General features: G+C 36.6%; 2 protein-coding genes across 2 annotated transcripts; one reads left to right on the top strand and one right to left on the bottom strand.

Annotated features, from left to right (window-relative positions):
• The first annotated feature begins 8,036 nt into the window (after positions 1-8,036).
• LOC115985351 lies at positions 8,037-52,541 on the top strand. The gene is made up of 9 exons (XM_031108298.1): positions 8,037-8,394; positions 8,507-8,571; positions 17,587-18,090; positions 18,197-18,346; positions 21,313-21,417; positions 30,576-30,623; positions 48,787-49,217; positions 52,155-52,301; positions 52,459-52,541. The coding sequence occupies exons 1-9, from the start codon at positions 8,072-8,074 to the stop codon at positions 52,462-52,464; spliced, it is 1,779 nt and encodes a 592-aa protein (XP_030964158.1). The 5' UTR covers positions 8,037-8,071; the 3' UTR covers positions 52,465-52,541.
• Positions 52,542-64,955: 12,414 nt separating this feature from the next.
• Positions 64,956-66,600, bottom strand: LOC115985350 (exocyst complex component EXO70A1-like). The gene is made up of 4 exons (XM_031108297.1): positions 66,595-66,600; positions 66,003-66,112; positions 65,775-65,921; positions 64,956-65,384 (listed from the first exon to the last, which is right to left on the bottom strand). The coding sequence occupies exons 1-4, from the start codon at positions 66,598-66,600 to the stop codon at positions 65,300-65,302; spliced, it is 348 nt and encodes a 115-aa protein (XP_030964157.1). The 3' UTR covers positions 64,956-65,299.
• Between the last annotated feature and the right edge of the window lie 1,733 nt (positions 66,601-68,333).

Genomic DNA, 68,333 nt, shown 5'->3' with positions numbered 1-68,333 from the left:
AGTAAAGCACTCAATGCTATTTTCTGTGGTGTGTCTCCAGATGAATTTCACAGGATTTCTCACATCACCGTTGCCAAAGAAGCATGGGAGATATTGGAAACCACCTATGAAGGCACGAAGAAAGTGAAAGACACCAAGTTGCAAATGCTAACCACTCGGTTTGAGGAGCTTAAAATGAGTGAGGATGAGTCTTTTGACTCTTTCTATGGGAAGCTAAATGAGGTGGTTGTCAGCAAGTTCAACTTGGGGGAGAAAACGGAGGATTCTAAAATTGTAAGGAAGATCCTTCGATCTTTGCCGGAAAGTTTTCGTGCTAAAGTGACAGCGATTGAAGAGAGCAAGGACCTTGATGATATCAAAGTCCAGGAGCTGGTTAGTTCTCTGCAGACTTATGAGATGTCACTGCCAAATCAACGGAAGAGTAAATCTCTTGCCCTTAAGACCATTAATGAGAAGGTGGAAGATCAAGACTCATCGGGTGAAGATGTGGTTGACAAAGATGTTGCATACCTTGTCAAAAATTTCAGAAAGTTCTTGAAATTCAAAAATAATGGCAAATTTGATGACAAAAGAAAATTCCAAAGTTCTAGAAGGGAGAAAAGGGAATTCAAAAAGAAAGATGGAAAAGAATCCCAACCTACACAAGGTGTCAATTGTTTCGAATGTAACGGGTATGGACACTTTAAGAAAGAATGTCCGAATTATTTGAAATCGAAAGGGAAAGTGTATGCCACGACATTGAGTGACTCGGATTCATCTGACTCAGAATCTGAAGAAAGCTGTGATGGAGAGGGGAACTATTCAGCTTTTATGACTATTGCTCATGTTGAGTCTTCAGATGAGTTGAATTTGCTTGTACGAGACCTTGGAGAACATAGTGATGATGAATCACTGGGAATTGTTGAAGAATCAGATGCTGAAGAAGATGAAAGCACAGCCAATCTTCAAGAGAATTATACCTCACTCCTGGAGAAGTCGGGTGAGTACACAAGGGTGGCTAAGGCTGCTGTGAGAAAAATGAAGAAGGCAGAGGAGGACTACAAAAGTCTCCTAATCCGATATAGGGAGGCCAAATGTGAGATAGAAACACTGAATGGTGAGCTGTCCGAAACTTACACAAAAGTGAGATTTCTTGAGCAAGAGGTTGTGCAAGCAAATGCTAAAATAGAGAGGGTCACCACCAAGAAGTTAGATGATGTTATTTCATCTCAAAAGAGTTTTTCAGACAAATCCGAATTGGGATATACCGGAGGAAGTAGCTCATCTGGAAATGTCACTAAAGAAGTGAAGTTTGTAAAGGCCAAAGATCCAGTTGTAGTTGACCTTACTGATGAGAAACTCAAGATGGAGGAGAAGAAGAATGTGGTGAACCAACGGTTGTTGAATCCCCGTAATCAATCTGTGGGCAGGTCTGAATCTCGTGCCAAGTCACGTCCACGACCACAAAGAGGTCCTAGAGCAACTTATGTGTGTCATTATTGCGGACTTCAAGGGCATACTCGATCAAATTGTCAAAAGCTGAGAGCAAAGAATAGTGCAACTCCTCAAAGGTCAGGAGGACCTAGAAATGATAGAAGAAATTGGGCAGGTGAACAATCTAGAGGTCAGAATGGTGATCCCGGAATGATGAACGTGATGAAGATGATTGGTGCATTCACCAACTGCTTGGAAAGCTTCTTACGAAGGTTTGAAAGCCCTAACTCCCGTACCCAATCTTATAAGGAAATCACCCCAAACGCAAGTGACGTGTGAGTGAAAAAGGGTACTCATGCATAAGCATTACAACATGTCCATGTATTAATACTTCCTATGCTTTGCGACGATGTTTGTTTGTTTGGTTGCTGTTTTTGCTGTTGGTTGTCTGCTTGTCTACTTGTGCATTTTTTTAATTTTGTTTTATCAATCTTTTTGCTTCTAGTGTCAAAAATCCAAAAATCACATAAAAATTAGAAAATCAAAAAGCTTGATTGACTTTGTTGAGCTTTTGTCTCAAAACTTGTTTTGCCTTGTACCTTTGTGCTAATGGCTTTGTGCATTTTCGAGTATTGCTTGTTTTTCTTGCACTCATATCACTGTGAGAAAAATCTTGAAATCTATGTGACTGTTGTAAATAGATCTTCAAACTTGTCATGAATGATTAGTGAATGGTTATGTTGATCTTGAGACATGCATAGACTTGTGTCTATACATCTTCCCACTATTTATTTTTGTTTTTGCTAAAAAGAGCTCACCAAATGTAAATCTCCAAATGAAAAGAGATATTGAGCTGCAAAAACCTGTCGCACATTCTAGTATTCGACTAGGAAAAAGGGTAAGCGACCTTATATTAAAGAAAATGTTTATTCAAAAAGCCAAAGGCTTGTTCATTAAAGTGAAATATCAAATATCACTCTCACAATGAGAGGTGATTGCCTCAAAAGATCAAATGTTATGATTAAAAGTGGAGTCAAATGTAAAGCTCCAAGTTATGTTATCAAGTTTTGTGGGAGGTCATATATACATATTTCTATAATTGAGATGGGTCACATGATCTAGTGCTAATTGTGTATGTCTTGGTTGAATTGATCATTGAAGCTTCACATTAGACTAAGGACTATCTCATTGTTGATATCCACACACAACACACAAGTTTATGTTCAATAAATGCCATATTCATTTGTGTGATTGTACTTGATGAAATGTGTTTTCACATGCTCAATCTTTGTTAATTCAAGCACAAAAAGATTTTTGAGTGTTTTAGGTGTTTTTGGAAAGTATTTTGTTTGAAAAATCTGAAAATTTCAAAAATCCAGTTTTGCCCTGTTTTGGTAGCTCAGTCGCGGGTATGTCAAGTCGCGAGCCTCAGTCGCGTCTTCGCGGGTCATTTTTGGCGACTTGTTCGTGAGTGGAAGGTCCAGTCACGAGGGTTACTCAGAGATTTTCGCGGCTCAGCTCGCGACTCACTCGCGGGTAGACCTTCCAGTCGCGAAAAACACTTAGAAAATTTTTTCAAATTTTTGTCCTCGAGTATTTTGGCGGCTTGAACTGGCGACTTTGTGGCGACTCTCTTAAGTCGCGAAAAACGCGTGTTTGGCAAAAATAGGGGCAGTTTTTATATCTTTTTCAGTTTTCCCTCGAACATTTGTGACTGTTCATCTTTTCTCTAAACTATCTCCTTCCCAAACACTCCATGCTCCCATTTCCAAACTCCATTGTTGCTCTTTTTCAGCTCAAAATCAACAAGTAACAGGTATGGGTTTTCATTCTTGAACTCCTTTCTACTTGATTTTGTGTTTTTCCCCCTTGATTTTTCGCATTTGTTTATGTTTTTGAAATGGATTTATGTTTCGGCTATAGCTCTTTGTTCATGCTTAGCTTGTGGTTGTTGCTGCTTGAGTTTGGAATTTTTTTGTTTAGTCTTCATCATGTGCTTAGCTGGATTTTTTTTGTTACTCATTTGGTTTAAACTTGTGCTGTTGAGTTGTTTCAAAATGCTCCAGTGTGGTTGTGTTGGTTAATGTGCATGTTCTATTGTGTGAATTCATTGGGAGCATCTGTTAGTTTCACAATGCTGATTTTGAGTCATATCATTCTCTTTCCATTGTATGTCTCATTGACATATATCTGCCTTTAGGATAGTTTCTATATCTGCTGATTTAATTCTCCCCTGCATTCTCCCTGTTGTTCTTGTGTGTCCTATTTTAGGCTTGTTTATCCATGTGGTTGATCTAAGTAGCTTATTGTTTAAGTGTTCTAGTTCATCTGTGTGGCTGCAATTTCTTTGTTAATTACATGGTACTGACTAGTTCTACACATATATTGTTCTATGCTGTTGTGGCCTCTTCTGATTGTTCACAGATGGCTCCCTCACCTCCAAAGAAGAAAACTCCTGCAAAGAAGGCTGACAAAAGATTGAAAATGGATTCTAAACTGTTTAGGTCAGTTCAACACTTTGAGAGATACAAGGATATCTTCTTGAAAGCAGGAATTATTCAAGAAAGATTTGTAGATTTGGAGGATTTAAGAAAATCCTTTATCCCCAGTTGTTTTGAAGGGAGAGGATGGGAAAAGCTTCTGAGTGATCTCCCTGTAGTGTGTGAACCCCTGATTAGGGAGTTTTACTCAAATGCTGTGATAAGGGAGAATGAGTTAAGTTGCTGGGTTAGAGGTAAAGAATTCATTTTGGATGCACATGTCATTGATGATGTGCTAGGGCTTGAAGGATTAGAAGATCAGGAATTTATCAATTACAAGGATAGGAGTGTTTCTATTGAAACAGTTCAACAAAGGATAGGTGGGCAGAGAGAAGGGAAATGTTTGAATACCATAGCCTTTCTAGTGGACATGAGGTGTCTAACAATAATCATGATGTTTAACCTCTATCCCATAAAGAAGTTGACTACAATCAACTGTGCAAGAGCAATTTTTCTGATGGATCTCAAAGAAAAGAATTCCATTGACATAATTTCCCACATATATGACACCATTGTGGATGAAACAAGAACAAACTCTAAGCCAAAATTGATCTTTCCTAGTTTGCTAATGAGGATCTTTAGAAAGAAGGGTGTTCCAATCCCTCAAGACACCAGTCCCATGTCCACACCCTCTGCAATTAACAAGCTTACCTGCAAAAGGATAAGTGTTAGGCTTCCAGGAGAAGAAGATGAAGGTGATGAAGGAGAGGGTGTCCCAATAGAGACTGAGGCAGAGGCAGTAGGGCATGCATCAACCTCAACACCCAGGAGGAGTGGCAAAAGGACTAGAACATCAACTTCTTCAGATACACCTCCAGATGCTTTCCAAATCATTCTGGAACGACTTGATGGGATCAGAGGAGTCCAGACTGAGCACTCTGAGAGGATGAGAGCCATGCAGGACCAAATTGATGTTTTGACTGCAAAACTTGACAGCTTCACCACCTAGCATGGACAGTGACCCTTTGGCCATTCCGGTCAAAAAGGGGGAGATGTTTCTTTCTGTTGTTGATGACATTGTTGATGAGAAGCAGAAAAGCAGCTCTTAAGGGGGAGTAATGTGTTGAGGGGGAGTTGTCAAAATTAGAGACTTTGTTTATATATGCTTGTGTTTTAGTGTTTATTTGGGTTTGATACACTGTGGTTTTGGTGTATAGTTGTTTCTAACTCATAACTTATACTCTTGGTTTAATCTTTTATATATTTTGATGATGTTATTCAGGATTTTTTGTGTTTTGTACCCATGTGCTTTTGTAAGCTTTTAGGGTTAATGTTTTATGCTTGTTATGTAGGCTTTATGGTTTGTACCTTGCTTAATGCAACCTTTTATGCTTTGTTGAAATCAGTACTTATTTCTAAATGTCTTGCATTTTGATTTATGTACTGTCACTCTTGTGCCCTTGTAGGATTGTTCCTAGATGCATATACCTTGTGTATTATGCATTGGTTGAGTGTTGTGCATTCAAGTATCTTGCCTTGTGCTTGTTAACTTGTATGTCCTTGTGTTCATTCCAAGTGTGAATGAGCACTGTGATCACTACCTTGTGGTGTTCACTTGGTTGATCAAGCCATGGTTTGTTTCTTAACTCCATCTCTGCTTGATCACCTTTAGCTTGCTTCATATGCATTTCATGTTTTTCTGCATACAATGATCATGTGTATTGTTGTGTTTCAGGAGTTTCATGTTCTTATAACTCAAGTGCTTCACAGCTTCTAGAGTTAGGTGTGAGTGAGTTTTGTTCAACTGTTCCCAACTCACATGTTAAGTCTAGAGTCTGTTTTAGGGTTTTGTCACGGAATAGCCAAAGGGGGAGATTGTAAGGTTGAATTTATTCAACCATTTAATTGGCTTTATTCCGTGCCAAATTTGCTTGTATTTCAGCATTTAGTAACCCTGTATTTAGATGGGATTGATGTAAGGGTAGTGAGTGAGATAGAGTGAAGTTTTGCTCAAGAGTGTGCAAGAAAACAGAGACTCGCGGCTTGGTCTCTCGGGTGACTCGCGGCTGCAAGCCGCTAGACGCAGCACACGTGCCAAGCATGCTGGAAGGTGAACAGTCATGCAAGCTGGAGCACTACAGGACAAAACAGGATAACTGGCCATACAGTTATCTCGCGATTGGATCTCGCGACTTAGTCAAGCCGCGAGGTCAAGTCGCGAGCCACCCCTGTTTTTGTAAAACCTGACGTTTCACATTCCTCTCCCACTCCAGTATAAATACCCCTTTTACCCACGATTGTAAGAGAGCTTCCAGAGAGAATTTTGAGAGAGAAACCCTAAAGAAAAACAAGATTGATTCACCCACAATCTATACATTAGAGTCTCTTCAAATTCCTCAATTCTCTTCCTCTCCATTGTCAAATCCTTGAGAGGCATTCTACCAAACCTTGTTCTCACCATAATCATCACTGTGAGAGAGCTGTTTGGATTTCTGGGAAGCAGTTAGGAATGAACCAATCTTCATTGGTTGATGCTACGGTCTAGTAGCGGAATCCGGGAAGCTAGAAAAGAAAAAGGTTCGGCGCAACCTCGTTGGAGCAAGAAGCTTGGAGGGCTTAGGTGCACTGGGTAGATTAGGCTTGGAGGGTCTATTGCTGTCCATGTATCCCAACTATATTTTCTAGTGAATTGTTCACCGCTTGGAGGGCGGCGGAGAGGTTTTACGCCGAGGGCTTCGGTTTCCTCTTCGATAACACATCGCGTGTTGTCTTTGTGTTTGCATCTTCCTTCCTCTCTATCTTTGCCTTTTTATTATCTGCTGTGGATTGTGATTTTAATTTGGCTTAGATAGTTTTACCACTTCCATATTATAGCTTATGTTAAGTTTCCGCACACTTGTTGTTTGACATAATACTTAAATTGGTTAAGTTGTAATTTGGGGGTCTAAACGTTCAAGGGTGTTTATACACATATTTGAACTTTCATAGAGGAAAAATTCGAATTACTTTGAACTTTTTTTTTTTTTTTTTTTGAGTTACTTTGAACTTGAGGGTATGATTTAGAATTTAATCTAATGCTAAATTGAAACACCAAGAGGTTTGTTTGAGAACAACCAAAATTCAAGGGTCATTTCGCATTTTTACCAAAATATGAAATATTTACTAGTACGATATTGGCAACGCTGGATTACTAAAGTTTAAAGTTTTGAATCTCATTTTTTTTATTAATAAAAATAATTTATTTTCACTGACATTATGCAAATCTCTAATCAAACTACAATAGTGGTCAGATTCTTTGGGAATGGATATTGCACATGTAGTTTCTTTGTAAGGCATTCAGCCAAAAAAAAAGTCTCTTTGTCAGGTTGTTTCATTCTTTAACAGAGTATAAAGAAAAGAATTGAAAGGGGACAGCTAAAGCTAATAATTCCTACTTCCTTAAAGTGAGGAAAAGTTTAGAACAGTATGTGCTTTCAAATGGGTACGACGGTCTTTACCAGTTGCTAGTTTCTTAACTTTAACTGAGTACGAAGAAAAGAATTGAAAGGGTACATCTAATAGTTCCTCAGTCATTAATTAAATAGAAAAATTCAAAACTATTTGAATTACTTCATTGTCGGTGATCAGTAGCATATATATGAGATGACCAAATCTTCATTTTTATTTTCTTTCTGACGCAATTTGGTTATATTGACAGATCAAACATGGAAACAGCAACTGTTCTTCAAGTTCTTAATTAACCAAGACAAATATTTTGATTGGAGCGTTTCTTTCATTGTTATTATGAAAAGTCGCAAATCAAACTACAGTAGTGGTCCCGTAGTTTCTTTGTTAGGTTCTTAAATTCTTTAACAGAGTAACAAGAAAAGAATTGGAAGGGTACAGCTAAGCTAATAGTTCCTTCTCCCTTAAAGTAAAAATAAAAAAATAAAAAAAGGTTTAGAATATGACACACCATTGTCTTTGTTGCTATGTTATATTCTTTAACCGAGTATGAAGAAAAGAATTGAAAGGGTACTTCTAACTTTAAAAAAGTTTAGATCTATTTCAATCAGTTAATAATCAGTGGTAAGTAGCATATTTAAGAAAACCCATCAAGGAATTCGTAGCATATTGATATAACCAAATCATCATTTTATTGTCTTTCGGACACAATTTGAATATTTGAAAGATCAAACATGGAAACAAAGCCTGCCTTCAGTGCAGCTGTTCTTGAAGTTCTTAAGCAAGACAACTACTTGGATTGGAGTGTTCGAGTGAAGACATATTTGATGGCTCAAGATCTTTGGGACGTTGTCGAATCAAGGAGCGAACCTCCTGCACAAGAAAATGCAACTGCTTTTAAGGCCTGGAGCAAGACGAATGCCATGGCATTACATGTGATCCAGATGTTATGCGGGCCAGACACATTTTCTGATATTAGGGAAATCAGCTCGGCCAGAATTGCTTGGGATACCTTGGCAGAGAAGTACAAAACTAAACGTCCTGACCCAAGTAGCAGGTAATTTAGATCATTCAAATATTCAATACCCTTAAAAGTCAAGTATCTCTCTCTCTCTCTCTCTCTCTCTCTCTCTCTCTCTCGTGACTTTAAAAACCGGTTTTCTCTTTAGTTTGGACAGTATTGCTCCAGTTCCTCCGAGAAAAGACGAGCTTCCTGAATCAAGTACTAAGTCAGGTACCTCTCCCTATCTTTCTTTTTCTGTGCGTATATGTTTGTGTGTGTAAAGTAGGCCGAAATACTAACAAGTTGACAACAAACTTGCAAAAAAATAAAAATTAAAAAATCAGCTTGAAAGCATTTGTAATAACTAAAATGTAGGCCCCTAGAGTGGGAAAAAGACTGTCGTCACCTTAAAAATGATCTTATGATCCAGTGTTATATACCGTATATGGATTTAACATATTGTGAGAAAGAAGTCTTATAGGATACATTTTCGTTATTGCGTTAAGTGTTGAGGTCACGTTTTAGGAGGACAATCTCCCTCCCAAAGAATTGGAAGAAGATGGTGATGCGCCACAACGGAATTAAGCTCCAATTGTTTCCACCGCCACCATTCTTCATTTGTTTTGTTCATTTGTTCGTTCTGTTTAGAATAAATCTTACAAATTACACTTTGCAATTAATGTTGAAACTTAGTAAATAGAGAGAGTCTCATATTTATGGGTAAAATTTTATTTTTTAAAAAATATATTAGTTTATGAATTATCATGTCATTTAAAATTTTAAATAACTAGCCATTAGATATATTCTAAAATTTGTAATATTTAATGTATGAACCATGAAATTAATCCATTTTAAATGATGAAATTATATCATTTACATAAGTTAAATTTATTGACGTAAAAATTCTAACTAATTGAAAGATTAAAATAACCTTGTTCATTTTTCATATATACTAAAATAACCTTATTTGTTTTTCAAGTTTAAGTTATTGAGGGCTGTAAAGTGGATGAGCTTGGAGAACATTATTGCTAATCATGGAACATTTGGAAGACAAAATAGTCGAGTGAGCTCATGCAGTTTTAGGAGGTGTAGCTTCAGTGATCTAGGTATAGAGGCAAAAAATGTATCACATTGTCTAGCTAGACAGGATGCATTGAATAGAAAACCAGTGGACCGGCTAAGTTTAACAGCAAACCTATAGTCCTTTACTCGTAACTCAATTGCAGGATAATTTAATAAACACGAGATTATCTTGAATGAATGAAAGCATTTTCCTTATTAATTAATTAATTTTTTAAAAGAAAGTACTGGGGCATTTTTCTCCACAAAGATTTGTTAAAATTTCAAGTAAGTGTATTAAATATTGGGAGATTTAATAATCAGTATTATAGTGAAAGTAGTATCACTCGTTTAAAAGACAAACCCGATATTACTCTTTCTATCATCCATATCTTTAGCCCACTCATTGTCGTTAAATCCCAAAAGTTTAAATTCTTTGGAAAATGAATAAGGCAATCTAACTAAGTTCAAGTGGGCCTTGCACATAGCGATAATTCTATTAGCAATCTCCTAATAAATACTTTCATGTCGGATAATTCTATTAGCAATCTTCAATGAGTCCTAATAAATACTTTCATAGTTTCATGTCGCGACTATCGAGACCACCAAAGAGAAGTGAAAGCTCGGATTTATGCAAAAACACAAAAATTTGTTTAGACTCCCAAATAAAAATTAGGGTTAGGTAGCTTTTACTCTAACTTATACTAAGTGCGGAACAAGAGTAAATAAGCGCAAATAACCATTATCACTACCCTAAGCCATATTCATCGATTATCAACAATAAAAGGAAAGTTTAAGAGTACACGAATAACAAAAGATCCTGCAAGCCAAGTCTACCCCATGTACTTGAGCCCTCCAAGCTCCTGCTACCAACTAACTTCACAGAGCCTTGTCTTCTTTAGCTTTTCGGATCCTGCAATTCAGCTTGATTGCATCTGCCAATGAATGGCTCCTTCCAATACTTCCCAATAGCACCAAAATCTCACTTTACACTCAGAATAAGTGTGGTAAGTGTTTGGGCTAGTAACCTCTCAAGGATGTAGAGATGGAGAGGTAGGAGTTGAGGAAAACCACAAGGAAATGTGTAGATGATTGTGGGTACAACAATCTTTAACTCTCAAGTGTATTTTCTAGGGTTTTCTCTCTGAAAAGCACTCATTTCAATTTATGAATAATGATGATATATATAGTGTGGGTAAAGACATGGTAAAGCAAAACATAACTTTTTGCCAAACAGAGAGTTTCGTGAGTCCTTTGCAGGTTGACCTTACCCGTGAGACACTCGTGAAATCATACATCCTGACACGGCTCTTCACTTCCAGTCATGTACTCTACACGTGGCTCTTTTCGCGGGTAAGCTTCTCGCAAGACAGTCGTGAAATCCACTCGTTCATCCTTTGAAGCTTGAGTCTTCACAATCTCTCACACTCATCCCTTACAATTAAAACCGACATACATACAGGGAAAAATGATTGAAGAAACAATCAAATTTAGCAAGAAATTGAAGACAACACAACATAGTTGAAAATTACAACTTTACAGTCTCCCCCTTTGGCTATTCCGTGACAAAACCCCTAAACAGACTCTAGACTTAAATGTGAGTTTGTGAACATAGGCAAAACTCACTCACACCTAATTCTAGAAGCTGTGAAACACTTGCACCGTATACACCTGTTTCCTGAAACACTTGCATATACAACAAACTTTCATTAAACTCACAACAAGTAGAACACAAGGTACGTATAAGGAACAAGTAAAATGCATTCAAGATACCAAATGAAATGTAAGCTATGTAGCATAACTTAATCAAACATGAACAGTCATTAAGAAATGACTACAATGAACATTTATCAAGTAAATGATCATCCGGACACGCAATGCAATTAAGAGCAATGCTAAAATCAATTGCATGTCCAACAAACACATGATGCACTAAGGAAACTAAAGCTAAGAGCATTAGAAAGCAATAAGCATCAAAATGGCTATAAAAACCAAGATACAAAACAATACTAAAGAAAACCAAGTTTTAACTAAAGTACTTGAAAGCTTTAAATGAAAGCATTGTAAAATCCAAAAGCTATAAAAACTTAAAGTAAATTAGAAACCACCAAAATAAACCAATGTATGCTAAAATATGCTCCCCATCAAGCTGTACTCCCCCTCAAACTACTCCCCATTTTTGACTGGAATGGCCAAAGAGACTAGAATGCCTCAGACTCCAACATTGAGTTCTGCTCCTACGTCCTTATCATGTCATCAATCAGAGACAAGAAGGCAATAATCTGGCCTTCAAGGTAGGTGAATTGAGATGTGGAATGGTTGATGTGGGAAGCTAGCATGACATGCAACTCTTCAACCCTTCCGATTAGATGATCAAGACGATTGGGTGCTCTTGCACGCACTTGGGAAGAGGGTTGTGCAGTGTCCTCCAGAACTGAAGTGAAATGCTCAATTTCTTCTTTAGCGTCTCCTCCTTCTTCATCTCTTGGAATTTGAGAGACACCAACAGATGGTCTGAGGATATGAGCTTTGCTTTGGATCATGGTTTGCGCACTTGTTGGATCTTCTCTTTGCATCATTTAAAGTCCATTTGGAATCTCCACCCTTGCCCTTAAGATAAGAGACATGACAAGGCTTGGGAATGGTAGAGTTAGCCTTGAATTTCTTTTTGTGATGCTTTTGGTGAAAAGGTGGTAGATGTGACTGTAGATGTCGATCTCCTTGTGGGTGAAGAGATCAAATAGGAATATGGACCTTGGTGCTGACAAGTTCATCAAGTTCCTCACCGGGTAGAGGTTGAAGATCATGATATAGGCCAAAGTTCACATCTCCAGAGTGAATGTAATGGTGTGCAAGGCCTTCTTGTTGATTCGTCCACCAAGGATTTCCACAAGGGGTTTTAGTTTCTCCCTTCTCTCATCATATTGTAGAGATGTGTGTGGAGTCGTTAGATGAACCTCCAAGATTTCTTGAATCAAATCCCTTGAGATTAAGAACTCTCTCCCTTTTAGCCAACAGTTGATGTGATCTCCTTCCACAATGGCATTGTCATAAAATTCCCGAATGACATCTTCATACACATTGCCCATCGGATTCAATAACTTCGTCCACGTCCTTTCTTTGAACACTTCCGGAATGAAAGTGCCCTCTAAGGACTCTAAGTCCACAGTCCTTTCGTAGTGATCATTAAAGGCCATATCAACATCATCGTTTCGGAATGAATCCAAGGAGGTGCGGGGATGCTTTGAAGCCTTCTTTGTGGCCGATTGCTTGATAGGAGACATCTACAAAATAAACATCAACACAAACAAACAACAACAAATACAAACAAGGAACCAAACAACAACAAATACAAACAAGGAAACAAACTTGATTAGATACAAGTTAGTCCATAAAAACGAACAAAAGTCCTAGAAAGAACATAAAAAACAAACAAACAAAGTCACAATATCATGTTTTAAATTCTAAACATGTAACAAGACTTATCTAGCATGAATGAAATGCAAAACATGTCGAGTGATCAAGTGTGTGCATCAAGTGTGCATATGGTGTGCATGTGAGATGCATGAGCAATACATAACAAAGCACCCATGGGGCAAAGTGTGTGAAACATACAACCAATGTTTAAAACATGTTAAGAATGTAAAAACATAGTAATCCCTAAAATTTGGTACTCATCAGAGTCCAAAACAACGAGAAAATTCCATTTTGGCATTTCATCAAACACTTAGAGTGCATGCCAACCACTAACATGTAAAACAATGCGTAAACATGTTGAAATCTTGCCTAAATACATGTTAAAATTCCACTTAGGGCCAACACAAATAGTAGAACTTACCCTACAAGTACAAAGAATCTTACCCTACAACTTAGGGCCAATATAAGTACAAAGAATCTTACCCTACAGGTCTATTCCGAAGTACCTACCTACAGTAGAACTTACTGAGTTATATCAGTCTCAACTTCAATCCCTAATTGGACTTGATCTTGTTGAAGACTTTTCCTTTTCATAAATCTCCCTCTCTATGACTGACTCTACAACCCTAGGCACACAAAAGCAACTCCTATTATGTGTGTTTCTTTGTCTACTTGATGACGACTAAAATATTTCTTGGCGAAAAACACATTTTGGTCCCTACATTTTCAGCCGATTTCTGTTTTAGTCCCTAAGTTTTTTTTTTACCGCTTTTAGTCCCTCTCCTGAAAAACGCTTCCATTTTAGTCCCTGCCGTTACCTCAGAAACGAATATTGCAGACGTGGCAAACAGCAAAGTTAAATAATAATAAACTAATGTCCACGTGACCTAAATTAATAATAAAAAATATTTTTTAATGCCACATCAGCATCTAAATTAAAAAAATTAATTTATTAATTTTAACTAAATAAAAAAAATTAAAAACAGAATTAAAAACTAAAAATCTTATGAATTGAGATCTAAGTGTGCCTTGAATAAGAACAACAAGAATACAAACCCAGATCCAAGAACACAAACCCAGAAATTATTTAAAAAAAAAAAAAAAAAAAAAAAAAAAACTAACCAAAGCCAGAAATTCCGATCTCAAAGCCAACCTACAACAGCCCAGGCCAAGAAAATCAACCCACAGCCACAAACCCACTAATCACTATTTGGCTTGATTTATCAAAACTAAGCATTAAACTCAATCGAACATCATACGACTTGTTTCGAACTAAAATTTAATTTAACTAATCAAATTGAACACTACAAAAAAAAAAAAAAAAAATCAATTCGAAGCAATCACAAAGAGCTACATAAAACGAACGATCCGATAATCGAATTATCTAAATTTCATTATACCAACAAAAAAAAAAATTCAATAAATATATGATTCGATCTAAATGAAGAAATGGTAAAAGTTAGTTAGGTTTAAAGAGAAAATTTACAAGAGAAAACGAGTGCTGCGGCTGCGCCGAGGAAGCCGAAGAACGGTGCCGTTTCATCGCCGCTGAATGATGAACCCAAAGACATTGTTTTTTGGTTCTTGATCGGTGGTGGATCTGCAACGACGTCGTTCAGATCTCAGAGTTTCGGATCTCTCTCTCTCTCTCTTTGTTTTGATTCCGTACAGAAAAAAAAGGTGTGGACGAGTTTGCTTCAACTACTTTAATAAGCTGTTTTGTATTTAGTGGGTTTGTGGCTGTGGGTTGGTTTTCTTGGCCTGGGTTGTTGTGGGTTTTATTTTGGTGGTTGTGGGTTGGCTTTGAGATTGGAATTTCTGGCTTTGGTTAGTTTTTTTTTTTTTTTTTAATAATTTATGGGTTTGTGTTTTTGGATTTGGGTTTGTGTTCTTGTTGTTCTTGTTCAAGGCACACTTAGATCTCAATTCATAAGATTTTTAGTTTTTAATTTTTTTTATTTAGTTAAAATTAATAAATTATTATTTTTAATTTAGATGCTGATGTGGCATTAAAAAATATTTTTTATTATTAATTTAGGCCGCGTGGACATTAGTTTATTATTATTTAACTTTGTCGTTTGCCACGTCTGCAATATCCGTTTCTGATGTAACGGTAGGGACTAAAATGGAAGCGTTTTTCAGGAGAGGGACTAAAAGCGGTAAAAAAAAAAACTTAGGGACTAAAACGGAAATCGGTTGAAAATGTAGGGACCAAAATGTGTTTTTCGCCATATTTCTTTTATATGTTTTGGAACCCTATTACACGAATCTCTAGAAATCCAAGTCATCATGGGCTGAAAACTGAATTTTAAATTCAATTTGCCTGAAGCTCAATAGATCGAGGTTCATTAACTCTCGATAGAGCAACAAGTATTGAGTAGGTATTAGGATCTACATTTTTAGCTTTTCTTGAGCAGTCAATCTTATATCTTCAATAATACCACTTGTTATCAAATTCAAGGACTTTTTGAACACACTAGAAACTAACCCTCAATTACATATAAAGTGTGTGTTTGTCTATAAGATATTCTAATCACATAAGATATAACCCTTACGCTTAGACTTGAAATACATATATATTTTGGAATGCATTTCCAACGCATACAAATTATGACCCTAACACCATGTACTTATGCCATTGAATTTAACATCTTTTTTTATTATAGCTTTTTCAATGCTTGGATTGTAGACCTTATAGCCTTTAATTATTGGATCATAACTAAACGGCACATGCCTCTCACTCTTATCATCTAGCGTAGATTGCTTTTGACATGGTACAGTTACATATGTTATGCCCCTAAATAGACGTAACTGTATCTTTTGTCTGCTCTAATCTTGGATCATAGTTCTCGATATCATGTTAAGAATTTATCAGATCATTCTTTCAGCTATGCCATTTTGATTTGGTGATCTAAGGACTCTTAAAGATGACCAATACTATTTGTTTCATAAAATTCTTTAAATTCATTTGATCTGAATTTGCCCTTCTATTGAATCACAAGGTCTTAATTTCATAACTACTATACCTATCTACAACAGTTTAAACTTTCTAAATAATTTTAAAATCCTCATAATTCTATTTTAGAAAAAAAAAAAAAATAATCTTTTGACTAAAATCATCAATGAAGAGAAGAAAATAGTTATTTGTACAAAGCAATGATGGTTTCAGTCCACACATTCACATTGCTACGAATAAGCTACAGTGGCTTAGTTTCTCCTAAAAGCTATTTCTTGATTGCTTAACAATGATACATCTTCATAAATATGGTCAGATTTTCAATGGAAGACAATTCTCTCATCATCTTATTTTGTTCACCATAAATTGTTTGTCCTGCAAAATTTAAATGTCATCGGCACCTTGATTATCACATTTTTTCCGTAGTCCCTAACCAACTACAATCCCTCAAGAGAATATCAGTCTTTTTTTAAAAGTTGGCTGTTAAGACGTTCCTTAATAAGGTCTTGCTGGTTTGTTGTTTAATTAGGTAATGGAAACTGTAGTGGTTCTTTGTAGGGAAACCGAGCCCCCAGAGATTAAGAGGGAGAATGAGAGAATTTAGAGACTTGGAAGGGAATTCACTTAGTTCTTTATTGCTTTAACTTCCGTGATTAAAAGAACTAGCCTCTTATATTCAAGCTAGGCTTGGTTAGAAACAACTTCTTCTATACTATCGTAACTAACTCTATCTCTCTCCTATCAGCTATCTAACTACTATTATAGCTCATACTAACACATGTCCTAATTCAAATAAGCATGTGACCTAACTGAAATAAGCAGTGCGGATTACAATTAACCGTACATGCCACTAATTGCACATTAACTACATGCTGTTATTGAGTTGATACTGCTGTTGTACTACTTGCTGCTGCACTAAGCTTGCTGCAACAATTACTCTGCAACCATTGTCCAATCAGTTCATTCTTGACATTGGCCTAGTCTTAAATAATAGTTTTCAAACTGAGCATATAAATATATAATAGACATCATAAATAAAATGGCGATCTATATTTTCTAAGTAAATATGAACCTTTACTTTTTGTTTCAAAGGAATTTCATTTGAGTAATTAAAACTTTGAAACTAACATTTTCAGTTATTGGTTCATCAAAATCTAAAAAAAGCATTTTACTCCCACCTATTTGGTTACTAGTGCCAATGCCAAAGTTGACATGTATCTTTCTATTCTCTCTACTCCTTTGTATACTAACAACAAAGTTTATTCTACTTTTTTTTAAGTCTATATCTTCAATATATATATAAACTAAAGGTAGGCCTGAGAGAGAGAGGGGTTATTCTTGGATTTAGAATTTCATGATAGTTAATATATATATATATATATATATATATATAAAACTTAGACCCCATAAAATTAATTTGGCTTTGACATTGCCCCTAGCTCTCTTTGTATACTACTTAATTCATTAGTAGCATTACATTTATTCAACCTTTCACATTTATGTAGACTTGATTCCTAAACACTAACTCATCTTCATAATTACTATGTTAATAAGAATCATATTTAATCTCTTATGGATTTTTTCCCTCAAGTTTCACTAAACTTTATAGGGTTGTTTTAGGCTCATATTGCACTTGCTTTGACATGGTATGGCTCTTGTCTGTACTAAATCCAATGTCTCTAGGTATTTAATTAATATTGAAATTCAGAATCAACAAAAAGTATCAATGATAGTTGACATGTAGTTGTCAGAATGGTTTCGTTTCATTTCATTCTCTGGAAAAAAAAAATACATGATCAAATAAAGTTTGGCAGGAGAAAGTGACAACGGGGGAAACTTTGATGATGGCGTTGAGATTTATATGGACTTATACAAAGCTTTGCAAATTGGTGATTGGAAAGCTGCCAAGGAGTTCCTTGATCGCCATCCGCACGCAATAAGTGCAAAAATCACCGTTAGGGACCAGACCGTACTTCATGTTGCTGCTGAAGCTGGACAAGTGCATATAGTGGAGGAGTTGGTAAAGCAAATGTCTGAAGAAAATTTGGAAATAAAAGATATTTATGGTTACACAGCTCTAGCTCGGGCAGCTTATAATGGAAACTACCGTATAGCAGAATGCATGCTTGGAAAGAATGAGAACTTGATCAGAATTCAAAATGACTTAGGAACTATTCCAGTTGTTCTGGCTCTTTTCAATGGGCATTTAAAATTGATTCGTTATCTCTATTTGCTCACTCCGCTAGAAATTCTAATGCCAGAAAATGGCACCTCGGGGGCTACAGTTGTTTGCGAGGCAATATATAACAAAGCTTTGGGTAAGAAATAACTATCCATTTAGTATTATTTCCTACTTGAAATTTTCGCAATATAATTCTGTATGATTGATTAATTTCTCTGTCCATATGGTACAACACAATATAGATATTGCTTTGGATTTAGTCAAGCGTTGTCCACGTTTGGTTGTTGCTCAAGACAGAAACGGTGACTCCCCTTTTTATGCACTGGCTTGTATGCCTGATTATTTCCTAAGTGGAAATCGGCTCGTATTTTGGAAACGATGGATCTATTCCGGTTAGTGCCATCCCTTTTACTCTTCACTCTTGTTTTTCGTTGACTTGTTTTAGTATTATGCAAATAATGGATGAATTTAATTATATCAATGTGAATTATGTGATGATATTCCTTAAAAAAAATCTATGAAAAAGGGGGCCCTTGAGGGCCAAACCCATATCCTTCGTTTGTAGATCCGATATAGCCCAAAAGAGAAGAGAAGAGATGGCGCAAGGCTCTAAGCATTACAAGATAAATTCTAAAAAATTAATTTGCACCTTCGTTTGTAGCATTGGAAATGAAAAATAAGTATATCAAAATATGAATTTTGACATGCTTATGGAAAAAACATGCAAGAATTAGAAAAATTAAGAGGATTTTTGTAAGAAATTATTTCTATAAGGGACTATTTCTATAGTTAGTAATTGCGTGGATCTATTTTTGAAATAGATAATCCTAATTTAATATTTTAGGAATGACCACTTGAACTAAAAGACTCTTGGCATATGATCAGTCATACTTTAAATTCATAGAATTTTTAGAAAATCATTGCAGTTAAAGGAATATAAGTGAAATGACCTCATTTTCATTATTATAGTGTACGTATACTTATGCAAAGTACTGGTTAACTTATATGAAAGCTATAGAGAATATTTTAATTAATAAAATATTTGAAATTAAAAAATTAAATAGATAATAGAATTATAAGGTTTAAAATAAAATTTTCCAAATTATTTAAATAATATATTGTGTAAGTTTAGTTTTTATCAAAACCAAGAATTATTGTAGAATATAATTTATAATAAATGGTGAAGCTTCTTTAAAATTCTTGATAGATTTTGATAATTAAATTTTAATTGGAGTCGGGATTTTTTTTTTTTTTTTAATTTCTTCAAATTTAAGTGGAATTTAATTTATAAAAATCTATCTTATTTATTTTAATTTTATAGTGCAGTATATTGAGAAAGCACGTCCTACAAAGGATAACACTTAAGTCAAGTCGCATGGCACAAGCACAATGCCCAATTTTTCTTATTAATACAAAAAATTATTAAAAATAATCAAAATAAATTAAAATAAATAATGATTTCTTAGATATATAGAATTTTTTTTATAATAGAATTTTGATAAGAAAAGCATTTCTAAACCTCTTAAAGCTTTTGATAATAGAGTTTCTATAATTTTAATGTGCTTATAGTGTGTCCACAAAGTGAAAGTATATTTTATGACGTGTAACTCTTACATCAAACCAAAGTCATATTGCACAAGAATAATGTATATGACCCAATTTAAATCAATGTTGAAAAAAAAAAAATCTACTCTTATATAACATTCTAATAATTTACTATTTTTAGACATGAAAAAGAAAGTGACAGAAAATGTGAGTCAACATATACAGAATATAACTAAGATTTATTATAAATTAGCTTGTTTATATCTTAACCTTGTAAGTATATTACTTTAAAAAATTTGGATAAATATATTACGTAAAAAGTTGATTCTCAAAATAATAATAATAATAATAATAATCACTTAGAAAGTTATATTAATATGTCGGTTTTTTTTTTTTTTTTTTTTTGAGAAACAAACACACATACATAGGGGAGAGGTAAAGGGGTTTTAAAACAAAAATACACCACAACTTCACTCAAAAGCTATAGTTTAATATGTCGATTTGATTTGCTTATTCCTAGTAACTTATTTTCATAGTATTTATAAAAAAAAAAATAATTTTTGGTAACTTTTATATTAAATGTGTTGTAAAAGGCTAAGGGTTAAGGCTGCTTTTAGCACCACCTTTTCATTGGCCTTTGCTGAAACTTATTTATTGTTTGCGGGCCCATGCAAGTCCCCAAAAACCCCAAGCCTATTTTGGTTCAAGTTTAGGATTCCATGTTATATGTATTTTACTGCAAAGTTTTAGTCAAAAAGTTAACTACGATCAACTATCTATGGGTCTTATTTTATAATTTTTGCTAAAAATACCAAGTCTTCTTTTGCTTATTGTGGGTCTAGTGTTCCAAATTACTCTTTTGCTATAATACTATCAGCAAAAAATCAATTAGCTTTTTTTTATTTTTATTTTTTTTTTTAAAGTTTTTAGCTTTTAGTTATAGTACTTTCATAAAAAATCTTTCAACAACAACTTTTGTTTTTTTAGGCTTTAGCTTTTAGCTACAAACCTTTCAGCAAAAATATTTAAACAAAAAGCTAGATAAGTTGTTATTATAAAACAGACACTAAAAACTTCTTTATTTTAAAAAAAAAAATTTATATTATTTGCAAAAAATTTGAGACAAAAAAAATAGTTTGTCTATATTCGCCCATATACATAAATGGGCAATGTCATTGGACTGTATTAATTTTGACTGATTTTATGAGATGTATGTCTTATCTATAAATTTATTGAATTAGTTTTGTACCAAAAACAATTCCAATAGTACATGTTAAAATGGGTAACATTTGGGCCAAAAGTCTTATAGTTTTGACTTGTACCTTCTTATATTTCCAAAAAAGACAATTAGGATTTAAACTTCCCTCCAAACTATTAAATTATACCAAAACAAATAAAAATTAAACATTAACACCCCACAAATGTTAATGAGACGTTCCTACCAGTACCACAACTATAATGTAAGTCCCTTACTTAAAGATTTTACTATTTTTTACGGTATTACTTTTGTTTCCAAATTTCCAATATTTAAAGTGTGTCAATCAATTGTTTGAAGAAATCATTCCCATTAATCCAATCCGTAGTTTTCTTGATTCTATATGTGTTGCCTTTTGAACGTCGCTAGTAATCTAAGATAAGGGTTAAATTTGTTGTACACAAACTCAAGTCATGATTCTAGTTAATTTTGGGGGTGTATAAAATTGTGTAAAATAGTTTGTTGTAATAAAAATTACTCCTAGATAAAGCCAAATTTCAATAGTTAGTGAAGCTTGAATTATATAATTGTGCATGTGTGTATATTTTTTTTTCCCAGGTATTCATATTCAATCAGGTGGTCCCATCAATGATATTCGTTTGAACATTCAAAAACCTACGAGAAACAGAAGCCGAAGCAATGGCAAAGAAATTATTGGATCAGGTATGTCATTGTACAAAGTTCCTTTTCTCAAGATTTGGGTTGTAAGAGCATTCATAGTAGTGGTGCCACCCAATACATTAAAAATAGCCACAACATCAAAGATATTATACTTAAAAAATTTTAACTCTCAACTACAGTATACTACCATCTTTGGCAGCTGACTGTAGCTGGAAGTTAAACTCAAATAATGTTGTTTATTTGGTTCACATGTGCTACTGCTCTCTCCTCTCTTTTCTCTCTTTTTACTTCTCCTCTGCTTCTAATTTTCTATCACCGAGGGCCTTCATGCCCAACCTCTCCTCTTTTCCCTCTCAATTGAAATCAACTTTCTCACTCTATCTTGTCCCTCTCTCCTCTCTCGGGTTTGCTTGTGGCAATTGGGTTGGGTTCCAATCGGATTTATAGTGGCCCAATCTGTGCTTCGGTGGTTCAATCAGATTTATGGTGGTTTGATATGTGCTTCAGTGGGGCTTTGTGGGTTTGATTGATTTTTGTTTTTGTATTTCTTTTCCCGGATGATGGTGGTGATGTGGTTGTGGGTTTGTGATTTGGTTGTGATTTTAGTGGTTGGGGGTTGTGGTTCTGGGTGGTGGTGACAGTGGCAGTAGTTGTGGATGTGGTGGTGGTTGAATGGGTTTAGTGTCTATTGAGTTGTGTTTTGTTTTTTCTTTTCAGTGGTGGCTGGTGGTTGAGTACGTTTTGTGGCTAGTGGGTTGTGGTTTTTTTTTTTTTTTTTGATTTTCAGTGGTGGATAGTGGTGGGTGTGGTTGTGGGTTTGCTAAGTTGAGAGCATTTGTTCATCCCAACCCTTTTGTATGAGAGAGAGTGCCTTAGTCTAGAGAAACAAATCTCTTTATCCTCTCTTCTCCTTTTCTCTCACAAATGACATATCCTTGAGAGAAATTTGTAACCTTCACCTCCATCACTAAACCTTGAGTATTGTGAGTTTGTTGAAGGGATGGAAACTTAGTGAATCCAAATCAGATCCAAGTCCTTTGTTGTTTTTTGTTGGCAGCTCAACAGTGATGACTCCAATAAGCTAGATGAAGAAAAGACTCTACGAAGTTGGTTGCTAGTAGGAGGTTGGATGGCTCAAGTACATAGGGAGATATAGGCTTGGAGGGTTTATAGTCATCCATGTACTGCATTATTCATACTAGTGGAGTTTTCCGACGGGTGGTTGGTGTAGAAGCCCCAAAATTTCTTTTGGTTGGTTGTACATTGGGTCCTTGGCAACGTGACTCTTGTATGCTTGTGTCTCTAGAGTAAGGGTGTGTGTATGTGAGTCCATTTTTCTTATTTTTATTTTAGGAGTCCCCACCAATCATTTTTTATGTATTAGGTGTGATTGGTCACCTATGTGTCTAATTAGTTTTAGGTTACCTAATTAACTAAACCAAATTTTAAGGGCTCATTAATTAAGGCAAACCAAAAAGTCTCGAATTAAAGATCATGGACTTAGAAGTTTGGTTATGTGTGGTGAAGGTGTTAGGCACCCCACAACACCTATTCAAAAATAGTACCTCATTTTAATTTATTTCAAATATCATCTTTCTGTATAGAAATAAAATACTTGACATTTTGATTTTTGAAAAAAGAGTTTTAAAAACAATATATACATGTGAGTAATTATTTACTTATAATTAGCATGTGAATATTAACTCTAATGAATATTTACAAACAAGGTTTTTAAACCCGGACCGGACCAGGCGGTCCGATCGGGTTAACCGGGAACCGGATGGAAATCCAGTTTTTTAAGCCTCTAGAATCGGGCATCATAGGTAATTCCGTGAACCCCTTGAACCGGGGTTGGACCGCCTGGTTCAAGGCAGAACCATTGGCATGAACAGTGCGGTCCAACCCCAGTTCAAGCATGCCTCTTAAATAAGAAAAAAAATCAAAAAATGCACTTACCAGGTTTAGAACGTAGGCACGGTCAGATATGCAACTGGGGCCTAACCACTCAACCAAGCTTGCAAGTTGTTGCTCAACAATAACAAAAAAATTACTTGAAGTAAACTTAATGCAATTTTTTTTTTTTTAATAAAAAAACAACTTAACACAATTCTATTCTACTTAATTAAATTATCCATCTCTTACAAGGAATATAAAAAATTATAATTAAAATCCTTCAAAGATATTCAACTTTACTTCAAAAATTAATCATAAATTTTAATGTTTTCATGGTTATTATTTTATTTTATTAACTTTCTTATTTAATTATTAAATATATGCTTGAAAATCATTAAATTTCCCTCACATAAATAGATATATTAGTTAATTATGACATCATCACGGTTCGACCCTGGTTGGGCCTCAAAAACCTTGAACCTCTCCCTTTTACGGTTCAGTGAACGGTTCGGGTTTTAGAACCTTGTTTACAAACAAGCATGTGAGGTATATACATAGATAGCATGTATGAGGATATACAAGAACAACCATACGAGTAGACTATTTAATACATGGGTAGCATGTGAGTACTAGCTATTAAAAATAAACAAACTACAACACACACACGCACACGCACACACACAAAATGGAGTTGGAAGAGTAGCACCTTGCTGTCATCAACCATTTTCTTATTTTCGTCATGCAAAAAAAGATAACAAATAAAATTCATTATTTCCAAAGAAAGTGATAGGGTCAATGTAAGCTTAAAGGGTGGTCAAGGACTCAAGGGAACAAGCCATGAACACAAATCTTTAACTACAACAATTCTAAGAAAAGCTTGAGATTAGAATGTATGAAAAAAAGTTTACCACGTTAACTTTTTATTGTTTTGAAAAAGCACATTTCATTTGGAAAAATTTTTATAGAGGAGTTTTGAGAAAAAACTTTTTTTTTTTTAGAAGGAATTCCAAAACAGTAAAGACTATTTATTATTATTTTTTTAAGAAAAATTCTCTTTTATTTTCATATTTAAAAAAAGAAAAGAAAAAGGAAAGCAAGTTCTTGAAAAATTCTTTTTTTGAAAACATTTTCCAACGTGGTAAAAACATATTTTTTGGAAACCCATTTTTTGATTTATTATATATTTTTTTTAATTAGAGGGAGGGGAAAACATTTTTGAGGGGAAATCTAACGTGGTTAAAACATGTACTAGTGTGGTAAAAAAAAAATTTCCCTTTTTCTTGGCAAAAAATTTGGATTCCCTTTAGGAGGGAAAAGGAAAAAAAATATATATATATATATTTTGAGACAACTATTTGAAAATACCTTGACAAGGCAAAAATGTATTGACCCCTTTCAAATTAATTAATTACCTAAGTTAATTAATTAGGTTCAATTACATGCAATGGCATGGTAGCACAAATAAATCACCAACTAAATTAAATGTAGCGGAAATTAAATTTGACATGGTGATTTGTTTACGAATGGAGAAAACCACCAAGTGATTTTAAGGTCACCACTCTCAAGAATCCACTAATAAATAATCAAGTGATTACAAGTAAAAAGAATCTTACCAACTACCCTTGGCCTATCCCAAATTACCAACCTACAGTTGAATCTTCACTCCAATACCCAATTGGACTTGATCTTATAGTGGCACTCTTTTCGTTTAATGCACAAATCCCAGTATGTGACTAACCAATGATGCACGGATCCCAATACGTGACTAACTCCAACAACTTGAAGAAGGTTGTTGGCTGCAAAGTTCTTCACTTCATGCACAATGAAGATCAGGAAGCTCCTTGGTTACAAAACCTTTTGGCATAAAAACACAGTAAATTCTTTCAGAGAGAATAAGGCACTAGGTCACTCAATGCATATATGACGGCCTTTAAAATAATCCTTATATATGGTTGTGAGAAGAGAAACCCTACACAAATATACAACAATCTACATGCAATCAGATCTGAAAAGCCTGATTTCGTAAGTCTTGACAGAAACAGCTTGTGTGTAGTTTCTATCGAGCTTCAACATTAAATCTTGATAGAAAGGATTCTGTCGAGACTTCTGTCGAGCTTTAGTGAACAGCTCTTTCTTCACTTGTTTCTTGGTCAGATCTTCATTGCTTTAACAATTGACTTGAACTCCTGTTTCTTGAAGTACTAAATTCATCCTAGATCTACCCAATTACAAGTAAAGTGCATTTTGTTAAAGGATTAGCCAATTACATAAAATATGTCCTCAACACAAGAACATTTTTTTAGAGAAACATTTTTTTTAGAACACCTTTAAATTTTTAAGAAAAGAATGAAGGGATATTTTTTTTTGGAAACTTTTTGAAAGGAAGAGATTTTTTTTAGCAAAGCATCTTTTGGAAAAACTCTCCTTTTTTTAAGAAAACTTCATCATTCTTTTTGAAAAGGGTGAAAAGGATTTTGAGAAGCACTTCCTTAGAATAGTTGTGTAAAGAAGTTGTTTTACCCAACCATATTTATTTTATGGCCACATTATTTATGAGAAAAATAAAAGGACAACAATAATAAAGTGCAGAAAATAAATTGCAAGGAAAGTAAAGTGCAGAAATTTAAATGGCATAAAAGTAAAGAGGTGAAATATTGTAAAGGTTGATTGAAAAGTTTCTTTTTTTGTCTCTCTTAAATAGATTTTAATCCCTTTCAAGCTCCATGAGTCCTTCATCATAAAGAAATTGGAGTTCTAAGCCATCAACCATTATTATGAGACATACCCATATTGTGCTCAAATAGAAGTTTAAAAACCATTTAAAAGAGAGGGAGTAGAAAATCATCCTTTTCTTTTTTCTTTTTTTCTTTTTTTTAATATAATTTAGGTGTATATACAAACATATATATATATATGTGCAAAAAAGTAAAGGGGGATGGGGATTTTGCAAGAAAATTAAAGGGATGACAAAAATTAAAAGGGGAGGGGATTGCTTGGAAAATAAAATGGATGACATAAATATAAAGCCAGGAAAATAAAACCCTAGATGCTTAGGTGGGATGGAATTTCTTCCCCCTAAGGGTACTTCCCTTACAAACCCTAGGAGATGGTCCAATACCCATCAAGGAAACAAGCACAATATCATAAACAAGCAATAGTAATATGGACATAAGGATAAAGAGAGATATTTGCACAATAACAAAATAAAGAGACAATATAAAGAAAGCACTTCATATATAAATAAATATGATGTTTACAAGATAGTAAAAGAAAATGGGATAGGTGTAGTTATTAAGAAACTACCCTATCCCTACAAGCTTACCCACAAAATTACAAGTAAAAAAAGGGAAGAGGCTTTTTTTTTTGTGGTGGGTTTCCTAGAGAGGGGGAAAATAAATTTTTTAGGATTTCTAGGGCATTTTTCTCAGAATTTTTCCACTATTTCTCTAATTTTTTTTCCTAATTTTCTCTCTTTTCTCCCTATGTTTTTCTCAAAAATGAGGGGGTATTATAGGGGATGAGGGAAATGGGTGGCTAGCTAGGTGTAACATGTTACAATGGGTGGCTAGCTAGGTGTAACATGTTACACCTAGCTAGCCCCCTAATTTTGCCACCTCACCAGCCTATTTTGCCTGTTTCTGATTTTTGGTCCGATCTTCACACAGCTGTTTGAAGGCATTTCTGAGCTCTATTTTTCTTAAAATTTATATGCCTGGAAATTTCTGGATGTCTAGTTTCCAACGTTCCTAACTTCACCTGATTTGGAGCTACAGTCGTGGAGATATCATGCTTGGAAGGCAAGTGATGCAGTGCTAAAATATTCTGTGATGTTTTTTCTTAAAAAATTTGTATCTTTCAATCTGGGGCAGATATCTTCAAGCCCTTTTTATTAAAAATAGATAAAACCTTTTTCTTCAAGATGGTCTAGCCGACTCACTCCAGTTCTTGCCCAATCGGTACAGTTGATTGCGCAAAGTTAGGCCAAAAACTGTCTCTTTTCCTAAAAAAAAAAAAAAAAAAAAAAAAGTGAAGATTTTGTTAGGTTTTTTGGTATTTTGGTGATATCTTATCTATTTTAACTCTGATTTTGGCCTGTAAACTGTCATTTCAAAAGGAAAAATGTGCCCTACAAGACAGTCCAAAATTCACGCGATCCAGTAGTCGAATCAAAGAGTCAACTTTTGACCATACCCAATTAGGGTTTTGGTCTTAATTGCTGTAAAATGGAATTTCAAATATTGTGACCTTTTGATTTTTCATCCAATCGTGTTGTATTTATTTTTACCCTTTTTGGCTTTGAAACTTGTAATGTTGCACATTTTCCAATTTTTTTGAATTTTTTTGTCTTTATTTTGATGCGTGAATTGGTGCCAGACAAAATACGGTATCGATAGTCGACAAAGAGGTTTTTTCACACAGGTGATCGGGTTTTCCTCTTTGAAAACACAGTTTGGTGTTTTCATGTGGTTTACATATTGCTCATTACATGCTTTAGATTGTTCTTAATCTTGCTTGCAATATGAATCTTGACTAAGTTGTTAGTTTAGTACTAAAAGTGGTTAAGCCGTGAAACTTTGATTAAAGGGTTTAAATATTGAACTAATGTTAATATAGTATATTTCATTAGGGATTTTCTTTTCCTTCATCTCCCCATCGTCATTTACAATTTTCTTTGGAGTGAATGGAATTAAAAATTGTTTTAAGAGAAAGCCAAGAGGTGGTTGATTGAGCAAGAGTTTAAAAATTAGACTTTTATTTAGAAAAGAAAAAGAAAATAGTAGACATTGGAGACTAGGAGAAGAGAAACGATACTAGGCTTGAGAATAACGAGCAAAGAGAGTGGAATTTGGCTTGGAATGATAGCTACCACCACCACGTCCACAATTGAGCCTTTTTCTTAAGGAATTATCAAATGATCAAAACTAAGGACAATGTTGATGACGATTAGTTGAATTCGCCATCTCTTTCTCTCTCAAAGTTTCTTTCAATCGGTGGTTTTAATGGGAAAATGTTCCAATGTGGCAAAGTCCAACTCCCGCTTTCTCTCTTACGTGGGTTTATTCTTGATTTTTACACACTTCTGAATTTTTGATCTTCATTTATACACCTTTTTATTTATTTTTATGTTTATAACAGTAAACTAACGAGGTGGGTTATGGAGGAATAATGAAAGTAATCTTAGATAGATAAAGTGACGAAGTCCAAACCACAAATAGACACTATTAAAATGGGTCTAACTACAAGTTGGTTCTTTTTTATTTCTTTTTGCTTTTCCCAAAGGTGAAGGAAGATAATGAACAGTAAGCAGAGAGAGAAACAATTAAAAAAAAGGCAAAAATACCATTTTAGTCCGTACATTTTGACTCTATTCCCATTTTGATCCCTACTTTTTAATTTTATTGCAATTAGTCTCTAAAATCAAAAAGTGATTTGTTTTGGTCCCTACTATCATCTCACTAACGGAAATCATCTATGTGATAGACGGAGGGCACTGTTGGCACAGTAAATGCTAATGTGCCATTAAAATATTATTTAAAAAAATTTATTTGGTATTTTAAAAATGCCACGTCTACAATTTAATTAAAAAAGCCAAAAGTAAAAAACTTCTAATTTCTTAATTTTAATTTAAATTGATTTTTTTTTTTTTCAGTTTTAAAGATTAGGAAAAAATTGTTTGCAGTAACTTTCTCAATTTTTCTTAAACTTTCTTGGTAACCAAACAAAATATTAGAACTCAAGCTCATATTAACTTCCAGTCAAAAATCTGACCCAACTCATATTTTCCAAGCTCTCTCTCTTCGAAATTCTCCAAGCTCACTTTCTCTCTCTAAATCTTGGCTAAAAACCTAGCTCTCTCTCTCTCTCTCTCTCTCTCTCTCTCTCTCTCTCTCTCTCTCTCTCTCTAAACCTATGGCTGAAAACCAAACTCTCTCTATCTAAATCCATGGCTGAAACCAATAGTGGCTTTCTCTCTAAACCCATGGACTAAATCGATAGAGGCTTTCATACTTGGGGCTAGAGGTGGTGTGGGTTGTCGTGTTTAAGGTTGTGTGGTTGTGTGGCTATTTGTGGTTTCTAATCTAGGGTTTTGTTCTTTGATTTGAGATTTGAGTTTTGTGTTTGGTTTCTCAAAAAACATAGGAAAATATGGGTTGAGTATTATATTTAGTTGTGTATGGGGGCTGAAAATCTGGGTTTGAGTTTTGTGTTTTTGTGTTTGGTTTCAAAGCATAAGAAAATCTTGTTGAATGTCTTTTTGTTTTATAAATTTTCGTGGGCATGTCTTTGTATTTTGTAAATCTGAGTAATTTTATGGGTTCGATTGCTAAGAAAATGCAAGACAAGAAAAGAAAATCTGGATTTTTTAACTTTATGGGCAAGGTTAGTTGGGGAAGAAAATGAAGAACATGATTTACCAAGAAGAACACATGTTCTGAGTTCATCATGTTCTTTAGAATTTTTTTTTTTAATTTAATTCTTTTCTTTTATTTTTTTAAAAAATAAGAAGGTTAGAAATTTTTATTATTATTTTGATCTAATGTGGCTTTTTTTATAATTAAATTGCTGACAAGGCATTTTTAAAATTCTAAATAAATCTTTTTAAATATTATTTTATTGGTCACGTTAGCATTTACTGTGCCAATAGTGCACTTCATTTGCTATGTAGATAATTTCCATTGGTGAGATGATGGTAGGGACCAAAACTAGATCGGTTTTTTTTATTATTATTTTTATTTTAGGGACTAAATACTGTAAAATTAAAAAATAAGGACCAAAATGTGAATAGAGTCAAAATGTAAGGATTAAAAAGGTATTTTTTGCCTTTTTAGAAAATGATATTTGAAATAGAGTATATGATAGAAATTAGATAATGTGGGTGTTTTGAAAAATGGTTAGCATAGTTTTTATTCTAAAATAAAAGTTTTGCATAAAATATTGTAAATGCTAACAAAATGTTTATTTAGGTGATGTGCTGGGAAGTCAATGTAAGATTTTTTGGGGTTCCCTAAATTGGTCTCTTATCCTAGTTTAGGGAGACCAATGTGAATGCTAACATTGACAATCAAATTTTGTGAAATCCTTTTTTTCTCCGTGATTCCCTTTCGTCATAGAAAACTACAATGAAAGAATTTCATAACAATGTGAGATTACAGGATGGAAAATAATGAAATTTAAATTTTAGTACTTAATTTGAAATTAGGATTAAAATTTAGGGTTTTACATATATAATGCTTACCTCATTTGTTCCTTTTAGAGTACGTAATAATTTTCAAATACACAATTAAGCAAGGTTTTTTAAATTGCAGGGATATATTCATTGAGCCAGCTAGTTTCAAAACTCCGAACTCTCTTGGGTATTGTACTTTACAACTCAATTTATTATATTTCCTTAAGTTCAATAAATTAAATTATATAATTAAATTCAAACATATAATGATATTGAATTATATTATTTTGAAAATAATAACATTATTTATGTTTTATTAGTTAATATAAATGGAAACCTATAAACCTAAAAAACTAGTATCTAAGTTTTTCACATTAGGTGTCTGACAATTCATATAATCACATCAACTAAGAATTGTTTCGCATTTGTAGGTTTTTCTTTTGAAAACCCTACGACGGTGAAACAACTTGTTTGTCTCTTAGATAGACCATCTTTTCCCCAGTTTTTGGTGGAATCTTTATTGTTTTTTTTTTTCTTAGCTTTTTGTCTACGCATACTATGGACGACCTTCAAGGGAGATGGGCTAAGTTGTCACTCAATACAAAGGAAACCCAGATGGTAAACCTTTCTACTAATGTTGTGGAAAATAGTAGGGTTTAGATTGCTAAGTTCTTTAGCAAACGGAGGATAAATCTGGAAGCTATTATGAGAACACTAAAGATCATGTGGGGGTCTGGGGGAAGTTTTGATACACGCGACCTTGGGAACAATATAGTTATGCTTTTATTTGATGATGAAGATGACCCAAAACGTATATTGATGCAGGGACCATGGTCTTTCGATAAATACAATGGCTTGTGTTCATCTTGGTGAAGCTGCAACAATGGAGGATACTAGGTTTGATACAACATCCTTCTGGGTGCAGATTTGTGGGCTACAAATTAGATGTATGAAAAGGGAGAAAGCTGAGGCCATTGGAAGCACTTTGGGCAAGGTTGAATACGTTGAGGAATCTGCCAAAGGTGATTGTCGTGGACGTTGTATACGAGTCCGGATCAATATCAATATTACGCAGCCACTGTGTAAAGGTCGGCTAGTGAATATGGGAGGTCCTAAACCACAATGGATCTTGTTTAAATATGAATGCATGCTGATTTTCTGCTAATGGTGTGGGGTTATGAACCATGATGAGAAGGAATGAAGCTATGGGTGAGTAGTCTAGGTACTTTACAAAAGGAAGAACAACAATATGGGGCTTGGATGTGTGCCACCATAGAGAGGTTTCAAGTACACCATGTTGTGAAGAATAAGGAAGATTACAATTAAGAAACATCTGAATCTCACTGTACATGCAAGTTAGATCGTCAAACTTGTAAAGAAAGTGAGTTATAGATCTAACAGTATATTTAAGTGTAAAATATCATGAACAATAAAAATGGGAATTTTAACACTTTAACATCTAAAGAATGTAAAGGCAGAACAAGGAAAATAAAGAAGGCATGTGACATACGTGGAAAACCCTTAGGTAGGGGTGAAAAACCACGGCGAGTGAAGGACAGAATATCCTTCACTCTTTAAAGCTTTTTATAATGTGAAAGTTTAAGGTTTTACACATGGTGATGTTCTTTTCAAAAAGCCTCTCTTTTCCTCACTTTCCTACCTAGATTTCTACCTCTCTTTATATCTTTCTGTCTCTTGCCCTAATTGCTCAGCAACATGTTCCTCATATAATACGAGGAATGTTGTTAGGCACATAAAAATAGGTGTCAAGCTCTCATTCCTCCATTCAAACCCTAATATAGCTACTGTACTATACTATAGCTGGAGGATAGAGAAAATTCACCAATGTCAGGGTAGTGGGATGAAGGGTGGCTCTGCTACACCGTGAGAGACAAGTAATAGACAAGGAAAGGGACATCAGGGAGGTCAGGAGTGATACACACGTCCTCAGTAGTGGTCCAACATAGCTTCAGCCAATAAGGAGTGTTCTACAACCTCTACCTATAGGAAGTCGCTATCTCCCTTTTATGCTGGTGCTGGGTGTCCATGCTAGGCACGTACTTCACTCTCTCTACGGGTAATCATGCCATTGGCATAAGCCATGGATACCCTCTTTTTGCCAACGTCCCATTTTCTTTCTTCACAGCTTGTCCACGTGTAGGGTCTGGATTCAGCCAGGTCAACACTTATGTTTGCCTTGGCTAGTGTACTGTACACTCACCAACACACGTTTTCATTGACAATTCCACTCTTATGATAGGTCAAAAACGAATTGACCCCTTGTGATTAATTAATTGATTAATTAGCCAAGATTATTAATTAATCAAATTAACATGCAAAACGCGTGGTAGCACAAACAAATCACCAATTAAACTAAGTGCAGCGGAAATTATATTGACATAATGATTTGTTTACGAATGGGGAAAACCAATATGGCAAAAACCACACCGGGTGATTTTAAGGTCACCACTCCCAAGAATCCATTATTATCAAAACAAGCGGTTACAAGTAAAGGAATCCTAGTACCTTATACCAACCTACAGTTGAACACTTACCCCAATACCCAATTGGACTTGTTCTGTAGTGACAATCTCTCCTTTTGATGCATGACTCCTAGTACGTGACTAACCAATTACGCGGATCCCAGTACGTGACTTCAATCACCAACTAGAGAAGTTTGTTGGCTGCAAAATTCTTCAGTTCATCCAAACGATAAAGATCGAGAAGATGCTTGGTCACAAAACCCTACGGTGTACAAACATAGTAACTTCTACACAAGAAAGATGAACTAGGGAAAATTTTGTCTCCGATCACAATTTGCTTGAACAAACTTTGCTCAACACTTGTGCAACTTGTTCCACCTTTGACGGCCCTTAAAATAATCCTTTTATATGTTTAGGGTTGTGAGAAAAGAAAGCCTAAACACATAATCACGGATTGGAGTCAAAATAGAACTGAAATTTTGTTTTTCATAAACTTCGATAGATACCCTATCTGTCAAGTTGCTGTCGAGCCATGGGGCTGGAACAGGTCTTCAAGCTCAATAGATGGCTAGCTGTCGAGCTAGCTATCAAACTTTAATGAACTTGCACTTTTCAACTTGAATCTTAGACAGACTTGCATGGCTTTAACACTTGATCTTGAAACAAGGTTTCTTGAAGTATTAAACACATCCTAGATCTACCTAATTACAAGTAAAGTGCGTTTTGTCAAAGGATTAGCCAATTACATAAAATAGTGACATATATTCCTAACAAGTGAAACACATATGTCCTAATATCTTGGATGGAAGTAATAGAGCCAAAACACAAGCTAGTGTCCCTAGTGTAACACAGATAGTAAACTTTATGAAGAAATAGAGCCACCACATGTCCCAACAAATAGAGAAATTCTAAAAAGTCCAACTCTTTTTCGAGCCCACCATGAGGAAATTGATATGGATGTAGCTAACTCCCTCCAATTGGCCATGAAACCTCTAGGGATAATGTGAGAGGAAAGGAGAGGGACCCTACTACAAATGAAACTGGTAAAGTTTTGGAAAACAAATGAGGAAATACTGGTATGTTGGCAAGCACAAATGAAGGTTTTTTCCAATTTCAGGCACTTCTAGGAAAAAAGGAAAGATATACGAAACCACAAGTAAAGGGTAGGGTTACTAGTGAAGGAGAAATTGGTTCTGGGCATGTTAAGACAGTGCTAATGGATACAAAAAAGGATATCATTACTTCGGCCCAAACAGAAAGGGAAGTGGAAGTGGTTGGCTCCAGCTAAACAACAACAAGATACAATGGAAGCTAAGATTGAGGGCCCAATGTAGAAGAGGAAATTGAAAATAGATGGTGCATTGAAGGAAACAGATGTGGTTAAAAAGCAAAAGATAGAGGAGGAAACAAAATTTTTGGGTAAGCTAATGCCTCAACATTTAGGATCGGCAATGGCTACTATGCAGCAACCACCGAGTCCAATGAGTATCTTAAGTTGGAATTGTTGAGAACTTGGGAACCCCTGGACAGTTGGGGCTCTTAAACGAGCCTGCATGATGAAGCTCCCAATAGTGTCTTCCTTATGGAGACGAAGCTACTACAAGAAATGAAGAATTTTTTGAAATATGAGTTACACTCAGGGTTTAGCAGTTTCTAGTGGTGGGGCGAGTGGAGGCCTAGCTTTACTTTGGAAACGGGAGTCAAAGGTGGATGTTTGGGGTCTTTTACATTGGTATATTAATGCATTAATTGACTATGATAATAGTGATGAGGTGTGAAGGTTTACAAGATTTTATGGTCATCCTAAGACCAATAAAAAGGAGGAAACATGGACTTGAGTCCCTCAAGCATAATAATCAAATCCCTTGATTGTGCATTGGAGACTTTAATGACATTACAAGTACTTCTAAGAAGGCAGGTGGCAATATTAGACAAGCCAGACAGATGGATAGATTTCGTAGGGTCATACATCACTGTGCTTTCCAGTATCTAGGCTTTGTTGGGCCCCCATTCATGTGGTAAAAAAATAATGGTGAGGAGGGGTGGATTAGGGTTAGGTTAGACCGAGCTTAAGCAAATAATGAATGGCAAGCTAAATTTCGGGGAGCTACTTTACACCATATTGCTATGTCCACATCCGATCACTTTCTTCTCCCTTTATGGTTTCCACATATCAGATTGCAACCTCAAGGTGTTGTGAAATTGTTTAGATTTGAAGCAATGTGGCTCCGAGAACCACGGTGTGATGAAGTGGTTCAAGAAGCTTGGTAGGAGGGTCTGTATAGACCAAGTGGTTTCCCATTGTTAAATTGCCTAGATAGTTACTTAAATTGCCTAAATAGTTGTCGGGATAGGCTTGTGTCATTGAATAAAATGGAGTTTGGCCATGTTCAACGTAAGATTCCAGGTTTACAAAAACAGCTACAGAGCTTGGAACTTCAGAGTAAAGGTAATGACAATAGAAAGCTAATTGAGGAAGGCCGTCGTGCATTGAATAATTGGTTGGATAAGGAATTAGTGATGTGGAATCAACGATGAAGAAATATGTGGCCGGTGGGGGGTGACCGAAACAGTATTTTTTTTCATGCAAAAGCATCAAAGAAATTCAATCGAGGGAATGTGTGATGCTAAGGGTATTTGGCAGGAAGATGATCGTTAGGTTAAGACTATTGTGGTTGATTCTTTTTCTAATATTTTCAAATTTAATGGAATAACTAATGCTTCGGCAATAGTGGGGGTCGTCCAACCCATGGTGACTGAGAGTATGAACAGGGGTTAGTCCAAGAATTTCAAGTTGCTGAGGTGGTCATGGCTTTGAAGTATATGCATCCTAAGAAATCACCAAGCCCCAATGGTATGCCCCCTCTTTTTTATCAACACTATTGGTCTTTAGTTGGTAATTGTGTTACTCAGATTGTCCTTGATTCTCTGAACCGTGGTATTATTCCCCCAAAATTCAATGAAACTCATGTAGTGCTCATCCCAAAAATAAAAAAACCCAACACAAATCACCCAATATAGACCCATCAATCTCAGTAATGTTGTCTCTAGGATAACTTCTAAGGTTCTGGCCCCAAGGCCACATTATCCCTTCATGGGTTTTGCACCAAGGAGACCCTTTCTCCCCATATTTATTTCTTATATGTGCAGAGGGTTTATCAGCTCTTCTCAAGAAAACAGTGGATGATGGTTTATTGAAAGGATTAGCTGCATGTTAAAGGGGTCCTAAAATATCTCACCTTTTCTTTGCTGATGATAGCCTTATTTTTTGTCGAGCCACAAAGGAAGAATGCTCCAACTTATAGAGAGTTCTAGAAACCTATGAACAAGCTTCTAGCCAACAGTTAAATCGGGAAAAGACTTCCTTATTTTTCAATAGAAATACACCATAGGATATTCAAGACCACATCAAAGAATTTTTTGGAGCAAAAGTAATACATCAGCATGAGACTTATCTAGGTCTTCCTTCTCTAGTGGGAAAATCAAAGTGCAACACTTTTCGGCAACTAAAAGAGAGGTTGGATAATAAACTTTCGAGGTGGAAAGAGAAGATGTTATCGCATGCGGGGAAGGAGATTTTTATCAAGGCAGTGACCCAAGCAATACCCATATACACTATGAGTGTTTTTAAAATTCCAAATACTCTATATGATGAGATGATAGGCATGGTTCGAAATTTTTGGTGGGGGCAAATGGATGGTAAAACTAAGATGACATGGCTTAGTTGGGATAAGGTTTGTACACCGAAGTAGGAGGGTGGCTTAGGCTTTCATGATCTTAAAGTTTTTAATTTTGCACTTTTAGCCAAACAGGGGTGGCAACTTTAGACAAATACGTCATCACTAGGGCTGCACTGGGATAGTAACTTCCTTGGGGCTGTACTAGGTGATAGGCCACAAACTGAATGACCCATTGTGATATAAATTAATTAATTAATTAATTAGCCAAGTTATTAATTAATCAATTTATATGCAAACGCGTGGCAGCACAAACAAATCACCAATAAATTAATTATGCGGCGGAAAATAAATAACACAGTGATTTGTTTACGAATGGGGAAAACCTAACGGTAAAAACCCTACCAGGTGATTTTCAAGTCACCACTCCCGAAACTCCACTATTATCACAACAAGCGGTTACAAGTAAAGGAATCCCAAGTACATTACCAACCTACAGTTAAACCCTTATCCCAATACCCAATTGGACTTGTTCTGTAGTAACAGTTCCCTTTTCTGATGCACAGCTCCCAAGTACATGACTAACCAATTGCGCGGATCCCAGTATGCGACTTCAATCACCAACTAAGAAGGTTGTTGGCTGCAAAGTTCTTCAGTTCATCCACACGATGAAGATCAAGAAGATACTTGGTCACAAAACCCTACAGTGCACATACACAGCAACTTCTTCAAGAGAAAGAGATGAACTAGGGCAAGAACTTCGTCTTTGATCACAATTTGCTTGAACAGTGTTTGCTCAATGCTAGTGCAACTTATGAATTGTTTGACAGCCCTTAAAACAATCCTTTTATATGTCTAGGATAGGAGGAAAGAAAGCTCAAAGACATATTCACGGATCCCAAAAAAATCAGATCAGAATTCTAAAATTCTTAAACCTCGATAGATAGGAGGTGTCGAGCAGCTGTCGAGCAGGTGTCGAGCACACGAGGCTTGAACAGCTTTCTTAAGCTCGATAGATGCAGCTGTTGAGTTTTAATGAATTTGCACTATCAGCTTGTTTTCTTGGATAGACTTGAAGGCTTCAACACTTGAAACATGGTTTCTTGAAGTATTTAAACACATCCTAAATCTACCCAAATACAAGTAAAGTGCGTTTTGTCAAAGGATAAGCCAATTACATAAAATAGTGACATATGTTCCTAACTAGTGAAACACATATGTCCTAACAATCTCCTCCTTTGGTAATTTATGACAAAATCACAACAAACAAATGAACATATGAGAGAAGTCTTAAATCACTCAACTCATATTCACTTGTTGAATACAATAAAATCTATCCTAACACAAACTCTTGAAAAACTTTGCAAGAAGAGAGTTTATGGCAAGTAGACTTTGACAACCTGTATTTCTGAAACACTTTAAACAAAACTCATCAAGGCATCTTTGTGTGAAACAGAAATAATAGATTGCATACAAGTATTAAGAAGCATGTGTATAAAGGGAGAAAAGAAACAACACATGAAGGGGTAGGTGAAAGAAAAACATACATCAACATAAATAAGGAGATAAGTACAATGTATGTCTATAAATGGTCACAAGACCTCATGTACAAGAATAATGTATCTAAAAAGGAATGAAAAGAAACAAAAACATACATAATATCTTCACTACATCCCTCAGAATATATCAACACTCCCCCTAACAAAATGGTCCTATACTAACTCTCCCCCCAAGAATGACTACTCTCATATCCAACCAAAACTACTCCCCCTTTTTGTCACGAGTGACACGGGGTAAGAGTGTCAAGTAGACATCTCATCGGTAGAGCTAGCATCTCCATCAGCATCATCTGAAGCATCATCGTCATCACCATTATCATCATCCTCATCCTCAGAAACAGAAGCCACGGGAGGAGGTGGTGGAGGTGAAGCCTCAGAAGCAAAACCACCCATGGACGCCTGTCGCCGTGCAATACGACCTACACGAACGTTCACCTGATACAACTTCGTAGAGAGTGTATCTAGGCGAGCATACATGCACTGCAACTGCGCCATGATGTCTCTTAAAGTCACATCATCCGAAGAAGAGGAAGGAGCGGATGTGGATGGAGCATAACGGGATGGAGTTGAACGGGAGGGAGGAACTGCTGAATCCGATTGCCTCGATCGAAACTAGGCCTCACTATGTTTAACGGTAGCGTAATCTATGGCACACATGAAGGTGAAATGGTCGAAAGAGGGAAAAGGAACAGAAAAGTGGCGTAGGATCCTCGTGATAGCGGAAGGAAAGATGAGCTTATCATGGGACGCCGAATCTAAATGAACATCGATAATAGAAAGAATGAAATGAGAAGGGAAGTCTATAGTAAGATGCTCAAGAAGAGATAGCAAAAATCGAGCACGAGGCTTTGTGATAGAGTTGTAGTGAGAGAGTGGATGCAAAACAAAGGTCATCACCATGTTCATGAATCTAGGACCTTTAGCAAAAGGTCTACATGGTGTAAACTGACGCTCACCCCAAACAGAAGGGCGCTCACAGAAAGCAGACATGAGCTCATCCTTGGACACAGTCCTCAGACACTCACAACTAGGATAGTCAGGAAACTCTATCCTAGGGACCCGAAACACATCCACAACAAGTTGCGGTGTGATAGGAATGCGCGTACCTCGAACGCGAGTGAAGAAAAGAGGTACTAAACGATCAATCTTGTGCATGTTAGAGTAAAACTCCTAGATAAGCATGAGAGGACAAGTGACCGGGACGTCACACAGTGACTCCTATTCCCAACTGTGAATGACAGTGGGAAGGTCAGTGTCGACGAAGTCCGCCAAAATGACTTAGCGTTCCGAATGAACACCTCGTCTAGAAAAGTTCTCTGAGAATGCCTTGTAGGCATCATCATCACAGAACTGAAGAGAGAGAGAAGTAGAATTAGAAGATGAAGAAGCTCCGGAACGAAGAGGGTTCCAAGTTGGAGTAGATTTACGCTTAGCTGCCATAGACACGAATAACGTAAACAGAAAGAGCGAGAGAGAGAAAGAAAAGACAATCAGAAAAGTCCCAAGCAAAAAAAATATAACCAGTATATTGAAAAGAGAGTACATATGCATGGGAAATGCATGAACATGTGACATGCAAAAGAAATTTCATCATGGGCTCAGTCCAATCCAAACCTATCAGCACACAAACAGATAGCACACATCTAAATGCATGACAATACTATTATAATGCTAATGTGATGCAATGTATGAGGTTTTAAACTCATTTAATTGAACCCATCCCAAAATTTCAATAATAACCCATCAATTTTGAAAAACCCCAAAACCTAGGTTTCAAAACATGAAATACATGAATATGAAAAGATTAGAAGCTTACCAAGAGAAGAAAAACTTGAAAAAGCTTGAAGAAACCTTGAGGAACAAAGATTGGAGTGAAATGAGATAGTTTGGGAGAGAAAATAGAGATCTATCGAGAGAGAGATCGAATGAAATAAGGCTCAGATCGCACGAGGAGGAATAAATAGTGCCTCAATAAATTTCGATAGATGAAGTTGTCGAGAGGTGTCAAGACATCTGTCGAGGAAGGTATCGAGAAAATGGTCTTTGACAAATACAGATATTGAGGAGGTGTAGAGGAACAAATCATCAGATACAAGAACGAAAGCTCAATCGATCCACTAGGTGTCGAGAAGCTATCGAGGAGGCAGGAACTTTCTCGATCGATCCACCAGGTGTTGAGAAGCTGTCAGGATTGCGATAAGAAAAAGCTGAAGAAGCTCGATAGACAGCAAGGTATTGAGGACGTATCGAGGAGGTGTCGAGCTAGCTTTTAAAAGCAGTTTTTCGAGATGTGAAAAACACAAACATGAATGCAATCCAACATGCAACTCAACCAATGATCCAATCAACATATTAAGCTCTCAAAATCATCTCTCAATAATAATTTTAAGCACATGGATCTTTAAAAACACACACACACACATTAAACAAGTCTAACCAGTTTTATATTTCAAAAACAAGTCAATACAGTTTAGTGAGCATACATTAACACATGTAAAACCTTGTGATGGCTAAATCATATTGTACCTGCACATGTATCAAGAGTAGCAAAGAATATTGCGTGTTGTATGTGAAAAACATCATAAGATTGCATAAGTATATACATGTTATGACGATTTGAGATATGAGAAAATCACTTTAACTTACACACAATCATAATTGCTTGATGGGGACTATCACCTTCTAGGTACATCCTATAACTCCCACATCTCCTAGAATACACACTTGCAATCATTTTTAAAGCATTTTTGATCTTTGTACTTTTGATTTTTCTTTGCATATTTTTTCTTTTAAGCATATCATGCATTGGCATATTAGAGAGAGAAAAGAAATACCCAATGATATTTGACATTCCAATTTTGCTATGCCTAAGCATACAAATGTTATTGACACTGCACTTTTGCTATGCCGAAGCATACATGTGTCATATTATGATTGGCGGGCAACAATGGTGAGATGGTTATTAATGCCTTTCTCTTAGGATTTTTTAGTCATTCCCGTCAAAAAGAGTGATACGAGTGTTAAGTACAAGAGATAACTTAATCTTACTCATCACTAACAAGAGCCACAAAGCTTACTTGCTTAGTTGTGCATAAAGATGCTCATCTAAGTTACAAAAGATACAAAGTTTAGAAAACTTTGTTTCAATGGCTATCCAAGGTACACAAGTACCAATGTACACAAAACACACACACTATTTTTGTATTTTTTTGATTTTTCAAAATTTTTTTTTATATGAAAAACAAAACAAAGCAAAACTGAAAAATAACCAAACAAAAACATGTTAAACAACCAAAGCATAAAAACTAGATGCAAATGCATGAGGAAGAAAGAAAAAGAGAAGAAGATCATCCCATGGAGATAACACCAATGTTTAGACGAAGGAATTCGAAGCGTTTACTGTCAAGAGGTTTGGTAAACAATAAGGTAAAGAAGACTACCTATCATACTTCTATATAGAGATGGATCAACACTTTTACCTAACAAGTCAACAGTGAGTTTAACATTTGGGCTCATAGGGGTTCTAACAGAACTAGCAGATTCTAAATCAAACTTTTTCACAAGATTCTTAGCATATTTAGATTGAGATAGGAATATACCTGAATCTTGTTAACGAATCTGCAACCCAAGGAAGTGAGTTAACTCTCCAATCATGCTCATCTCGAACTCGGCCTGCATGAGTTTTGAGAAACCATGAGCAAGTTCATCCTTAGTTAATCCAAAGATGATGTCATCAACATAGACTTGAGCAACTACTAGCTCGCCATCTTCTCTTTTGATGAAGAGAGTCTGATCAGTCTTTCCTCTTATGAACTTATGTGACACCAAGTGTTGTGTAAGCCGATCATACCAAGCTCTGGGGGCTTGCTTTAACCCATAAAGTGCCTTCTTGAGGTACAGTGCATGATCTGGAAAGTGTGGATCAATAAATCCTTTTGGTTGAGCCACATAAATGTCTTCTTTGAGCAATCAATTTAAGAAAGCAGTCTTTACATCCATTTGATAAAGCTTGAACTTTAATTGGCAAGCCAATGCAAGGAGAATTCTGATGGACTCCATACGGGCAACTAGAGCAAATGTTTCATCATAGTCTACTCCTTCCATTTGTGAGTATCCTTGAGCTACAAGCCGAGCCTTGTTGCGGATCACATTGCCCTCCTCATCAGTCTTATTGTGAAATATCCACTTTGTACCAATGATGTGTTCACCCTCCGGTCTAGGTACCAAGGTCCAAACATCATTCCTCTAAAACTGAAGAAGTTCATCATGCATTGCTTCGACCCAACTTTCATCCTGAAGAGATTCCTCAACTTTTGTGGGTTCAACTTGTGATAGATAACAAGAATAAGACACAAAGTTAGCAACACATTTATCAACAGTTCGTTTCCTTAATGTGAGTTCATTCATATTTCCCACAATAACTTCCGGAGGATGATTTAATTTAACCCTGGATGAAGGTCTTTTCTCTTTATGAGACTCGGAATCTGGTGAAGTGGGTATGTCTACAGAATCTTCCAAAACACCGGGAGTACTAGGAGCACTTGGAGATGTAGGTTCTTGTTTAATAAGTTCTTGAACTCCGTTAGGCTCAGGAGGAAGAATTTGTTTGGGTAACTCCTCAATACCTTTCTGAGAACTAGAATCTGAAGACTCATCAGTAACAACATTCACTGTCTTCATTACCTTCATAGTTCTCTTGTTGTATACCCTATTAGCCTTGCTTGTGGAGGAGCAGCCCAAAAATATACCTTCATCACTCCTAAAGTCAAACTTTCCCACATTCTCTCTATCCTTGAGTATGAAACAGGTGCTTCCAAAGATCCTCAAGTACTTCACATTCGGCTTCCTTCCTTTCCATAACTCATATGGAGTCTTCTTGGTACTGGGTCTGAAGTACACCCTGTTAACCGTATGACAAGCAGTGTTAACGGCTTCTCCCCACAAGTTTCTGGGTAAATCCTTGTTGTATAACATGGCTCTGGCCATCTCCTGAATAACTATGTTCTTCCTTTCTACCACACCATTCTGCTGAGGAGTAATAGGAGCAAAGAATTCTTGAGATATACTTGATCTTTGGCAAAAGGACTCCATATATGAGTTCTCGAATTCTTTACCATGGTCACTTTGAATTCGATCAATCTTCAGGTTCTTCTCATTCTGCAATCTTGTGCATAAAGCTTCAATGTGCTCAGGAGCATCAGACTTGGATCGTAAGAGAATGACCCAAGTGTACCTAGTGAAATCGTCTACCACAACCATGATGTATCTCTTACCACCAAGAGACTCGGTTCTAGTTGGACCCCTAAGATCCAAATGTAGAAGCTCCAATGGCCTAGATGTAGCTGATGTCTAAGTGCTTGGATGCTTAGCTTTTGTTTGTTTCCCAAGTTGACATGGTCCACACAACACATTGCTCATTCTACTAAGTTTTGGTATTCCCAAGACTGAGTCATGCTTAGATACAATAGAGTACACCCTGTTAACCGTATGACAAGCAGTGTTAACGGCTTCTCCCCACAAGTTTCTGGGTAAATCCTTGTTGTATAACATGGCTCTGGCCATCTCCTGAATAACTATGTTCTTCCTTTCTACCACACCATTCTGCTGAGGAGTAATAGGAGCAAAGAATTCTTGAGATATACTTGATCTTTGGCAAAAGGACTCCATATATGAGTTCTCGAATTCTTTACCATGGTCACTTCGAATTCGATCAATCTTCAGGTTCTTCTCATTCTGCAATCTTGTGCATAAAGCTTCAATGTGCTCAGGAGCATCAGACTTGGATCGTAAGAGAATGACCCAAGTGTACCTAGTGAAATCGTCTACCACAACCATGATGTATCTCTTTCCACCAAGAGACTCGGTTCTAGTTGGACCCATAAGATCCAAATGTAGAAGCTCCAATGGCCTAGATGTAGCTGATGTCTAAGTGCTTGGATGCTTAGCTTTTGTTTGTTTCCGAAGTTGACATGGTCCACACAACACATTGCTCATTCTACTAAGTTTTGGTATTCCCAAGACTGAGTCATGCTTAGATACAATAGAAAGATGTTTGTAACTAGCATGTCCCATTCATTGATGCCATAAATCTTCATTTGGCAAACGAATGCTATTGTACATAATATCAGCATTAGGAACCAATCCATAACAGTTCTCTAAAGTGCAAACACTGCTTATAAGGTTCTTTCCAGACTCATCCATAACAAGACATTTTCCCTTTGAGAATAGTACCATGAAGTCTTAATCACATATCTGACTTATGCTTAACAGGTTCACCCTTAGACCTTCTACATAGAGGACATTTGCAATGTCTGGCAGTCCAGGTGGAGAAATAATTCCCTTTCCTTTAATTTGAGATTTGCTCCTATCACCAGAAGTGACATTGCCACCTTTTTTAGACTTGAAAGTCTTGAAGAGAGATTGGTCTCCAGCCATGTGTCTTGAGCAACCGCTGTCGAGGTACCACAAACATGTGTCCATAACTTTAAATGCGGATTTTATCATAAAACACACTTCATGTTTAGATGACAGATCAGTGGGAATGGTGCTTTCTCTCATTTGCCTTTTTTGATCTAAGCCTTTAACTTTCACTCTTCTCAGACGAACTCCTTTGTACATTTTCATTCTGAGATAGTCTAGTATCTTCTTAGCCAAACTGAGATCTTTTTCAATAGTCATCATAAGAGAATTTAAATAACTTTTAGACTTGTATTTTCTGAAACACTCAACCAAAAAGAGATTAGAAAAATAAGATGTATTTGAAAACAAAGATCTCTTCAAGCCGGTTACAGCCATGACAACAGGGGTCAATGGATCAACACAGCAGAGATTAAACCCTAATCAGAGTGTGCCTGCTCTAATACCACTTGATAGGCCACAAACTGAATGACCCATTGTGATAGAAATTAATTAATTAATTAGTCAAGTTATTAATTAATCAATTTATCATGCAAACGCGTGGTAGCACAAACAAATCACCCATAAACTAATTATGCAGCGAAAAATAAATAACACGGTGATTTGTTTACGAATGGGAAAACCTAACAGCAAAAACCCCACCGGGTGATTTTCAGGTTACCACTCCTGAAACTCCACTATTATCACAACAAGAGGTTTCAAGTAAAGGAATCCCAAGTACCTTACCAACCTACAGTTGAACCCTTACCCAATACCCAATTGGACTTGTTCTGTAGTAACAGTTCCCCTTTCTGATGCACGGCTCACAAGTATGTGACTAACCAATTGCGCGGATCCCAGTACGCGACTTCAATCACCAACTAAGATGGTTGTTGGCTGCAAAGTTCTTCAATCATCCACACGATGAAGATCAAGAAGATGCTTGGTCACAAAACCCTACGGTGCACATACACAACTTCTTCAAAAGAAAGAGATGAACTAGGGCAAGAACTTCGTTTCCGATCACAATTTTCTTGAATAGAGTTTGCTCAATGCTAGTGCAACTTGTGAACTGTTTAACGGCCCTTAAAACAATCATTTTATATATCTAGGGTTAGGAGAAAAGAAAGCTCAAAGACATATTCACGAATCCCAAGAAAATCATATCAAAATTCTGAAATTCTTAAACCTCGACAGATAGGAGGTGTCGAGCTGCTGTTGAGCAGGTGTCGAGCACATGGGGCTTGAACAGCTTTCTTAAACTCGATAGATGCAACTGTCAAGTTTTAATGAATTTGCACTATCAGCTTGTTTTCTTGGACAGACTTGAAGGCTTCAACACTTGATCTTGAAACATGGTTTCTTGAAGTATTTAAACACATCCTAAATCTACCCAAATACAAGTAAAGTGCGTTTTGTCAAAGGATAAGCCAATTATATAAAATAGTGACATATGTTCCTAACTAGTGAAACACATGTTCTAACACTGGGATCTCGACCTTCTTTTGCTTGGAGGAGCATAATGGCAATGCAAAAAATTGTCAAACAAGGTTGTAGGTGGTAGGTGGGGAATGGAGCATCGGTTGGCATTTGGACTAATAAATGGTTACCTAAACCATCCACTTTTAAAGTGATCTCTCCACCAAATAATACCTTTGAACTTTCCAGAGTTAGTGACCTCATTGATCCCCTGAAGAGTGAATGGCAAACAGATTTGGTGAGGCAAGTTTTTCTCCAACTCGATGTCCAATCCATTCTAAGCATACCTTTAAGTTCCTGTCTGCCACGAGACCGGCTAGTGTGGGCATACACTCCAAAAGGGAAATTCACGGTTCGCAGTGTTTATAAAATTGCTTTGGATAAAGCCATGAATAGCGGGGTGGGTGAACCTTCAAATGGTGATACACACAGAATTTTGGAGAAACAATTGGAGCTTGAACATGCCGAATAAGGTGAAGTCTTTTGCCTGGAGAGCGTACCAAAATATACTTCCCATAAAAGAAAACTTATGCCAAATGTATGTGAAGCTTGTGGATTGGGTATAGAATCTACTAGACATATTCTTTAGGAATGCGAGAAAGCTCGTGCAGTGTGGCTACTTTCAGGGAATAGTTTTGATACACAGGGGGTATGGTATTTGGAGTTCATGGATTTAGTGTGCTATTTGATCTTTGTTGAACATGTTGGCAATGACATTTTGGAGATGCTTCTAATGATAGCTTGGTGTATGTGGTTTAATAGAAATGTCGTAAGACATGGTCACTCTCGACAATCTGCAGAAGAGGTGGCCCAGTTAGCTCAATTTTTGCTAAATTAATTTCAAACAGCAAACCATACTATTCCACAGACATTGCCTCTAGCTCCGAATTATAAGGTTAATGTGGACGGTGCGGTTTTTGCTCAGAGTCAGTAGGCTAGTGTCGAGGTGGTGATTAGAGACCATTTTAGGAGGGTTACGGTAGCACTAAGCAAAATAGTCCACCAGCCATTGGGACCCTCAGAGATAAGAGGCCAAGGCAATGGAGGAGGGCGTTACTTTTGCTTGGGATATGGGTATAAGGGATGTGATTTTTGAAGGAGATTCAAAAATTGTCTTTGATGCTCTTATGGGGTTGGGCTCTCCACCGGTGGCTGTATCAAATATCTTAACTGGAGCATCTCAAAGGCTTCAAGGTTTTAGGTCAGTAAAGTTTCTCATGTGATACGAAAAGGTAATAGGTTAACATACATTTTCGCAAGTTATGTCAAAGAAGTTTTAAATAGTGATAACTATGTAACTTAGATAGAGGAAAATCCAATGCTAATTAAGTCGGCTTTAGCTCAAGATGTATTGAATGTATCTTCTTAATAAAGTTACAATCTTCCCATAAAAAATAAAAAAATAAAAAATAAATAAAAAAGAGAGAGAGAGAATAATATAACTTTATTCCAAAAAGAAAAACTAAGAAAAATATAACTAATTTTTAATTTTTTTTGGCTCGTTTATTTTTTTATTAAAAAATTGGTTCATAATGGGAAATTGGGAACAAACATATTTTCTTAAATAACTATTTTAAAATTGTTTTTGTTTTTTAAAGTTACATTCTAGTCATAATCGAAACTTAAAATTTACTGTTTCAACTTTCATATTTCTATCTTTTTACATTTAAAAATTTCACATTACATTCCCTCCAATTGGTTCTTTTAAATTTACATTTCCTCCCATTTTAAAAATATCAATTGGTTCTTTATTACATACCCCTCCAATTTTTTAATTTTTTTTTTTTTTATATTTTCACTTGCTTTTTCTCACGTAATGACAATGAAGAATACAAGTAGATAGAATTTATAGATATTTTGTTAAAGCTCACCTCAAAAATGATACTCTTAAAGGCCTGATTGGTAAAGGATTTTTTTTGTTTTGTTTTGTTTTGTTTTTTTGTTTTTGTTTTCAAAATAGTATAAAATCAATTTTCAAAAAATTAAACTTAAAACTAGTTTTCAGATAATAGTTTTTATATTTTATGTGTTTGTCTCCAACTTTTTAGAACAATTTTCAAAATAATAAAAACAAAAAATAATTGTTTGGGAGACCATTTATATTTTTGAGGTTTAAAAAAAAAAATTACAAAAAGTAACGTGTAGAATCTGTAGATTACTTCTTCTTTTTGTGGATAATGATAAGGGAATGGAACTCATCATGTACTTTTTTTTTTTTTTTTAATAATTATAATTTTTAAATTTGAAGGGTAAGAATTCTTTTTGTATCCTGAAAACACCCCCTTAACTATTTTCAAAATCTTGTTCTAAATCAAGAAAATATCATACAGTTTTTTGAAAACTATATTATTCAGAAAAATATTAGCCAAATAATAAATTCAAGTGTGGGACCCATCATTTTATGAATTGCAAAACAAAAAGCTATATTTAAATACTCTTACCAATCAGGCCCTAACTTATTAGGTAATTTTGTTTTTTATTATAAGCACACATGGTAACTCACTTCTTTACACTATTAAACTAAGTCCATGGCCATCCGAAATTGTTTTCTTTTTTACCAATTAAATGAAGGAGACAAGTAAATGAGACTTTCAGATATTAATCTCAAGCCCACCTTAAATGGAGTACGCTAATCTTTAAGGTAGCTTAGATAATTACAACTTTACAAGAAAAAGAGATTGTAAGTTTTTTTTTTTTTTTTTTAATAAATATATGTTCATCTAGTTAAATTGTCAATGTTTTGATTATTAACCAAGGAATCGAGCATCTATATGAAATGAAGTTGGCCCATTTCCTATCCCGTGAACTCCTCAGTCGCATGAAGGACCAGATATTGATTTCAAATACTCAACAAAGAACGACTGGTAGGGTTTATGTAGCCACCCTCCGTGCAATGAAGGAAGGGATTTTTGAGTTTGTTGTTGATATTGTGAAAGCGGATCCAGATCTTGTGTGGACCCATGATGAAAAATCAACCAGCATTTTTTCGGTTGCAGTCCAATATCGTCATGCCAAAATCTTTAGCCTTATCTATGGTCTTGATATGAAAAGCTCTTTGACAAGTTCTGCAGATGACTTCTACGGCAATAACTTATTACATATGGCAGGGATGTTAGCACCTTCTACTTCACTTAATGACATCGCAGGTGCAGCTTTGCAGATGCAAAGAGAACTACAATGGTTTAAGGTTATCTCTCTCACTTTTAATTTCTCGGTCTTTTAAATATTGGCTTTATGCTCACTCAAACAACTATTAGAGTCTTTAATCAAGCAGTAACAGTAGGCTACAAAATGTATATAAACTTAAATTTATATTTTATATATAATTTTAAACTACAAAAAATTGCAATTAAAATAATTTACTGATGACATAGCTATCGATATTTAATTTTCTAAAAAAATTTCAACCAAGGAGAATATAAGAAGAATGTGTAATCCAATGGTGGATTTGTTAAAATTAACCTCTAATAAAAAATTTAAAAAAAATTGAGAAAGGTTGTACTCTTAGGCAATAACTAATTTTGTAGCTAAACTTTGTCCATTTTAAAATATTGTGGGCGATTCTTTAAATTTTGAGGAATAGCGTGATCATTTTGAAGATTTCATGAGGCATTTTTTTCATTCAATGGTCTTTACGTTTTTTTTTTTTTTTTTTTTTTTTTTTTTTTTTTTTTTTTTTTTTTTTTGTAGGGGCATTTAAGTGATTTTAGAGGTTTTTGAAGGTATTTTTTGGCCATTTGAAGGCTTCAAGAATATTTTGGTCATATTTTGTAAGTTACTTTCATTATTTTGGATGTTATTATTATTATTATTATTAATATTTGGTTATTTTGAAGATATTAGAGGTATGTTTGTCATTTTATAGGTCATATTATAGGTCTTATTCTAAAGGATTTCAATGGGTACATTTTTTTTTTTTTTCTCATCATGTTAGTGGTTTTAAGAGTATTTTGGTTATGTTGAAGGTTTTAAGATGGTAATCAAATAATTGTGGAAAATTTAGAGGAATTATGTCATTTTGGAGATTTTAAGGGGATATTTAGATCATTTAAAGGTTTTACGGGTATTTTGATTATTTTGAAAGTTAAAAGGGTATTTGGTGATTTTGAAAATTTTAAGGATAACTTCATCATCTTGGAGGTTTTGGTGATGGAATAACTTTTTTTTCCGGGGGGTGGGGGGGGAGTTGAGATTGGCAATTGTATTACACTCATTTAATAGGCCCAAAGTGAGAAGTAAATCCAGTCACTAAACCATTAGGGCAAGTGTAAAACATTTGTTAGTCTCAACTCCTAAGTGAACAACCCCCCCACCCCGTCCCCTCCCCCTATGATTATTATATTATGAAAAGAAGGTCGGATGAAGTTATAAGCAACTTAGGCAATTGTCTAAGGCCCACAAGTAGAGAAAGCCCCCAAAATTTCTTTAATTATGAGATTATTAATTAACTCATATCTTACTAAGTCTTTAATTAATTTGAAGTTGAGACCATCGTCCAAGTCAAAAAGGGCTTAATAATATGCTTAATATTGGTCTGATAATATACTTGTATTGGATCACGATCTCAAAAGCTTGAGTTTAAGCTTAAGCTCGGTTTGATTAATGAATCAAGCCAAACCAAGCCTAGCTTAAACTTTTGGATTTTTTGATGAGCTCAAGCACAAACATTGTTTGTAGGCTTGTTTCAAGCTCAAGCCAAGTTTTAATATTTCATATTTTTTGTCAAGCTGAGCTTGAACATTCAATATTCAAGAAAGTGCAACTTGCGCGTTTACAACCCTACTTTCAAATAGTAGTACCAACTAATTAAAAAAAAAAAAAAGTACCAACTAAATACTAAAACAAAAACAAAAAACAAAAAATAAAGAGAAATTTTCTTATAAATAAAATTAGTAAGAGTCTGTTGCTAATCCCTAAGCCAAGTTTGAATATTTTATATTTGTTGCCAAGCTGAGCTTGAACATTCAATACTCTATAAAGCTCAGCTTGCGCCTTTATAGCCCTACTTTCAAATAGTAGTACCAACTAATTAAAAAAAAAAAAGTAGTACCAACTAGATACTAAAAATAAATAAACAAAAAAGAAAGTAGAAATTTTCTTATATTAAAATATTTTGAGTAGGAGTCTATTGCTAATCCTTAAGTAGCGGGAATGACCTAATCCAACCTAGGTAATGATTTATACGTCAAATTTTAAATTTAGGCTTAATATAGGTTAAAATGCAAACTGTGCCCTCTAAGTTTGACTGAAATAAATTTCAGTCCTTTAACTTCACTTTCATTCAATTGAGTCATTTAAGTTTTAAATTTATTCAATTCGAGCATTCCATCCAATTTCGTTAAAAATTTTCCATTAAAAAATTATTCTTCTCTCAGGAAAATAATCTATAAAATTAATTAAAATATTTTATAGATTTTTTATGGGAGAAATTTTTTATCAAAAAATCCTTGCTACGTTCATTAGTTAATTGCATGCTTAAAAGTAAATTTTTAACGAATTGGATGAAAGACCTTAATTGAATAAATTTGAAACTTAAAGGACTTAATTGAACGAAAGTAAAGTTAAAGGCATGAAATGAATTTTAGTCAAACTTAGAAAATGCAATTTGCTTTTTATCCTTACTTTTAAGCTAAATTAAAAATCAATGCCCAAAGCAATCAAACTTTGAAGTCCAAATTTGAGTTTTACAATGATAAGTTAGACTGTATAGTAACTTTTTTAATTCCTTTTTAAAGGATGAATAATCATTTTTATCATTGACGATAGAAGAAGGGAAGGAAGAGAGAGTGAGAAGAAGGGAAGGGCTTCAAACTTAAAACACGAAGAAAGTATATAACAAAAGTATTGAGTACTACTAAAAGTAAATCTTAAAAAATTAATTAAAATATTGATGCTGATGTGGAAAATTGTGAAAGTTGCAAAACTTACATGTCAACATATTATGAGGTCAACAAAAAATCAAAGGTTTCGATTTTATAGTGTGTGTGTATATATATAAATTATAGTTAATGATATTTATTTATGAAACTATTAAATATTAATGTTAATATTTACTTTTCTTAAAATTCTGTCTTTTTTAATGTTGTGCTATTTTGGCTTCTAAGACTTTTTTTAACAAATGTAGGAGGTGGAGAGCATTGTCCCTCCCAGGGTTCATGTAAAATTAAACAAAGAGAGTTTGACTCCTCAAGAATTGTTTACTAAAAACCACAAGGACATGAGGAAAGATGGAGAGCAATGGATGAAGGACACAGCAACGTCTTGTACTGTGGTGGGTGCTCTAATTGTTACCATAATGTTTGCCGCAGTATTTACCGTTCCAGGTGGTAACGACCAAAATAATGGCTTCCCAATTTTCTTAAATAAAAAATTATTTATGGTCTTTATAGTATCCGATGCTCTCTCACTTTTTTCTTCCTCAACTTCAGTCTTGATGTTTCTGGGAATCCTCACATCTCGTTATGCAGAAGAAGATTTCCTTGAGTCCTTGCCTAGAAAGATGATAATAGGCCTTTCCACCCTTTTCTTCTCTATTGCAGCCATGATGATAGCCTTTTCTGCTGCTCTTTTTCTTATGCTACATGAACAATCATGGATTTTCAAACCTGTCATTTGTTTGGCTAGTATTCCTGTCACCCTCTTTGTATTGATGCAATTCCCTCTTCTTGTTGCCATGGCCATTTCAACTTACGGACCTAGCATCTTCGATAGAAAAATGAAGCGTTGGTTTTAATATATTCATCAATTGTGCTATATGATGTACTGGTGTCCTGTTAATAATTGGCATATTCCAACCAAAGATGAAGTTTTTCTTTCGTTTTTCTTTTTTTCTTGGAAGCTAACTGTTGAATGTTTAGCTCCAATTGCATACTTTTTTATTTGTTGGTTTTGGACATATTATAAGTCTATTATATAAATCATGCATCTATGTTGCTATTCTTTGACATTTATTCTTTTAGTTACTTTGGGGAAGGATAGAATAATGCCTAATATTTCAATAGATTACCCCCTCAACATTAAGACTTTACCTAGGTTACAAGGTTTTCAATGTCCATCATCTAATAACTATTTTATTTATTTATATAAAAGGAATCTTTGATATCATATGTTGCTTATGGTTGAATTTGATTTGCTACTATTTTCAATTTTAAGAGGTATTTTTCAATAATGCAATAGTTATAATGGAGAGGGAAAATTTGAACCCTAGAAGTGCCAACCAATTGAGTTATAGGCTCTTGGTAGGTCACTTACTAATAAAGTGGCTAAAAAATTCACTTATTTGTTTGCTTTGGTTCAATGATGTTATGGAATTTAGTGATAAATCTTACACGATATGAATTAAACCGCACCGATAAACAGTTAACCACAAATATCAATATCAAATTTAAGAATAGTAAATATGAAAGCAATATAAGTAAGACACAAAATTTAATAACAAAGTGGAAAACTAAAGAACTTTTTTTTATGGAAATACCACTTCAAGGACAAAATCTTGTAGAATATTCACTATAGGTGATGATGCCAAAAAATCAACAGGAAGTCACACGGTCCTCACGTGCTTGAAATAACACCTGCACAACACAAAAAGAGGAGACCTAGTAGAGAGCACCAATGTGGTGCTGGCCAAATACCCTCCGAAGGTCAAGTTAGAACTTCTCACAACTCTAGAGTGCCAGAGCAAGGGTGAATTATGCGTACCTTGATCTGCGAGGGTCTTGGGTTTTTATAGTAGTAGAGGGTTGACATCCTTTCCTTGAGTTAGAAGTCTTTTCCTTATAAGAGTCTCCATGAGCGTATTTTGCGAAGCCCTTCCCTTGTAGGAGTCCTCTTGATTAGCACTAAACGTGAAGTGCAAGATATTTCCTTGTATATGCAAATGTGGAGACCAAGCAAGGCTCAAGGTCGTCAGCTTCACCTACTCCCTTCAGCTTCATTGGTGTCAGCTACCCATCTTCGTTGCCTAAGGTCCTCCCGTTGGCTATGAGGTGCGCTTCGTAGACTCCTTAACATCGTCACTTGCCAATGGATCCTGACGGGTTTATTTGGAGTGTCATTTCGTACTTTCACAAGGATAAGTATTATTACTACAGTTTTACCCTTATCAACTGCCCCCTACTCCATATCCTCGTCAGCTTATACTAACGGGTTATGGAGTTAAACTTTCATTGCTAATTTCCTTTTTGTCTAGGAGAGAGGGAAAACCATTTGCAGGCAACTCCTCGAGCAGCCCTTATTAAATGCTCGGACGCGTGGTGTATTCTGATTGGTTCCGCTTCTGGACGGGGGCGTTTCTTCGTCTTCCGTACATATTCCCCTTTATATATACTTCGCCCCTCCTTCTTCATTTCTCTTATTTCATCCTTGCTGATTCTTTGGGAGAGAGCTCGTCGTCTTTCTTCTGTCAGTTTATTGATTTTGCCGCTTTTGAAGCCGTCATTTGTTCAAGGAGACATACTCGTAAGTTCTCTTTCTCCCTTGCCCTATATATACATTTTTTTCTTCCAGTTGATTAACTCCATACTGAGGCCATCAACTTAGGTTCTTCGAATGAATCCATCGCTTGTAGGTAATCAGATGTCTAATGAAGTGACGAGTGACCAATCGTCAGTCCACGATGGAGCGGGCTACGACGAAGTCTATGGTTCAAGTCATGAGCCCGAGGATTTCTTCTGGTCGTCAGAGAGGGAAACATCAACCCAGTCTTCTGACAACGACGTCGAAAGTTATGACGAGGAGAATGAGAAGGAGGTAGTAAATGAGGATGAAGAGGAGGTGGAAGAGGGAGACGGAGAAAGAGAAAGTGACAGGGGTGACGATGATGGTGACGAGGAATCCTATGAAGGGACTTCAGGAATTCCTGGTGGAAATCGTCCCTTCATCCTTCTCGAGAAATGGATCGTTAATAAATTCCTACCAAAGATGAGTGACAGGGTCTTTAAGGAGTTACGTACTTGTTACCAGATCCCAGACCATGTCCCAATCCGTCTCCCTAGAAAGAACGAAAGATGCTACCCAGGGAGGACCACAGACGTCGGCATGTACGACGCTATGTTTGCGGCGGGACTAAGGCTACCACTTACGGCCTTGCACCGACGGCTAGTTGATTTCATGGGACTGTCCGTCAGCTAGATCACTTTGAATGCCTAGAGGATCTTCATAAGTGCTGAGATCCTTTGGGGTCATCTGAGTGGTGGGAACCGTTAACTTTCGTTGGACGAGTTCTTCTACTGCTACAAACCCCAGCACATCGTCTTTTCCCAAGGGATATATCATTTTGCTACTCGGAAGGACTTGAGACTTGTGTTTGACATGCCAGACTCTAATAGGAGCTAGAAAAGTAGATACTTTTTTATTCAGGGGGCGGATTGGGTATGCCGTCCAAAAGAATGGGTTACAATGCCCCATGGTTTGACAATACCTTGGGAATAGTTAAAGACTCAGGTTTAGGTCCAACTGCTTTTATTTTTTTATTTTTAACCCGTCAGCCTTTGCTTCTATTATTCCTTTTTGAAGTGCTTTAATGTCGTCATTTTTGTTTCTCTTTTCAGCCAGCGCTCGTCCCCACATAATTGACGAGCAAAAGGAATCCATACGTTGGGTTCTCGACATCCCATTTAAGCAATGAAAGTGTAGGGACTTAATCACCCTTGACACTCTTCATTCGTACTGCGGGGGCCCGGAACTAACGTCTGAAGCTCACAGACTGAACGAATACTCTCACCGTCATAAGTAGATTTTCTACCATCCCCGTCGGTTTTATTCCTACCTTCTGCTTTTCTAACACACGCCTGTTGTCCCTTGTAGAAATGGAGGCAGCTAGGCAAAGGGTGAGGGTAGCTGCTGCCCGTAAGAAGGAGGAGGAAAGGAAAGCCAAGGGAAAGGAGAGGGCATCCTCGTCAGCTCCTAAGGCTGTCTCTAAGGGTTCGGCCCAAAAGGAAAGCTGACAGGAAGGACGACCGTCCTCCTAAAAAGGCAGCCGTCACTCTTGGGGATGCACACCCCAAGAAGAAATCACCCCTCAAGTCAAGTCGCGGCGCAGGTAAGGGAATGATGACTTCGACTAGTCTCGTCGTTGAGGGACCCTATCGCCTTCTCACCCACAAGGACTACGCCATCGAGGAAGTGGGATCCTTCGTAAAGCCGACGGATGTGGAGCCCTATGCTGAGCTACAAACGGAGAAGCTGGGGGTGTTAACTCTTTTTGACCTTACTCGGGTAAGCTTACTTTCTAGGCCAATTGTATCCCGTCTCTTTCTGTTCATTGACTGACGACTGTATCCTTTTCAGGCCTTGGTGCATGTTAAGGCACTTCAGGACCATTGTGTTGCCAAAGAGGGGGTCGTCACCCGGGTTAGAAAGCATAATACAAACTTATTAAATGAACAGGAGCAATATAAGGATGCCCTCCGTACTCTAAATGGTGAGCTGAAGGAGACAAAGGAGAAGTTGGAAGAGGCAAGTCGTCAGAAGGAGACGCTACAGAAAGAGTTGTCGACCTTGCGCGGGCAGGTGGAGAAGGCTGGGGTCGACGCTGTTACAGAATTCAAGGCATCACAATCATTCATTGACTCCTGTACTGAATATTATAATACTGGTTTTGAAGATTGCCTTAAATAGGTCGCGTCCTCTTTCCCAGACTTGAATCTATCCAGGATTACCATGGATGACCCCATGCCGTCGACACCTGCTGGCGACATCGTTGTTGGTGATAGTGACGACTCTACTGAGTCTGATCTCCCTCTCAAGGATGATGGCGTCGTCCTTGCTCAACCTGCTGCGAATCCTCTCGTCACCACTTCCAACCCGTCCATCGAGCTCGTAGACGTGGAGAACCCTTATGCTCAGAATAAAGATGACGAGACTCTGAATGACGCTCCTGCTGCTTAGCCCTAGCTTTATTTTCTTTGTAACTTGTATGTTTCTTTTAATTTTCAAACAATGTTTAAATGCCCTAGTGTTTTTTGGGCTCTATTTGTAAAGACTTTATATGGTATCTTATGCCCGTTGCCTTTAACATCGTCTAGTTTTCTACTAGTTGGCACTTGTATCTTTATTGCTTGTATGCAAGGATATTGTTTCTGGTGAACTAGGACAAACCTGTCCTGTAGTTAACTCGTCACCATATGAACTTTATAGCTTTCAGACATCCTCATGTCCTGTTTTCATGTATTTCGTGGACAAATTTGAATTCGTTTGTCTCTTTGTTTAGTGGGTTTAAACAATTTCAATCTGTCTTCTTAGTAGACTTGTTCATTCTAGGAATTTTATATTGAGGCCGTCACCTTGTGAACCTTCTAATCATATTCTTTGGTGGATAAACTCGTCAGTTTTATGGACTTGTCCATTTTGGGGACTTCGCACAGTCGTCCATTTTATGGGTATTACTAATAAGCTCGTCCACTTTATGGGTGATAATTTTTTATCCTTCTGGGATGAAGTTGTCCACTTTATGGATTTTAACATAGTTGTCCACTTTATGGACATCGTCCACTTTGTGAACTTAATGATAAACCCATCCATTTTACGGACTTAATGATTTTTCATCCTCTTAGGATGAAGTCATCCACTATATGAACTTTAATAATAAACTTGTCCTCTCTGTGGACTTAATGATTTTTCATCCTTCTAGGATGAAGTCGTCCACTTTATGGACTTTAACAAAGTCGTCTACTTTATGGACTTTAATAATAAACTTGTCCTCTTTGTGGACTTAATGATTTTTTGTATGTAGACACCTTAGTCATGCTTGAATAAACTCCTCTTATTATGATAAACCATGCATTCATAGAAAAAGTAGTTCTTTAAAGGAAAAAAGACCTGCCTCTTGGGCTTTAAAAGAGTATTATAGCAAAAACTAAAGTAAATGGAAAAACTAAGGAGCATAGCTAAAATTAACTAAGGTAAACTAGAAATAAAAGGGTGCTACTCTCCATGCCATCTTCTCTACTAGTAGTACTTCCGCAGGTGCTTGGCATTCCATGGATGGTGCAGTTTCTGTCCGTCCAGCGCCTCCAGGTGGTAGGTGCCTTTCCTCTGCCAAGACGTGACTCGGTAGGGTCCTTCCCAATTGGGGCTAAGCTTCTTGTGGGTAGGGTCTCTAGCAGCGCCCATGACTTTCCTTAGAACAAGATCTCCAAGCTAAAAGTCTCGGTGTTAGACCCGAGAATTGTAGTGCTTGGCCATGCGGTCCTGGTACCGTGTGAGTCTTTGTTTGGCTGTTGCCCTGACTTCGTCAACTAGATCGAGTTGTAGATGCATAGCCTCGTTGTTCTTGCTTTCATTATGATTGTTCACCCTATAGCTTGTGAGTCTGACCTCGGTTGGGAGGACTGCTTCGCTCCTGTATGTTAGCTGAAATGGTGTCTCTCCTGTAGGCGTCCTTACTATTGTCCTGTATACCTATAGTATGCTTGGCAGCTCTTCGGGCCATATACCTTTTGCCCCCTCGAGCTGAGTCTTGATAATTTTGAGTAAGGATCGGTTCGTGACTTCTACCTATTCGTTAGCTTGAGGGTGGGCGGGGGAGAAGTAGTGATTTTTGATCCCTAACTGCAAGCAAAAATCACGGAAGGATTCGTTGTCGAATTGTTTCCCGTTGTCTGAGACTAAGACTCTAAAGATCCTAAATCTGCATACGATGTATCTCCAGACAAAATTTTGAACGTTTTTCTCCGTAATGGTGGCCAAGGCTTTAGCTTCCACTCATTTTGTGAAGTAGTCTATGCCCACTATGAAGAACTTCAACTGCCATGTTGCTATCGGGAATGGCCCCATAATGTCTAATCCCCACTGAACGAACGACCATAGGGCTATCATTGGGGTCAACTCTTCAGGCGGCTGTTTGATGACATTGCTAAACCTTTAACACTTGTCACAGGCTTTGACATAAGTTTGAGCATCCTTCTGTATGGTGGGCCAGTAGTACCCCACTCGAATGAGTTTGTGTACCAACGACCGCGACCCTGAATGGTTCTCGCAGATCCCTTCGTGGACTTCTTTCATAGCGTAGTCCGCTTCTTCAGGACACAAACACCTTAGGTATGGGCGGGAGAAACCTCTTTTGTATTAGATGTCCTTTATTAAAACAAATCGCGTTGCTTGGACCTTCAGCTTTCTTGCGGCCTCCTTCCCATTTTGTAGGACGCCATTTTTCAAGTAGGAGACTAATGGTGTGGTCTAGTTGTCTACAGAACCTATCTCCTACACATCAATGGAATCTATTAGTGGAGCAAGCTAAACAAAAGGAAGTACATTATCAAGGGCGATCATATGTTCCGCTGAAGCAGCTTTGGCAAGGTGGTTGGCTTGCTCATTCTCTCCTCTGGGGATTTGGATGATCTTGGCCCGTAGGTCGTCCATCCTTCTCCTTACTTGCTCTAGGTACTTCTTCATCCTTTCGCCCTTGAATTTGTAATCCCCATTCACTTGGTTGGTGATGACCTGAGAGTTGCAATAAAGAAACACGCTTGCGGCCCCTACTGCTTTAGCGAGATCAAGTCCTGCCACCAGAGCTTCATACTCTGCTTCATTGTTGGTGGTAGGGAAGTCGAGGCTAACCATACATTCAATCTTGTCTCCTTCAGGAGAAAGAAGCACGATACCTGCTCTGCCGGCCTGCCTGTTAGACGACCCGTCTGTATGAATACTCCACTGAAGATACTCACCTGCGCCCTTGTCTTCCCCGTTGGTGAACTCTGCTATGAAGTCAGCAACGACCTGTCCCTTAATAGCGGTGTGTAAGCGGTACTGGATGTCAAACTTACTCAGCTCTATCACCCATAGTACCAATCGACTAGCAGCTTCTGGGTTGCTCATTGCCCGTCACAAGGGTTTGTCGGTTAGGACGATCACCGTGTGGGTTTGAAAGTATGGTTTGAGTTTTCGGGCCGCCGTAACTAAGGCGAAGGCGAGCTTTTCCATGGGTGGGTACCTTCCCTCTGCACTACGAAGTGCTCGGCTAGCATAGTACACGGGCTTTTGAACCTTGTCTTCTTCCCTAATTAGGGCTGCGCTGACGACTGCCGGGGAGACAACCAAATAGAGGAAAATTTCTTCCCCAGGTTGTGAGGGACTCAGTAGCGGTGGGGAAGAGAGGTAGGCTTTAAGATCCTCGAATGCCTGCTAACACTCGACCATCCATTCAAAAGACTTTTTCAACGTGCGGAAGAAGGGTAGACACTTATCCATTGCTCTTAACAAGAATTTGTTCAACGCTGCTACTTTGCCGTTGAGGCTTTGCACTTCTTTCACGTTCCTTGGGGACGCCATTTCTACTGTGGCCTGGATCTTGTCAGGGTTGGCTTCCATACCCTTCGAGACACCATGAACCCTAGGAACTTTCCTGCTGTTACCCCGAAGGCACACTTACTCGGGTTGAGTTTCATGTTGTAAGAGTGAAGGGTATCGAATGTTTCCTTGAGATCCTCTAGATGGTCATCCTCCCTTCGGCTTTTTACCAGCATGTCGTCAATGTAGACTTGGACATTCCTCCTAATCTGGTACGCGAACATCTTGTTCATGAGCCTTTGATACGTCGCGCTTGCGTTCTTGAGGCCGAACGACATCACTTTGTAGTAGAAGAGGCCTTAGCTAGTAACGAACGAAGTCTTCTCCAGGTCCGCCTCATCCATCCGGATCTGATTATAACCCGAAAAGGCATCCATGAAGCTTAGTAGTTGGTGTTGAGCCATAGAGTCTATTAGTACGTCGACTCGAGGGAGAGGGTAACTATCCTTGGGGCATGCTTTGTTTAGGTCCGTGAAGTCTATGCACACCCTTCATTTCCCGTTGGCTTTCTTGATCATTACCACATTTGCCAACCACTCGGGGTAGTATACTTCTCTGATGAAGCCTGCCTCTTGCAATTTGCCAAATTCTTCTGCTATTGCTCGGTCCCATTCCTAGGCGAACACCCGCTTCTTCTAACGGATGGGTGCAAAAGAAGGCGATACATTCAGCTTGTGTACTATGACCAAGGGGTCAATTTCTGGCATGTCTTCATGGCTCCAAGCGAATACGTCCTGGTTCGTTCTGAGAAAAGTCGCGAGCTCTTGGTGAATTGTCAGGCTGGCGAGGGTGCCGATCCTTGTGGTCCGATCTGGTCTGGAGTCGTCGAGGGGTATCTCCTCAAGTCTTTCTACTGGTTCTGCCACCGTTTGCTGCTCTTCTATGTTCATGGTCTGTAGATGGTCGTCCATCTCTAACATCGCGATATAACATTCTCGCGCAGCTATTTGATCATTAAGTGGTAGGTTGAAGTTATAACCGTCCACGAGTTAAAGGTAGGTCGTCCCAAGATGGCATTATAAGTGGACGAGCAGTCGACCACCTGGAAAGTGATGTCCCTAGTGATTTGTTGTGGGTAATCGCCGACCGTTAAAGGTAATGTAACTGCACGAAGGGGGTATACTTTTGTTTCTCCAAATCCAACAAGTGGAGCGTTGGTTGGGACTAGATATTCTCTGTTAAATGCATTTGTTGGAATGCCAGGTAGTAGAGAATGTTTGCGGAGCTTCCGCTGTCGACCAAGACCCGGTGCATGTTATAGTCCCCTATCCGGATGCTAACAACAAGTGCATCATCATGTGGGTGGTGAAGACGTCGGGCATCCTCTTCTGAGAAGCCGACAACAAGGTTATCGATCTATGTTATCTTCGGAACGATGCCTATTAGCTGAACATTCTGAACCATTCTAAGATAAGTCTTTCGAGCCTTTTTGGATGAATCGGCAGTCGCCGTGCCTCCCACAATCATCCTTATGTCGCCTAGGGGTGGCCTTGGGCACTCATTGTCCCATCAGGGAACCTGGTCTTGGGGCAGATTCGCTTTCTCTCTACTGACAAACTTCTGTAACTTCCCTTGCCTAATGAGGGCTTTGATCTACTGTTTCAAGTCGTAGCAGTCAGCTGTGTCATGACCGTGGTTACGGTGGAAACGACAGTATTTGTCTTTGGACCACTTGTTGGGATCTCCCTTCAGCTTACCGAGGAAGGTTAGGGCTCCCTCGTCCTTTATTTGCATCAGGACTTAGTCGATCGGGGCAGTAAGTGGGGTGAAGCTCATGAACTTCCCCACAGGGGGCTTGGAGCACCTGTCATCCCTTCGTTCTCTAGTTCTCGCTATCTTTCGCCATCTATCCTACTGTGTGTCCTCTTGTCTTTCTCTCTTCTTGGGCCTCTCCTCTCGGGCCAAAAGCACGTCTTCAACATTCATGTATTTGGTCGCCCTGTAAAGCACATCTAACATAGTCTTTAGGTCGTTCTTATATAATGAAAATAGAAACTTACCCTTCCGTAACCCATTGGTGAATGCGACTACATGTATTTTGTCATCGGCCTCATCGATTGAAAGTGCTTCTTTGTTAAAGCGAGCTATGTAAGACATCAATGTCTCATCCTCTCGTTGCTTGATACTCATCAAACACGCAATGAATTTTTTATACCTATGCCCCCCAATTAAGTGTGAGGCAAATTGGGCACTTAGCTCTTTGAAAGTGCTGATGGAGTTAGGCGTCAGTCTGCTGAACCATATTCTTGCCGGCCCCTTCAGCGTAGTAGGAAAGGCCCTAAACATAATTTCGTCTGCGACTCTTTGAAGGTGCATCAAGGTCTTGAAAGATTCTAAGTGATCTAGAGGGTCTTTAGCTCCGTCGTAGCTTTCTACCTGCGCCATATGAAACTTCGGCGGAAGGGGGTATGAATTGACAGACGTAGTAAATGGCGAATCGGTTCGGTGGACCAAGTCGTCAAGGTTGCTGGATACTCGTCCTCTAAGGGCGTTCATCATAAAGTCCATTTGTTCCTTCATTATCTGCATCTCTGCAACCATGTGAGGTGGAGCCGTATTTGTGATGGATGGTCGGCTCATGTCCTGTCGTTCTGGTCTACTTAGGGCATTGCTACCTTTCGGCCCCTTTTGGTCCCTTCTCTCAACGCTGGTACCTTCTTGGTCTTCCTCTTGGGTACCCATTGCTGTGTTTTTCTGCCATAGCTGTTCCTTTAGGTCTTGATTCTATTTGGTGAGACGTTCCACTCTGGCTGTGAGGGTTTGGACCTGCCTCTCTAGGGCAATGGGTCGCGGCTCGTCCCCCTGAACGTTGTTGGTGGTAACCATCGAGCGAGTAAGTACCATGCAACTCTTTGTTCGGGAAGCGATAGTATGGCTTTCAAGTCGCTAAGAGTCTTCTCGTAGACGGTGCCAACTGATGATGCTGAAAAATCAATAGTAAGTCACACGGTCCTCACGTGCTCGAAATAACACCTGCACAACACAAAAAGAGAAGACCTAGCAGAGAGCATCGGTGTGGTGCCAACCAAATACCCTCCGAAGGTCAAGTTAGAACTTCTCACAACTCTAGAGTGCCAAAGCTGGGGTGAATTATGCGTACCTTGATCTGCGAGGGTCTTGGGTTTTTATAGTAGTAGAGGGTTGACATCATTTCCTCGAGTTAGAAGTCTTTTCCTTATAGAAGTCTCCATGAGTGTATTTTGCGAAGCCCTTTCCTTGTAGGAGTCCTCTTGATTAGCACTAAATGTGAAACACAAGATATTTCCTTGTATATGCAAACGTGGAGACCAAGCAAGGCTCAGGGTCGTTAGCTTCGCCTACTCCCTTCAGCTTCATTGGTGTCAGCTACCCATCTTTGTTGCCTAAGGTCCTCCTGTCGCCTATGAGGTGTTAACGTTGTCACTTGCTAGTGGATCCCAACGGGTTTATTTGGAGTGTCATTTCGTACTTTCACAAGGGTGAGTATTATTACTACAGTTTTACCCTAATCAATGGGAATAGTAGTTAAAGTCATCTACTTACAAAATATTTTTATAGCTAGACTCTTTATTACAAACCCTGCTAATTTCCCGCTTGCCCTTTTATCGTAGTGACCTTAAAACATCTACAATCTTGCTAAGCGAATCTTCTCCATGAACTCTTTATTTGCACAAACCAGAACCTCTAGCACTCTAAAGAATCTCCTACAAGAATTTGTTGTAGCGAACCTCATCATAAAGGATTTTAGTTTACAACTTACAAGAAGGTTTTTCTTAGTTAAGCACGAGGAGAGAAGGCACGTGGTTTTCTCTGAAAGCTCAATGTGTGGCTACCTTTTATCTATAGAACAATCGTGCAAAGTATAGGCGACCTTGTTGGAAATTCTAGTCCAAATGAAAAAAAAAGAAAAAAAAAAAATTGGTTGGATAGCAGGTTTCCGCAATCTCACACAAATGAGCCTAGAACAAATGATCGGTGAAGTATCGAGTTCCTTTAGTATTTTGCATGACCGAGATTCACTCACTTGAGAGAAGTACCTTAATCACTTGAGCAAAGATCCACTTTTACAAGAGCAAAATTCTCTAAAATAGAGAGCAATTTGTAACAAACTTTTACATGAAATAAAATACACCCTAATGATATGTTTGATTATAACCAATGTCATGGAATTGACCAATACTGGAATACAAACAATTTGGCAAACTACAAATTTTTTTTTTGGGACAAACTACAATTTTTCTGGCTGCATTTGAAAATATCACAAAAGTGTTTCTAACTCCATTGACACCTTTTATTATTTTTAAAAAATACAACCAAATTTCAAATTCCTCTCCCCAATTATAGTTACTGTCAAATTATAAAAATTTAAATTTTAGAAAAAATATTTGTAAGAAAGCCACTCCATCAAGAAATGAAGGACTCCAAATAGTACATAGTAAAAGCATTGTAGCACATCAATTGATTGTGAAATTCTCCTCTAGTAGAGGCAACTATTTTTACAATTACTCTCGTATTTCATTTCAATTTTTTTTTTAATATATACACCAATTTAATGTTTCAGCAAATTTAGCAAAAGAATCCACATGCATCTGTTGGTCAAGACAAATCGGCCTTTTTCACAACTGAAATCGCTCCTATATGAAAACCACTGGTAAATAACTAAATATATCTCGTAAAATTTATACTTGGACCACCACCAAACCAAAGTACACAGCCGTTTTGTGAAAGAATGAAGAGTCACACTCTTATTTAGTATTTTACATAGCAAATGCATCCAGTATAATCTGCTTTCTTTTATTCTTTTCACCAACTTTTTCCAACAATAGGTAGACACATGCATGTGATCACCTATAACACAGGAAGAAGCATGGCACTGTAAAGGGAACCTCTCAGGAACTGAACCACAGCTCTCAACAAAAGGAGAGTGATGTGTACCACCAAAGCAGAGGTTAATGGCGGTATCATCTTCATTATCACAAACACAGAAGGAGAAGGAGATCAAATCTACCGCTTAGGTTCATTCAAGTTCTTTCCCTCAAAAAATTCACCCAACATTCGTTCAAGATCCTCCGTACTCTCAACTAGAGGCCTGTAAAACATCCAAAAGCAAGTGTAAACAAGAAAGTAATTACAGAGTAATGCGGAATCATTAGACAGCCAACGAAAATACAATCTATCTGCATGTATTTTGCATAGCTTTGGGACAAGTACCCTAAGTCATTTGTAGCTCTTACATAGAGCTTTTCTAGCATTTTAAATATGACCATTTAAAAAATGTGAAGAATGACAATTGACAACATTCAAGTGTTTCATTTATCCATTACTGTTGTTTGAAAATTTCTAAATAGACCTCATTATTGACTTTGTAATAAATACATCCTGAAAGAAACATCTTTTACACACGCACATACACAAACACATTCTTGTGTGTGTGTGTGTGTGTGTGTGTGTGTGTTACTTCAAGTATGAGAAAACGCACCCAAAACGTTTTACAAAAGATCTGTAGGCAGGCAACAACATTTCCGCAACCGCAAGCCTTAGAGACTCTCGCAACTCAGTGTCAGGAGCTGTCCACTGAGATTGCTTTTGATGAAGTTCCTCAAATTGCATATTGCCTGTCTTGAACCTGAGAAATCCCACCAGGTCAGAACATCTGAGACAAAAATTACTTGAAAAAAATCCTAGAAAGATTTAACTCATTACCAACCAGTCTTTCACCAATGGTCTAGAAACTCCACTACTATTTCCTCCATAACCACCTACTGAACTCCCTCCCCTGGACGAGGTTAGGCCTTGGATAGTGAGGCACTGAAGAATCTGCAAAGGAAAAAAGCACCTGCATTTAGCAATATGAAACCAAGTTCCTTTCCAGATCAATACTTTAAAGGGAAATAAGAGGCATTAAGCATAATCAGGACAGGTTACATCGAGGGTGTTCTGATTTTCAACCATTAGGACAGCATAAGATGTCAAACTTCAGAGTAAGAACTCAAATTAACTATGATAAAAATACAACAAAATGAGGAATTTTTTAAACACCTTTGGTTCATATGATGAAACTAAATCAAATGTATTCCGGTTAAGAAGGCATTTCTTTGAGTTTGCACTATATTGTTTGCCTCATATAGAGTACAAGGCAACTCATCCCAGAGAAAAATGTATCAAAGATTTATTTTATTTTATTTTTTTTATATAAGTAAATTTATCAAAGATATCTGTGATACTATGCTCATATATATTATGATTTAAGTTTGAATTGACAAAAATACACAGATCAATGGGTGAAAATGGCCAAATACCGCCATTTTCAGAAACTTGTAGCAAAAAAACACTGTTTCGGAACTATATGGGGAAATACCACTTTTCTAGAACTCGAGTTTCATAAATTTGAGTTCCAAATGGTACTCGAGTTTATAAAACTTGAGTTCCTCATCAGTTTTGCCACTGTGGCATTGCTGAGCTGGAAATTTGGCGATTAAAAAAAATAATTTGGTACTCGAGCTTGGTAAACTCGAGTACCATGCAACACAATACTCGAGTAAACCAGGCTCAAGTACCGTTTATAAATAAAATGCTGTTTATTTTATTTCTACAGTACTCGAGCTCATCAAGCTCGAGTACCTTGTAACTTTTTTTTTTTTTTTTGGGATTATTGACAAATAAACATAAACATAAAATGCTGTTTATTTTATTTCTACAGTGCTTGAGCTCACCATGCCTGAGTACCTTGTAACTTTTTTTTTTTTTTGGATTATCGACAAATAAACATAAACATAAAAATAAGTAGCTTTTTTAAGTTTTTATTTATTTAAATAGAAGCATTGTAAAATATAGAGATTTTAATTTCAAAATATGAATTTAATTTCTACATTAAGTAAAACTGTTCACTGTTTTCTCATAAAAATTGTTCACTATTTTCTGCATAAACTATTTCTAGCATTCTGCATAAAATTATTTTTTGTTCAGCATTATTTAAAAAATTGTTCACTCTCTTTTCTACGTAAATTATTTTATGTTCACTATTTAAAAAATTGTCCACTGTTTTCTCATAAAACACCTAGTGAAATCGTGTTTTCTAAATTTAAACACCAAATCTGAATGCTTTTTCATGTTTGAATTTCACAATAATCAAATATATTTTTCTGTATTGATAAAATCTGTTTCTACATTAATAAAATTTGCACTCTGCACATCATGTTAACTGTATATTCGAATCTGCTTACTGTATTCATAAAATCTGTTTTTTGCATTAAGTAAAACTGTTCACTGTTTTCTGCATAAACTATTTCTAGCATTCTGCATAAAATTATTTTCTGTTCATCATTATTTAAAAAATTGTTTACTCTCTTTTCTGCGTAAATTATTTTCTATTCACTATTTAAAAAATTGTTCCCTGTTTTCTCATAAAAACACCTACTGAAATCGTGTTTTCCAAATTTAAATGCCAAATTTGAATGCTTTTTCATGTTTAAATTTCACAATGAACGAATTTGTTTTCCTGCATTGATAAAATCTATTTATACATTAATAAAATTTGCTCTTTGCACATCATGTTTACTGTATATTCGAATCTGCTTACTGTATTCATAAAATCTGTTTTTTGCATTAAGTAAAACTGTTCACTGTTTTCTACATAAACTATTTCTAGCATTCTGGATAAAATTATTTTTTGTTCAGCATTATTTAAAAAATTGTTCACTCTCTTTTCTGTGTAAATTATTTTGTGCTCACTATTTAAAAAATTGTTCCCTGTTTTCTCATAAAACACCTAGTGAAATTGTGTTTTCTAAATTTAATAGCCAAATCTGAATGCTTTTCCATGTTTGAATTTCACAATAATCGAATCTATTTTTCTGCATTGATAAAATCTGTTTCTACATTAATAAAATTTGCTCTCTACACATTATGTTTACTGTATATTCGAATTTGCTTACTGTATTCATAAAATCTGTTTTCTGCATTAATTAAAACTGTTCATTATTTTCTCATAAAAATTGTTCACTGTTTTCTGCATAAACTATTTCTAGCATTCTGCATA

The sequence above is a fragment of the Quercus lobata genome, chromosome 4 (assembly GCF_001633185.2).
Source record: "Quercus lobata isolate SW786 chromosome 4, ValleyOak3.0 Primary Assembly, whole genome shotgun sequence".
NCBI lineage: Eukaryota > Viridiplantae > Streptophyta > Magnoliopsida > Fagales > Fagaceae > Quercus > Quercus lobata.
The sequence above is the reverse complement of the archived record's forward strand: the minus strand, read 5'-3'. Positions and strand labels throughout refer to the sequence as shown.

What these genes read in the sequence shown, in the direction of transcription:
- LOC115985351 (XM_031108298.1), top strand. Translation starts at nt 8,072, where the DNA reads ATGGAAACAAAGCCTGCCTTCAGTGCAGCTGTTCTTGAAGTTCTTAAG. An exon ending in AATATATAACAAAGCTTTGG is followed by an intron (nt 18,091 to 18,196) that starts GTAAGAAATAAC and finishes AACACAATATAG; the next exon opens with ATATTGCTTTGGATTTAGTC. An exon ending in GAAACGATGGATCTATTCCG is followed by an intron (nt 18,347 to 21,312) that starts GTTAGTGCCATC and finishes TTTTTTTCCCAG; the next exon opens with GTATTCATATTCAATCAGGT.
- LOC115985350 (XM_031108297.1), bottom strand. An exon ending in AGACCATTGGTGAAAGACTG is followed by an intron (nt 65,922 to 66,002) that starts GTTGGTAATGAG and finishes GGGATTTCTCAG; the next exon opens with GTTCAAGACAGGCAATATGC. An exon ending in TCTTTTGTAAAACGTTTTGG is followed by an intron (nt 65,385 to 65,774) that starts GTGCGTTTTCTC and finishes GATGTTTTACAG; the next exon opens with GCCTCTAGTTGAGAGTACGG.